This window comes from Lonchura striata, chromosome 6 (assembly GCF_046129695.1).
Source record: "Lonchura striata isolate bLonStr1 chromosome 6, bLonStr1.mat, whole genome shotgun sequence".
NCBI classification, from domain to species: Eukaryota; Metazoa; Chordata; class Aves; order Passeriformes; family Estrildidae; genus Lonchura; species Lonchura striata.
In genome coordinates, this window is record NC_134608.1 from 7,651,076 (window position 1) to 7,723,164 (window position 72,089).

The following is a 72,089-nucleotide window of genomic DNA, read 5'->3' on the forward strand; positions in this document are numbered from 1 at the left end:
CTCAGTGAGATGGACTCCATTTCCCCTATCAGCCCTGCCAGTCTAGCTGGTTTCAGCATTTCAGCTATCTTCTATGTGGGTTGGTGCATTACCCGTAAGGAGTGGAGTTTCATGCTGGAATTATCATGCCCTATTTATTTTTAATCCCTCTCCACCATCAGCACCTTTCCCAAAAAGTGGAGTCGAGTTTTGCAAGCATTGCTTTGATCTGGCTTGTACCTAAGGTAACATCTGTATCAGCATCTGCATATTGATTCCTGGTGGAAGGGTTCACAAGCTAGATTGCTTTTAAAAAGAAAGAGCTGTTTTCCAATAATAATTCCTGGGTCTACTAATAAACACACAGACACACAAACAGGCACACCCAGGTTTTGAACATGTTTACAGCAGTTCCTTCCAATCCTGCTGATTCTCTTTGTTTTAAGGGAAAATGAATGAGACTAGATTCTGATCAGGAGGAGGTAATTCATCCCAGTTTTATTTGAAGATCTTTCTAAAACAAACATGGCTAATTTGAAAGGCTAAGCACTTCAGCTATCAAAAGTGTTTAGCTCATCACATTTCATAAGTCCTAGCTAAATCCCTCATAATAAAGGTGCTGTGTAGGTATTACCCTTTCCCCTTGCCATTTCGCTCAGGATGAAGCCAAAACCATTGTTTCTTGGAGTCCTCTTTCCAGAGGGAGGTAACATCTATTGTGAAAACTGCTCTTTTAGGGTGGTGCTGGCTGGAGACAGATGTATATTAGAGTGCCACCACAGCTGTGCTGTGACATGTCACATCCTGTACTGGTAATTAAGGAGTAGCATGTTGGGTCACCTTGGTGCAATAAATCCACTTAGCAAGTTTTCTCTGAGAGGGTTTGGTATTACCCTAACCAGTCCCTCCGTGCAGAAGTTAGTAGATCATTTTTAAAGCCTTCCCTTCCCCCATTTTCCTCATGTTGCTGTGTATTTATTTCTAGTTACTAGTGTAGGAGTGTTGGGGAGGAAGAACACTATAAAACCCTGGCTGTTTGTATTTCAAAGATCTAATTACTGCATCTTGACATGGGAATGTATACAGGTACGTGAATGTATATTAGAATTGGGCAAATACAGCACAAATATATCCATGTATGCTCTTTCAGATGAGCTAAACCAACTGAAATGTCAGTGATGGATTTTCTAGTGGCTGCAGTTGCAGCCTTGCTTATTGGTTTGCTTATGAACAGATGAGAAAGTGAGATTTTATTCCTCTGTAATTTCTGCAGAAAGCAGAAATATATAGTAAATAATTATCCGTGAGAGTGTTTGTACAACAAATGATGCTCTGTCTTTTCTAAAATTTACTTGTAACATGGGGAACTCACAAGGAAAATGAAAGAGCATAGATCAACCCATGGGCAGTGACAAAGTTGGGATCATGCAGTGTCCCTCACCTTTGACAGTGTGTTATTTCTACTGCTCTGGCAAAGAATCAATAACCTTTTCTATTCAAGAGTCTGAAATATTTCCTAAAATTTTTAAAGGCCTTGTCTGTTCACATCTGGTGTGGGTGGTGGGTGTAGCAAAAGACTTTCTCTTCTGTGTCATGGCGTGAAGCTGAGGAACTCCTTGATGCAGGATATTCTGGTTGTTGGGGATTCATATGAGATTATGGGGTGTTAATGGACAAGTTAATGGAGGAGAATGGATGCAGATTTAGTAAACACCAGCAAAGCACCTCAAGCTCCTCTCCTCCTGGAAGTCAGAGCCTCAGGCTGCTGGTGATCAGGGGAGTGTTCTTGAAGTGTTTCAGTGCCCTGGTTTAGAACCCTCCCCTATAGATCTGCTGTAGTCCATTAATGGAGAGGGGGTACCTCTCTTCCCTGTACAACCTTCTCCTGCTTGGATCCTGTGAGGGAACTGTGAGGTCTGTTAGTGAAGCTGGGATGTGTGAATTGTCGTGTCCAGCCAGCACATACAGGTCAAGGAAATATTTTAAATCTTATGTAAGTCCTTCTGGGGACAGGTTTAAGTTCTCCCTTGGATCAAGGCAGATATGAACAGGCTATTTGTGAGCTAGTTACAAAATGCAGCTTGCATTCCTAAACTGATCCATTGCACGTTTAGGAAAAATAGAATAAAAGTGATGAAAACCACTGCCTTGGCTGGTAATTTGTGATCAGAGAAAAAGTTAGGATCCTGGAATGATGATTTCTTCATCCAGCTGCAGTGCATATGCAGACACACATAAAAAATGTCACTGAATATTTTATTCCTATTAAGTTATCAACAAACTCCATGTGTTGCACAGATAACAGGAGAGACCAACGTGCTGAACAGAGGTGCCTTGTCGTCACTCTCTAGGTTTGATTCTACCCCATTCAAATCAGTAAGAATTTTGCTACTGACTTTGGCAAAACCAGGATTTTCATCCTGAATTATCAAACTGCAGGAATTTAAGAACATTAATTATTTTCACATGGTCCAGATTGGAACCAGAACACTTCTTTCAGTCATGTAAAGAGGTGATACATTCCTACTGGCTCATCAGCTTAAATTTCCTCTCACGTATTCTAACAGCTAGGAAAGGGGAAAAAAAAGAACAATGAAGCAAAAGTAGTATGTTGAATTAATAATACAATTTATACACTTAAAGGAATTTAAAAAATATATTTCCATAGAAATTGCTTCAGAAATACATCAGAGGCACAAATTAGGCCCTCTGAGGTATGAGTAAATGTGAGGATGTAACACACGGTAATCGAATCATTTCATAGACACAGAGGTGATCAAAGCATTAATAAAAAACTGCAGGTCACCTTGAATCAAGGATTCAGTTTTGAGTGTCAAACATTTCTTTCGAACATTTATTTTTGGCTTGTGGGACTTGCAATGACTTGGGAAAATTTTGTCCCTGTGCATGAGTCACCAGTAGTTCAGAGGAATACAAGGCTGAGGATGTGACTGCACATCCCCCTTGGCTGAGCTGACCTGGCCTACACAAGGCTGTGAGCAGCCCCAGACAGAAGGATAACAAAGCACAGCAAAGGGATGGGTCAGGCTGATCCTGCAGGATTCTCAACCCAATTCTTTTCCTTCATCAGACATAAACTGTGCCAGATATAGACAGCTAAACCCCCAGGGTTTCCAGGTGGCAGAAAACTGTGGTGGTTTTTTTTTTCCCCTCTCAGTTTAAAACAAGCCTTCCTCTTTACTTCACATGAACCAGAAAACCCAAGGAAAGACTGTTTTTGACACATCAACACACAGCATTTCCGAAATGAAATCTGCTCCCCAGATGCTGCAGCTTCTCAGAGAAATCCATGATCGTGTCAGTTTTGCTGCTGGTGGCAGCTGCTCTGTGTCTCAGGAATTGTGGCTGGACGGGTGCCAGTGCCAGGCAGGCTGGCACAGTCCCAGCTCTCCATCAGAGCCCCACACTCGAGCTGCTGCTCTGCTGTCCCAGGACCACACTTTGGGGCAGCCTCAGAAGGTGGCCCAGGGCTGGGCCAGCAGCCTGAGAGGCTCTTTGGAACCTCTGCTTCCAAAGGTCCCAAATCCCATCCCATGCCAGGAATTGCAGACGAAGGCTCTTCTGCCCTGGAGGGATGTGCTGGATGCCAAGCCCCAGATCCAGAGGCTCAGGAAATCCCATCCTCAGACCTGACATCACCCATCTCATGGGTCCTTCCCAAACCTGGAGCTCCACACTGGCTGCAGTTCCCCAAATTCAGGTGTATTTCCTCAGTTCTTGGGCCACAGGGTTTCCATTGCATCAGGCTCCTTGGTTTCTGCAGAGGATATTTTTGGCGAAGTGTGAAGGGTTTCTCAGATGTAGTTGCAGCCTCTTGGCTGTGGTGTGGTTGCTGATTTATGTGGGGAAAAATGAGACAAACCAGGACCTGAAAATGCTTCAGGAGACCTAGTTAGGAGATGCCTTGTTTTCATGTTGTAAGAGCTGAGGAAAGTAGTAAATGTAATTTTTATAGACAGAATTTAGTGAAGAACTTTTCCTGGGAAATTGCAAGGACTTTTTTTTTGTTTGAAGCTTTGGGTTTTTTGATGAGAACCCCTTGAAAATATTGACTCAAAATTTGTTCTGGGAAAACTGATTTAGAATCAGAAGACTTTCTGAAGCAATCTAGTTTCCTTGAAGAGGTTTTAAGCGTAGTAGAAAATCCAATTTTCTGTTGAGAAGAACATATTGTCAATTGTTCTGGATTTTGGTGCAGCTCTTCAGTCCCCCTGGGGTGGAATAGTATAAAATAATCTTAATAGTTATCTGAAAAATGAATTGAGTCTTTCCCAAGGACCAGGAGGTCATCCTGAGGAAATGAAGGAGAGAAGGCAGGAGAAGGAGACTGCTGAATCCTGCCTGGAAAGATGGTGTCTCAGTGTCTGCAGCTCCTGTTACACTCTGTGTGGTAAAACTCCAGGCTGATGAATTGCAACTTAAATATGCCCCCAGTGGACCATTACTAAGTGTGGAAACATTATTTATATTTTCCAAATAATTTCAAAAAAAACAACCTCTGGCTAATGAAAAAGAAAAATTCGTCACCAAATCCCCTCAGTCCTATTAAGCGTTCCTGCTGGAGGAATACCATGAGCTGCACAAGAACATGGTCCTTGTAAGAAGCAGAATAAAGTGCCTTCATGCTGCTGGTGACCTCAGCTGGAATTCCTGGTTGCTGGAGAAATATTGGTCTGTGCCTACAGGGGAGGCTGTTATGTGCCCAGCCTGCTCTCCTGACACAGGACTAATGGCTGTTTGTAAACACTTCCAGCCTTAGTGGCACAGAGGATGCAGAACCATGGCAGGTATTAATTACCCTGTGAATAAATACAGAGGTAGGAAATCTGCTTTTATCACTAGCTAGGTAGTGGATATTTACTCTGCTTTCCTCAGTACTGCTTCTCATCTTGGCATCATTGCATCAATAAGTGCATTCAATAAATGCATTTGCAGCCTCCTCGCAGGCTGAGCTCTCTTCTAGGATTCAATCACTGATGTAGCTTATAAACAAAGCAATTAAAGTATATATTATCAATAAAAGAACATTTGGAGCATTCCTTCATTTCCAAAGTCTTTCCAGAATTCATCTTTGCCCTCACATGGATTATGTGTGTGGATGAAATGAAATATGCTGCTGTACTGCTGTGCATATAGAATGCATATTCACTCCTACTTTATGCCATAGATTTTTATAGTTGTTAAATTTCCTTTTCATTATATTTGATTTGCTAAAATGAAGGCTTGTTTTATCAAAACTAATTACATGGTATGTATTTAATGTTCCGTCCCTAAGGTTTTTGTAGTAATAAAATTGATTGTTACTGATTAAAATGGTTCTATTACATCAGCTTAATGTCACTTGAGGTGAATGTGGTATTAGAAAAAAGGCCATTAAAAATGTTGAATAGGGAACACAGAGGAAAGGATTAAGGAAAAAGATTTTTTGAATGGGTACTCTTTAAAAAAAATATCAAGAATTTTAAAACATTTGGCATGGCAAGGAGAGATATTTGAGATGTGTACAAAATCTTAGTGTTGTTATTGGTTTAATGCAATTCATTGGATTACCACTCTCCAGCTCCTAGGTAAATGTTCAATATATAAGGTTAAAAACAGAGTTTAATTAATTTATTTATATTAATTTATTGTGTAATTACAGGCCTGCCAAATACAGATAAAACTGTCAATAGGGAAAAGCCAATATTTGGAAAATATCTATAATGATGAGGATACCTTATTTCTCTGTCAAAGTAAACTCAAAAGGTCATTATATTGTATTACATGGAGAAGGAGGTTAAGGGCACAGCCACAAGCTGTACCAGAGTTTTTGGGGATGTCTGGTGATGGCAGCAGGAGTTATCATTGGCTCCCTGGGTTGGGCCCTGGGGCAGCAGAAGTGCAGGGAAAGCATCATGTTTGAACTTGGAGTGAGAAAAGAGGAAGAAAGAAATAAATTAAGAAATGATGAGTAAAAAGAGGGGAGATGCAAGACTGAGAAAGAGAGAACACCTTAAAGAGCAAGTAATTTTTAAGGGGAGAAGCTCTGGGGCTTCCTCCACTCCTTTTCTGGTTAGAAAACATGAAGAGTAGAATAATTTTCTTTGCTTAATTGCTATTACAGTGTAGGTCTTTCAGAGCTCTGCATGGCTGCACTTCCAGTGACTCATGGAATCACAGAACCATAGAATGGTTGGGACCATTCTATGACATTCTATGACATAATTAGTCATGTAGATCCAGGCTTCCCCCACCAGGGTCAGGAACATCATCATCATCCACTAGATCAGGTTGCTCAGGGCACCATTTAACCTGTACTTGAGTCAATACCCACATGATTTGTCAAAAGATCTAATATTTTTTCTTGAATCCCAGCTTCCTGGCGTCGTGTGACTAGCCAAGATTTCTTTCTCTGTCTCAAAACCTGGAAATAGAATCTACATTTAGCTACTCAAAAGGCAAGTAAGAGGAACTAGAATTACAAAGACAAGTAAGAGGAACTAGAATTACAAAATCTGCACAATTTTTAAGCAGCTCCTGTAGGTTAGTATCTCACTTCAGAGCAGCTGCCCAGAACATTTTCTGTCCTCTCCTATGATTTTTAACAAATTGGGAGCTCTCTATCATGGATGCCTCCTCTCTCCCTGGTCTCTGACAATTTTATTCGTAATTCCATATTCTTCTTTTTTTTTTTTTTTTTTTTTTTTTTTTTTTTTTTCAGATGCAGCTGCTGAATGGCAATTCCTGATGTCATTTGCAGCTGACTGTCTTGCAAGGTCAAAATGTTCCACTTCCATTGGACTCACACTAAAGACCTTCAGAAGAGCGAAATTCAGTTGTATTTTTAAAATTAAAATTACTTTAGTTTAAGCCTTAGAAATACAGCAGAGTAGGAATGAGTTATGCAAACCATGACTGGAAAGTGGCATGATGCAAAACCAGAGGAAAAATCTGTGAGCTCTGTGGGAGGAGGAGGGAAGGAGGAAAAGCCCTGAAAACAGGAATCTTACAGGGGAAATAATAAAAACAGTTATAAGGAGATGATAACAACCAAAGTGGGCAGCGTGTCTGATATTTCAGTGACATTTTCCTAGAAAAGTAAATTCACCCTCCCATAAACTACCCAGGAAACACTCTGGACAAAAGTTATTCTTGACACAAAAAGGCAGTTTCTTGGGCTTAAGCTCTCTGTAGGAGATGATGGCCAATAACTGGGGAGTGAGTCTTAAACCCCTATGTTGTGAGATGACAACTGCTGTACAAATACATAAGGAAGGAATAAACTTCATCTAAGAGAATATGAACCTTTTAATATAGAACTATGCTTTAAAAAGTTCTAAGTAATGTGTACACTTTTATTTCTTTCTACAGTCAGTTTTAATCCATCCTTCGCATTCCATTAAATAGAAAATATGTTTAATTACCAGAAAAGAGAGCTGTGTATCCATGGAGAGTATGATTCTTGTTATTTTCCAGGAAAGAGTGGCTGGGTATTAGGCCCTTGAGGATAGGAAGATAGAAGAGGAAATAAGGAAACAGGAGAACTTGAGGCATCATAGCTTGTAAAATGTGTGTGCAAGGAGAAATTATTGCACCTTTCCTGTAGCCAAGTCACAGCCTGTCCCAGTAAAGGAAGTATTTTTATACTAGAGCCTACATGTGACTTTGTTCCATACTTAGACAGTCAAGAATATAAAAAACTATGAAAAGGTGACAGATTATGAATTTTGCCATTCTCTGTTAAATTGAATCTTCTTCTGAGAGGCATTTACCTGGGTCACAGAGAAACTTTGCTTTTCAAAGTAGTCCTTAGAGGACCAGTAGCTGTTAGGAAATCATCCCTGTTTGTACATGGATTATGGAGAAGATTTTGGTACCTTTATGTGTGCATTTTTCACTGATACACAAATCAGAATGGCACATTTTTCATTTAAACATCCTGTTTACTTACTGAAAATGAATTTTTGAGGAAACTAGACATGTTAGAGCTGGGTTTAGTCTCATATTTTCAGATAAAAAATTAGCCATAAGAGAGCTCTTTTAAAGTTAAAATGCTTCATTTTTGAGCTAAACCTTAGAACATTGTGACAAAATGTAGAAGAATGTAAATTTAAAACAACATTGGAGAGAAATCCTTTTTTTCAGGCTGAAAAACATATTTTAAATAGCCAATTTCACGGAGACATTCAAACTTCCATTTTAGATCACTCTGAAACCACTGCAATTTGACTGGGAAACGTGAAGTCCGTGATTTACGTAATTCCACCCAAAACACAGTTTTGGTACTGGGCAGCAGGACCTGATGCTGAACAGCTGTGCAAATCTCAAGGAGTTCATATTTTAAGAGAATCCTGGACTGAGCAAACTTCCTCACTTTGATTCGTGTTGTCAGGCGATAAAAAGAGTTCAGGGGGGAAATGGCTCTTACAGGTATTTTGAGAATATTCATGCCATCTTAAGGCTTTCTAATAAAGGTGCCTAATTTATGAGTTTAGGCATGTTATATGTTCCATGGGGAGTGGTAAACTCCTGGTTTAGCTCTTAAATTGTCTCTGAAGTCTCCACTGACTGTAAAACAGCCCAATCACACCACTGAGATTGGGTACCCAGAAGCAGGAATTATGGATGCCTTCCCTGGACTCTTCAAAAGGCCATATTTGTGTGTTTCAGATAATATTTTCAATGTTTAATGAGCAGTGGCTCATCTAGAATCTGGGAGGAACCAGCATGTTGTTTTCCAGCAACATCTGGCAGTGCAGCCTGTGGGAGGACCATGGTGTCTTGTTGCATGTTTCACAGTTTACTGGATTTAAGTATCTTGTAGAATTCAAACCTGGGATACATGTGTGATATCCAGCAAGATTATAGTTATTCCTGTGTTTACTGATTTAGGGAAAACAGGCAGGAAGATGGAGCTGGGAAGTGGGAAAGGCTGGCTGCTAGCAGTAATTGCCAGTTGTGCATGCACAGGAAAGGGCAAGAACCTTGTGCCTTTATGAAAACCTGCTTTTAGAGCTGTTAAATAAAGGGGAGAGGCAGGAAGGGGAAGGAGTGGCTCCAGCAATTCTTAGCTAGATCTTTATAGCAAAGAAAGGGTAATTGTAACCACAGATTGAACTGCAACAAAACAGAGCTAATTATAGTTGGCTGCCAGTCTATGTCTTGCATTTGTGATATACCCATTACAGGAGGTAGCTGGAGAGGCAAGAACAGAGTATGACTCCTTTTCTTCTCTTTATATGGCATTTCCACTAATGAAGATGCTACAGAAGTGTCTGCCTAAAAGTGAAATGCTGGCTCCTCAGCTGATGTAAACCACTGTAATCCCACTGAAGTCAACACTGGAGATTTAACATCACGCTAATTGAAGTCAATGGAGCCAGGCTGATATACACCAGCTGAGGTAAATTCCCCAGTGCATTCTTTCTAGCTCTGAGGAGTGTTTGGAGCTTACTCTCTGGTCTGAGCCACAGAGAGACCCCAGCTGTGCAGTTCAAACCAGGCTCCCTATTTAGAGCTGACCTTTCCTAAATTTCAGTTATAGTGTTGAGACTGGTGATTTCAATCCAGGTTCATCCTTTCACTTAATTTGCAGGGTTTCTTTCATCTTTCTGGCCCTTGTGGTTGCATTCCCTTGTGTTTGAAGATTTTTGCTTTTTGGCCTGTGTTATCTAATTAGGCCTGATATATTTAGCTGTCACAGAGTACAACAATCTGTAGCTAGGCTTCTGTTATTATTGATGGTAATATTGTATGGAAGGATCCCCAGATGGTGTTAAACATAGTCTTATGAGCTCCTTTTCTGGTGTGTAAGCAAATGCTCAGTTTATGGACGACCTGCTGTCTGATTTGGTCTCTCTCTTCATTATGCAGTGATCTTTGAGCAAAAGATGTAACAAATTGTGGATGGTCTTTTTTCACTTTCTGTAGCTGATGATAACTCATAGGGCAAGTATTTTTGGAGGAGGCAGAACTGGAAGGTTGAATTTCTGAAGGAGAAACTTTGCTTCAGGATGCTTGTGCTTCCTTCCAAGAGGAATGTCTGATATGGCCAGATAACTCAAGATATTTAACCTTCTGACTTTTCTACCAAGGAGATGCCAATGCCAGAGACCCTTCCTCTCCTCTGCATTGGGAAAAATGCTGAAGCAAAAGCCAGATTGCACCCATTTTCTTCAATGGACCCTTTAGGGTGTGTGCAGTGGTACAGATGAATTGGTTTAAAATGACAGTAAAGACAGCTTCTAGTGCTGAAGAGGTGTAATCTGAGTATCAAAGGGTCTCTTTGCTAATGGTATGAATGATGTCAGGGATGGCAAGGCTTCTCTGTCACTGCTCTTTGTGCTTCCTGGCTTGTAGGTTGCTCCTATTTGTTATTCTTGTGGGCTCTAGCAAGATAGGTAAGATGTATAGCCAGGAAGAATTACTAGCTTAATGGAGAAGAGACTCAGAGAGGAACTGAGCTTGTAGTCTCAGGCTGTAGAGAACCTCAAACCTAGAAGTCCTGTTCTGAAGTGAATATTTTAATGAGTAGTTTAAAAACATATGATTTGTAATGTATCCACCTTTGTCTCTCTTCAAAACAGACAACATGAAGACAGAGACTCCAATGAACCTTTGGCTAAGATGAGGAGATGACAACTGACTTCTGGGCTGGGTGGGAAGGACACCCAAGTCACAGTTTTGGACATATATAGAAATTGGGCATCTGATGGAAACATTTGAAGTCTCTGTTATATTTGGTTTTTCAGAGTATCATAGAATGGTTTGGGTGGAAAGGGACCTTAAAGATTATCTACTTTCAAACCCCCCATCCCCTTTCATTAGAAAAAAGGATTTCTAATCTTTTGTTATGGAAACAGTCAAACTTTGCACCTTCTGTCCAGAGGTAACTGCAATAAGAACAGTTTTGAGGGTTGCATTAAATATGCTCACAAAAATATAGACGTGAACTCAAACACAGGATAGATTTGGGTTTCTTCCTTTTTGTGCAGTAAGTGAGACTGTTGCTGTAGATTTTGGAGTCACATGCAAGAAGTGTTCTGTGTCACCACTGCCTGTATTTTTGCACTTTCTTTCAGGACATAAATGCTAAGGACATCGCTGCAACTGATGCACAGAGCCCCTGCTGTGAAGTGCCTTGCGCTGCTAATGAGACCCTGTGTGATCTCTTATCGCTGCAGGGGCTGCCAGATGCCACTAGGAAGAGTCCCAGAGAACTGGTGATGAACATAAGGCTTGTGGGAAGCAGTTTGCTAAGAGCAGGAGCTCCACAAGAAACTTTGGGTTTAGCAGTCGCTGCCTTCCAGATGGACAATACCTCTGTGAGCAGCTGCAGATGAAATCTTCAGGCTGGAGATGAGAGGAAGGGAGGAGAAAATTCTGCAAGCTGTTGAGACAATGAGAAGCCAGCCATTAAAGTCATAAAATGGTTGAAAGAATGGTGAGAGTGCTCCTGCCTAAAGTCATGACAAATGTTTTCTTCCTTGCTCCTTGGGAGTATTCCTGCTCTGATGCATCCTGATATTTTTTCTCTCCTCAGGGGATGGTAGTCATCCTGCAATTACCTTCTGGTCTTTGTGCTACCAGAGGGACTGATTTTATCTGCTGAAATCCTTGGGAAAGGTCTTACAGCCTCTCATCAGCACAGGATCAACTCCTGAAAATGGTATTCTGAAGTAGAAGTCTGCTTGATGTCTTCCTAACTAGCTAGGAATGGAGTTTTGCTAGGCTGAGCACAAGTTATTTGAAAGCCAAAGGATTTACCTGGGATTCCTGATATTGGAAATGGGAATGTAGATGGGTTTTAGATATTTCATTTTATGTGGAAGAATTTTCCCAGCAGCAAAGGCTGTCTCTGTTGTCCTGAGAGAGCCAGCCATGGGTGACTAGAAGAGGACTGCATTGCATGAAACCCTCTGTGAGTGAGGGGAAACTATTTTGCCAGGGAGACTTGTAGTTAGTTTTTCCTCTGGCAGGGTAAAATGAGGAGCAATAATCTGCTCTGTGTACTCCAGGCCCTTCTGAGCCCTCTGTCACAGCACTGTGCAGCTCAGGGATGCCATGTGTCGTTGTGCCAGGCTGTGTCAACCAGCCTGACCAACAGTTCACTGATGCAAATAGGTGTTGAAAAATAGTATGCAACTGATCAGCAGTTTTATCTGATGATTGTTTTAGTTTACTGAACTCTGAAGCCTTCTCTGTTTACTGTTGGATTATGACCTTTATGAAGCCCACTGCACGAGGCTGCAGTGTGTGTCTAGATGGGCAAATTTCCAGATATCTCAGGACATTTGAGGTGAGTTGGTACCAGATGAAGGAGATCCTGGGTCTCTGCTCCTGGGCTGGCAGATAACACCTCCCAAAAAGGGAGTCTGCCAATGTTTGTACACTGCTATCTTGACTGTATAAACCCCTTCATTGGGACTGTACAGCCCTTAAAGGTGCAAGGAGAAAGACAGTCAGTTCTGAGGTTTACCCAGCAAGACTAGGAGATAGAGTTGGAAAGAGAATTTGCCTCACTGGCACATCTGGTGCCTGAGAAAACCCTGACTAGCTGATTTAGCACTTTGCAATATGAAAGTTTCCACTCTGTTGGCCTATTTGGAGAAGCTCTGGGAAGAGGGACAGGATTCGGTCTCTTCCTTTGTAGCTATGTATATTGTGGGCAAAGAGAAGTGCCTGCAAAGTCTGTTCTGTTCTCTATGGGTTTGTCCTCCCACTGCGTTGTGACAGCCTGGCTTGGAGACAGATTTTGGCTTTATTACGTGGAGTCTAAAATTTTCTTTAACAGGCTGGAATATAGTTCTGCATTTAAGCAATTCAAAGCTTCCAGCTGGAAGAAATATGTCCAAGGCTGTGCTTTGCTGCAGACCTTTCTGCTTCTGTCCCTGCCTTTACAGTCACAAATGCACATGGGTTTGCAAGTTATGTCTATGGTCTAACTCAGAGAGCTGTCTGAAATGGCTGGCCTTGTTCCCTTCAGCAGAAACATTAAATAAAATATATTAAAGTCTGCTGCCCTATTGTAAAATTTTCACATCAGCTGTGATTTTACTCTGATTCACTCTGTACTAAAAACCATAGCTAGTTACAGAACACCTGAATGAGTGGATGTCAAGTGCCCATTACCCACCAAACCTGAACACTTCTCTCTGCTTCTTCTTTAGCTGATTTTAAAATAAAAGAAAATCTGTCTGATTGCTGGAGCAACAGTTAGCAAAAATGAATGTTGAAAATATCACTTTCCAGCACAGAGCAAGCCTTCATGCTCTTATCCTTCCTCATGTGGCAAGACATGCATTTCCTGGAATTGCTGAGCCGCTCAGATGAGCAGACAGGCAGTATTTAACCCAACGTGGGCCTTGCTTTCAGAACAGATTTATTTTGTGGATGGTGCTCTACTCACTCACATCACTAGAGAAACCTTTAGCATTTTGACAGTTTAGGTCTGTTATATCTTCTTGCTGAGGCTCTGGAAGTGCTTGGGCTGAGGATGAAGTGTCCTTTTTGGCAGAGACAAAAGGTCTCAAGGTTCGTGTGGGCTCTGCTGGAGGGGCTCCCCTCATGCAGGTGAGCACTGTCATCCCCTGACAACATTCCTAAGGAGGGATGATGGAGACATCTCCTTGTCCATCTTGGCTGGTCCAGAGAGCTGCCACGTGTCCCTAGGGACGGAGCCACCCCGAGGTCCCTGCTTCTGCTTCCCACGCATGCTGGGTGCGACGCGTCAGAGACGAGAGAAAATCGCTCTGGGTTCCCTCTTGTGCATTCAGTCCCATGCTCAGGCACAGCTCAAATCTGTGCCAAGAGGCAGTTCAGGTTAGGAAAGGGATATGCCATTTTTCTCTACCTCTGCTTCTTGTCACATTTTGTTAAACGCGGTCATGTAGCATGTAATGAAGACATCTGTTCGTTTTGTAGGAAACTGTGAAAAAGTGCGTGCGTTTGCCTCGTGCCATCTGTTGCCATTCTGATAAACAGTTGAAAACTCTGGCAAACATAAACAAAAACAGTGTGCTCTGGTGCTAGAACTGCACCATTTTCTTTCTTGGTGTTCTGTGTTTCAACCTCCCCTTGTGATGCATTAAATATTTGGGCCTCTGGTCTGCTGCAAGGAGATCTGATGTTCAGCAAAGACTGCAGTTCTGCTTCTGTCTGTGTCCCTCCCCTGAACCTGAGACAGTGAGGAGAAGCAGGAGTGCCTGAGCTGCTGGAATGATGTGAAATGCTGTCTGTGCCACCTGGACGGCTCAACATATCCCCCCCCAGATTTTGTGCCTCTGAGTGGAAACTTGGCTGAATCAAGGAAATTATTCGGGAATATGCTACTGATCAGGAGGGATTTAGATGTATTATACAGGATTATTATTTTTCCAGAAGTCTGTCTTGTGAGCAAGGTTCTGCGTTACAGAATGTGTTGAAAATAAGTAGCTTATACTGGATTTTGGTGATGATGAACTATTACTGTATGGAAAGACAAAATAAAAGGGCACTTTTTGTGAGGCTCATGCTGTCAGAGAAACACAAATAACATAAAGCTGGAGAGTACGTGGCCAGCTAAAAGCAGACAGTGGAGAAAGAGCACACACAAACTTTTCATTGTGGCTTTCAATGCAAGACCCTATAGAAGACCTCAAATATTACTTATAAACAATTTTTTCAAAAAAATGACCTGAAGTACTTGTACAGGAGTCTTTAGCATGTGCTACTTTGCATTTACCAGATGCAATCTACAGAAACAGTTTCCCTGAAGAGGAAAAAAGACCTCTTTTAACTCCTTATTTTACATAGTTAGTAAATAGAGTGTTTTTCTAGTGACAGTGCATTTTTGCTGGCATATATAGACTGTGCCAGTTAACAGCTAAATTACCTTTTGTAGATTTCTGCTTGAGTTGCATATGAAGTGAGCTACATGGCAGGTTAAAAATAAAATGCCCTGTTCTAACAATTATTAAAATTCATGTCTTATAAAGTACTTTAAGCAAAGAAGTTGAATGCAGAATGTCTAAGCCTATATTGCAATCTTGGGACTGCTCTGACATGGAAAACAATATGAATACACAGTGGTAAAAATATAAAGAAGCTAGGAAAAGATCACAGGAGAAATACCAGGTTTTCTTTTGAGACAAGCCACGGAAATGTGAAATTAAGAAGTGCTGTAATGCATACTGACAGGGAGCAGAGGCACAGCTCACATTGCAGCTACAGCTGGTTATTTTTAGGCTGGTTTCCTTAGGAAGGCAGGCTCATGAGCACAGGGGGATGTTTGTGTGTGTACAGGCATGCACCTGCCTGTCATGACTTTAAACCTGCTGGTCTCTTGTAGCTGAGTTTGACAGAGATGGTAATTTGCATCCTGATGGTTTCCTGCGAGTGGATGGGGAGGGAAAGTTGACTCCATCTCTTGTTAGGTGGGAAGGAATTCACGTGGGTAAAGACTGGAATAACACCCCAGATACAGGAAACCCTTGAGAGGGAAGGTCTAGCACCTTGTTAGGCACAGGAGAATCTGGCTGCAGGGCACCAAATCATAGGAAAACAGGTTTCAAGAGTTCCACTGCTTATGGAACAACTTTTGAGGAGGTGGGACTTCTGGCAAAAGCTTCTTTTTGGCAACTTCAGCAAACTCTCCTCCTCTGTGGACCAGACAGGGCAGAGAGCATGAAGCACAGACACAGCAGGGGGTTACAGCAACTCTTGGGAATAGAGCTGCCAGGGGCTGCAATTTCTATTTCCAAGAAGATGCTGTAACCTTTTAAATTTAACTTTACAGTGTAAGTGTATGAAAAAAATGCTGAACTTTCATTCTAACATTTTGACAGCCAAAATGCTATTGAAATAATTTTCTTCATAAAATTTTTCAGTGAAATTGTACGTTCCTCCAAAAGATTAACTTTGTGAAACAACATACTTTTTTGTTTAAAAAAAGAGAACCTTGACAGAAAGAGTTTATTGCTTGGAGTCTAACCAATTTCAGTATCAAATGATAAATCAATCTGTACAATTACAGCTCTAATGGGGATTAGGTCACAGTAAAGCTCATGAGTACTCAAGACTTAATTAGCTCACTGAAATCAGTCTGACTCTACATTGACATGGTAAGTCTTGAATCAGACTCAGAAAGCTTGATGAGCAGAAGGCTCAGTGCTGTGGTGCCTAAATTTCAATGATGTCTCCCCAGCAGGGGCTCACTCTGTCCTGGAGTCTGAGGAGGGTCAGCTGCTGTTCTCTCAAAGTAGTAATCAGATGTGTTACTCACTTCTGTTTTCCCCTTCTCCCATCCCCCATTTTGTAACAATCTTAGGACCTTGGTCTGAGATATCTTCTCTCTACCTGGGGGATGGAGAACCTTCATTTCTCACTTGAACCCCACTGGATTTGGAGATTCTTCTAAGACAGGAGGTACTGGGTTTCTTTTCTTAGAGCTCTTTGTTTTGCATGGGAGATAATTACATTTTTACATCTTGCTACAGACAGTAACTCTTGAGACTTGTGGTCAGGGTGCTTGTAGGACTGAGCATCTTTTAGACTCCTTGACAGACTGGTTTGCAATACCTCTATGTGAGGCAAGAGCTCCTGGCTTTGGCTGAATTCCACTCTTGTCCCCTCTCTCCTGTCATGATGCTGCTTGAGGGACCAAGCAAGGGCATGTGAGGTTTCTGTTCTTCCAGCTGGGTCCAAGAGATTTTATTCCTTCTTGTTGTTTGACCTTGTCCATGGACAGATGGCCCAGCTGCATGTCTGCACATTTAGATGAAGGAGATATGAGCTGCAAGCTGTGTTGCTGTATTTTTGTAACTGAGCTCTGATAAGAGATTCTTTGATATGAGACAGAAGAAGTTTAGCCTCTGGGATAGAAGAGGAATTCAAATCCTGTCTTCCTGCATTCCAGCCAAACATATTTATCACTAGGCTAGAAGTCAAAACTGGAGAGCTTGCACCTTCATGTTTTGGTCAGGGCCCATGCAGGTCTGTTCTTTGCTTTATTTCTCAAATGCTTTCTTAATTGAATAATTCTTTCGTACTATTAAAAATCCTAGAAATAAGTCCACAAATTGTTTTTTTACACCATTGCCTAAGTGGTTTTTTATGTGCCCCCTTTTTGTTGTGTCCCTGTCCCCATGTGAACAAAACCTACCTAGTTGTGTTCAGTGACTTTTCAAGTCCTCTTCTGATGTGTTGTGTGCTGCTATCAATCTCTGTCTGTCTGTCTGAGAAACACAGCTGGAGGGGCACTGGGCTCTGCAGGTGTGAGTTAGGCTGGGAAACATCTGGTTGGGGAATCACAGTGGGGCAAATGAGATGGTGTCTCCATCTGCTCCACTACATAAAGACTTGGACAGGTCCAGTGGTGGCCCAAACTGCTAACTTCATACCCCTCAGGTTAAGCTAACTTTATCATCACCATATGTATAGGAACTGTGTGTCTTGAGGTTAAGTTGCAATGCTCCAGGAGTGTTTAACCTAAAATATTTTTATAAAAATAAAAATGACAGCTAGAGGCTTTAAACAAGAACAAGCTCCTAATCATGTTGGCACTGAGAGATAATCACTGCCTTGAAGTGATGGCTGTCTTGCTAGGCAGCAAATGAGAAAAGAATGAGTACAGGGAGTGAGGTGAAGTAATTGGTGTATCACATTTATCAGCAGAGATGGGATCCTTGAAGCCGCTGCCCTGTGCTCTTGCCTGGACCCCTTAAGAGCCATTTCACTTCTGGATCAATGTCTAGATGTGCTGGTAACTGCAGTTTGTCTCTGGGAATCAAATGAGGTTCTCAGATGAGTTTACCCCATTCATAATTTGCTGTTAATCATACAGCATCTCTGCAGGAGTGGTCAGTATGTGAGGGGCCATGTAAACAGGATAATTTTTTTCCTCATCTCTTTATTATGTCTTATGTTGTTGTTTAGGAGATATTTATCTTCTAGTCTCTGCCTTATATATAAAAGGACAAGTCTATAGAAATAACCATCTGTCCCCTTAATAAAGACCTTGAGGCACAGATTGCTTACAAAAAGATGTGCTGCAAGTAAGACAAGGTTATCATCTGAAATAGTGGGATCACTTATGATCTCCCAATCCAGTCACTATTCAGACAAAGAGTTTACAGGTGATTACAGCTGACTTTGAACTCAGAACTTTTGGACTTACAAATTGTCTTCATTTTTTCTCTCTTTCACTTATATTTGTATTTCCTTATTTTGCCCACAATTAGTGAAGCCTCAGTGAGTTTTGATCCTTGAGTGTGTTTTGATCCTTGATGAAGTATGTTTACTTATTGTAAAAAAATACTTCTACATTCATGTGGAAATATATTTTACTTCACATAAGGAAAAAAAAGTAAGCTGCTTTATCGCCTGATTCTGGCTAAGGTGGTCACAGCTCAGGTTAGGAAAACAAAATGCATGTTGGCTGTATTAATGGCTTTGTTGGAATGGAAGGGGGCATGTAGAACATAATATCTGCTATTTGTGGAAGTGAAACCTTTTGAAATGGTGGTAGTAGAGGGCAGGAGTTCACAACACTTTGAGACCAGCAGCTCAGGCAGTTTTCTGTTCACCTCACAGCCTGTTTATTGAGTCTGTACTTCATTAATTTGTCCAGGAAGATGTTATGGCAGACAAGTTAAGGCAAAAGCCTTAGTGAAGTCAAAATAAACAACAGCCACTGCTCTTCCCTCATCCATCAAGCCTATCATTTCAATGCAGAAGGCTGTCAGATTGGTCAGGCATGATTTATCCTTCTAAAATCCATTCCAAATCACCACCTTGTCCTTCATATACTTGGAAATGGTTTCCAGGAGGATTTGCTCCAGGGATCAGGGAAGACTGATGGGCCTGTTGTTTCCTGAAACCTCTTCCTTTCCCTCTTTAAAGGTAGGAGCAACATTTGCTTCCACCCAGTCGACAGGAACCTGCCATCTTCCCGTGATTTTTGAGCGTCCTCGTAGTGACATCGGCCCCCAGCGTTCATGGATGCATCCATTAAGTCCCAAGGACTTTGTTATCCAGTTTTTTTGAATATTCCCATATAACTGATCATTCTCTACAGTGGGTAAGTCTTGCTCCAGACTTTCCCACTGGCCTCAGGGGTTTCCTCATGACCATGCTTTGCAGTAAGACCCAAGTGAAGAAGGCATCCATTGTCCCAGGCTGGGATTCCATGTCCACACTGCTGGGATCCTGTGATCCCACCTACATGAGCTGTGTCTTTGTTGCTGTCAGGAAATAGAGTGGAGCTTAGTTCTGTACCTTAAAAGAAGGTGTTAAACTGCAGAAAGAAAATAGGCCATGCTCTTTTGATTTTTTTTTTTTTTTTTTTTTTTTGGTAAATGTGAAATCTTTTATGTTGTGTTGCTGACACCTGTGAGCACAAGTGACAGAAGACCAAAATGTCTGTTAGCCTAGTTATGTCCTACATCCAGAAGAGCAGCTATTAACACAAACAAAAACAGGACCCCCCATGGCCTGTCTTTTGCATTCAGTTCTTCATCCTCACAAACAGTATGGGAAAGGTTTACCAGGTAACTTTGTTTCTGAGGCAAAAAATCACAGCAAGCAGATTGATTGTGAGTTAACAACCAGGGAGAGGGGGGGGAGGAAAAACAACACCCTTCAGCTATAATGTTTTCCAAAGTTAACACGTCGCATAGGAGGTGTAAATGATATGAGGACTGAGGGCTGCTGAATTTCCAAATGCCTTCCTGCAATATCTTGGTCTGGCAATTAATCAATTTTCTGTGCCTTTCAGAGTTTTCCTCTGAACAATGTTCTTCCTATGAAGCTCATTAGCCATCAAAACCTGTCATGTCTACACATGTTTTTCTTGCACCTCATTAAAAGATTATTGATTGTTGGCTTCTGCCTCTTTCAGAATTTGCTTCAGAAAATTAATTTCAACCACGAGTGCAATTTAACTGAATGCTTTTGCCAATGCTTGATAATGACTTCCTTTGTTTAAAACTGTTTAAAAATTTTCATCATGTTTATTTTGTCCCCAGCAAAATGTGAATCATCTTCAGCTGAAGCAAAAAAGGGAGAAAATGTACCTTGATAAAAATGTATGATATTGTCTTAAGATAGATTGAAGCCTGAAGCAGTTTCAGCAATGCAAGAAAACTTCATAATTGCTATTGATCCATTTGTAACAAGTGTATCTTGTGGCCACCAGATTTTTCTTCCTGTATGAAGTTTGTCAATATAGTCATTCCATTGAGGGAGTACATAGGCCAAGCAATTAACATTTTTTTGGGGGGATTGCTTTGGTAATTAGACCAATTTTTCACTGGTGGGTTATTAATTATTCAGGTCTCATGGGTTTTTTTTTTAATAGGAAGGATTGGCAAGTTCTTTCTGCACTCATGAACAAACTTCTCCTGAGTCATCAGCCAGCAGAGTCAGTCAGATATTCTTTTGCTCAGGAAGAAGGAATGAGAAAAAGGCTTTTTACATGTAACATTTCCTGGATGCTATATCCATTCTGGCTAGTGCAAAGGATAGGCTCTTCTTTGAAAGCTGCTGGGTCAGGCAAAGCAGTGGCACACATTTTACAGGGAAACAGCTGAAGTAGAGAGAGAAGGACCAGACTTGTCCAAGGTTTCTAACTGCTCTTGAGGCTAATGAGAGTCTCAGAAGGGCCCTCATAATGGAGGCATCAAGCTACTGTTGTTCCCATGCTGAAATCAAGCAGAAGTGGGGTATCAAACCTTTCTGTGTTCTTTTGACATTGCAGTGAGATGATTACAGCAGCTCATCCTGGAAGATGTAGCATTGAGGGTGTTCTTTCCAAGAGATTCTCTCTTGACTGACAAAGCTGTGTTCAGAGGTGTTCCTTGTTTACCCAGCCTCAGTGTCTGTGTGTTCCTGCCTCCTGCTTTTATCACACAGGTTTCACAGTCTCCTTCATGTCAAAATGATCTATTTTGACAATAGTGGAAAATGGACAGATGAACCACTATGACTCAACTGTTCTGTAAAGCTATACAGCAGTACTTTGTGGAAGGGAATCTTAGGATCATAGAAGTTGGAAGGCAACTCTGGAAATTGTCTCATTCAAGCCCCTTGCACAAAGCAGTTTCAGATAGAGGAGTTCTCTCAGTGCCATATCCAGTCAGGGTTGAATACCATAAAGAATGGCTACTCCACAATGATGCTGTGCTACCACTTCTCACATTCAACTCACTTTGCAATTAATTCTTGGGTTTGGGGAGTTTTTTGTGTTTCATTTTGTGCCTGTTGCCTCTGTACTGGGTACCACTGAGCTTTATCAGTCATCTCTATTTTTCCTGGACAAGTACTTATACATGTTGAAAAGATTCTCCTTTCCCTTGAGTATTTTTTTTTAATCTAGGTTAAGCAATTTTGGCTTTCTCAGCCTCACCTCAAATGTAGGTGAGCAGTAGTGACATTTGAATCTGGCTTCACTGTCAGAGTAAGCTTGTGAAAAGTCACTCTAAGGATATCTGTTACCAGGAGCATTGGCCTCTGCCATCCCAGACCATTCTGTTCAAACCTTGCTGGTAGTTTTTGACCTTTTTACCTTTAGGTAAAAAGACTGACAGTGGACTTTTTGTGCCTTCTGGTCTTCAAATCATCCAGTGGAGAAGTTTCCCTCTCCATGGTGTTGGTTGAGGTGCACTCCATGCTTTATGTGGTTTCCTCCTCCCATCCTCCCACAGTTAATGATACCTCTCCAGTCTCTTTGCAAGAACGACTGGGTTGACCCATCTGTCTCACTTAAATAATTAGGGATTGGTTGGGTGTGATTCAGATTTTCAGTCTATTTCAAACCAGGCAGGTTAACCTGCAATCTGTGGTCTCCCATAGTATACTGAAAAACAACATTTTAAATTTCAAGTAAACAATACAAATCCAAATTCAACCACCAGTAATAAGAAAACAAAACCTACAGATGCGTTTGCTGTGGTAATTGTTCTGCGTATCATAGGAGAGGCATTTAAATGGCTTTCCATTAGGGAGTATGTTATCTATATAGTTTTAAAGACATTTGAAATGAAAATGAATGTAAAAAAAAAAGGGCAAATATTTTGTTCAATGGAACAGGCAGGCTGGTCAGTCACTTGATTTTGTATTTTAACCCCTTGCATGGTGAGCTTCTCCCATTGATTCCTGCACACAAGTCTCTTGACATGTGGATGGATACTCAGGGAGTCACAGCCCATTGCCAAATCATGTGTCCATTTGCCTGAGGATAAATTATCTGTTGTGGTCCATGGTGGACTTTGACTTGACAGAGTGCTCTCCAAGCAGGGTCAGTAGCCATCACCTGCTCCCTCCTGCTGGTTCTGTTCTAGCTATCCTGGCTCCTGTCAGCTCATTCCAGTGCTCTTTGTCAAATTGCCACCTGTCCATTCTCTGTTTCTGAGCTGCACAAGCCAGCAGGAGACAGCCAAGGTCAATTCCAGTCCTGCTGCAGCTGATGGCAAAGCTACCATCAGCCTCGGGGAGATGAGATATTTCCTTGGTATTCCATAGGGTGCTACACAGTTATGGAGATCCCTGTCTGAAGGGGCTGGGTAGGCAGTACCCTGTGCCACAAGGAAAGCCACTTTGGACTCTCTCAGAGGCCTCAAAGGATGACAATAACTGGACTTTTAATGCTACGAATTAAAGCGAAATACATAGATAAAGACTTTGGGTGACATCTCCCTTCTTTGTACAAGTGCCAGGCTTGAAAAGCACTCAGTGTACACACTTCTTACTGCAGCTGGGGGGATCCTGGTACCATAAACACCTGTATGGACCAAGGCCATTGCTAACAGTCTTGTGCAGAATAAAATAGGCTTTGTGCCTGTGGGCAGGTTGGACATAAAGTACTGCTATGACCATGAATTGCCATGGACCAATGTACTTTGCCTTGAGAGCTCCGTTCCCAAGTCCAGGTACCACTCTCTAAACTCTTCAGAAGGTGTTCAGTTTTGTCTGAAAAGCAGCTGAACTCATTCTGCTCTGCTGTTCCCACTGGCAGGCTGTTTCAGACCCTAATTGCTGTAGCAATTAGGAAACCTCTTTTAATTTCCAACCTAAATGTATCCATGGCCAATTTCTATTCATTTGTTCTGGTGCCAGTATTGGCCATTAAGTCAAATAGCTCTTTTGTCTTCTGGTGTTTATCTTCAAGATTGATTTGTAGAGAGAAATCTTCCTCCTTTCACCAGCTATTTTGCTAGTCTAAACAAACTAAGCCCCTTCAGTCTCCTCTTGTAAAACTGATTCCTCATCCTGAGTAATCTCTCTTCTCCATTTTGAAATCAGCTGTAGTCACACAGGCAGAAAACCAGAAATCTTTTCTACCTTTAGTGGTTATATTTAAGTAAATGCATTTACTCTATGGATTAATTGGCCAAGCATTACCATTCTCCTCATCTATCCAGTTCTTCATATTTCTCTGTGCAGAAGATAGCTGAATAATCTGGTTCCATCATTAGAAAGATTTGTGAAGGACACCAGCAGTATGTCCTGCTCTAGTAAAACTGCTGTATTTCATCTGTGTTGGACAATGGATAATGCTGAGACTTTACTCTAGGCTGTTTTTTTCTCATGTGGTGCTCTTGATCTCTCCCTCCTGTCCCCTCTCCTGGTTTTTTGGCAGGGGGAAACCCTTAACAGGGTAGTCCATGGGGTGGTGTGTAAGAGCAAGCCCTGTTTCCTTCCTGAGTTTTCTTCCTGTCTGCCAGCACAGTTGTGTTCAGCTGTAGGATCATACTGAGCATTTCCAGCTGCTCAGACATCTTTGCTTTTCAGAAGTCTGCATTTCCTCTTTGCTGGCACAGATTTAAATGCCTTTCATTAGGCCTTGGTCTTCATCACACAAAATATCAGCAGTACATTCAGTTTTCATGATGAAGAGTGATCCTACTGGGAGAACATCAGTGAACTTCTGAGCTAAAACTGGTAATCTTTGAGGGTTTTGTTCACTGGGGTTGGCAAGACTCTGGAACAGTTCCCTGCAGGTCTAATTATTTTTACTAGACAATCTCCCATTGCAATGAATGGGAAGTTTGGACTGTACCATGATTTCAATGGACTTTATGTTGCCAGGCTGTCCTGTTGGATAACATAGCGTGCCAGGAGAAGGGACTGCACTGGGAGAGGATCATGCTTGCTGGTGTGCCTCATGTAAGCAGGGCTATGATCTAGCAATAGTTCAAGGTCACATTTTGGCTGTGTATATTTTTTTAATTTGCAGTGTCTTGGCAGTGCAAGCAGTCACATTTGTTAGTGTTTGAAAAGAACAAGGGAAATTAAATATGCAAGAGCATTAGAGTACGTTTCAGCCTTTGACATAAACCCACAAAATTAAAGCAATCCAGACATATGCCTGCTGCTCTTCTTCTTTGCATCAACATGCCCTCAGCTTCAGCTCTGTGACACCTACCACTTTGAAGGGACAGTTCTGTGAGTTTGTGATGACTAAGAGTAATTTAAAAGAGATACAAGAATGAACTGTGGTAACAGTCTTATGCTTTGACCCTGTTTCTTCTATTTTCTTTTGTTTTTTTTTTCTTTCAAAATCCCTCATAGCATCAGAGCCATGTGTAGGACTGGTTTTATTCACAGAGCCTGACTTAGAGGAGATCCATGTGTCTGTTTGGTTCGGGGTTAAAATAGTATAGACTAGGAGAGAGCTTATTCTTGGTTCTGACAGTGGCTTTTCTTGATTAGCCTTGAGTTCCTTCACACTTTCTTTTTTTCCTGTGCTTTTAGACCTGGTAGGGGTGTGTGGGAGTGGGGTGTTCCCAAAATATTGCCTGTGATTTGGTGGCCCATGCAACAGTTGGAATGTTTGTGTCACAAGTACTGCTGCTTCCTTATATATTCCTGGACCTTATGTATTCCTGGACCTCATCTTCAGAAAGGTGTTTTTTTGTTTGTTTTTTTTTTTTTTTTTCTCATCCTGACAAAATGTAGCATAAGATGAGTTAGGGTTGTTGTTTTTGTCTGAGAGCTGATACAGAAGGGAATTTCAATTTCTATGCTGCTGCAAACTTTTTATCGAAACCTCCCAAATGTCTGTGTTCACAAAGAAGTTCCTTGTGAATTTGTTCAACTCAAAATGTTTTTCACCTCAAGAACTTAGTGAAGAAGATGTTTAACCATCTTTCCAATATGTTCTTCTTGGAGCCAGTACAAGAAAACCTCTTCATATCCCTGATTTGTATTCCTGGAGCTGGTGCACTCCCTCCTTGAAGATAAGCCCTGATGTGTGTTGGGGCAGCACAGTGTTCTCCTGTTGTGTGTGCTGCACTGAGCTGTGGGTCAAGGAAAACATTTGATCTTCAGAGCTCAGATCTGCTCTGTCTCATCTGCTGTCAAGAAGGCTGGAGTATCTTGGAGCTGAGTCTTGAGAAAGAAGCATAAGTGAAACACTGCAAGTCAGGGCTGACCACAAGATCTTTTTCTGCTTTAAAATCCCAATTTTGAGAAGTAGGCAGCACAGCACTCCCTTTCTTCCTGCCTGAGTCTGTCCTATCAATTTGGGTTGCTGAATCTTTGGGATCCCAGTTATTCTTGTACACAGACCAGCATCATGGGAACACAAAATTGCTGGGTGGCCCAGACATGATGACAATAAAATATTGAATGGTGGTAGCAGGGAGACTGTTTGCTAAAGTCAGAGCCCTTTGACTACAGTTTGATACAGGCAGTAGAGATGCAGCTGGACACTACCATTCAGATACAGTATTAGTAGTCCCAGCACTACATTGCTTCAATTCTGATGACTGGTGAAAGATCTACAAACAGAGTAACAAATCACAAGACCTCAGAGGTTGTATCAGGGGAGTATTCTGGAAGAGTAAAAAGTTGCACTATGCTTTTGTTTCTGTGGACACCCTCCAGTTATTTTTATTAAGCTGAATGAATTTTTTGGCTCAATAATTAATTAATTGATTTACAAATAGAGGGTGAAAAGCATCAGGGTGCATTTTTTTTATGTGTGAGAAAATGCTACATTATAGCTTTCAGATTATTTCATGCTAAGTGTACAAGAGTTAAGGTATTTTCACTTTGGTCAGTCAGTCAATAAATTCAATGAGCAGAGGTTGTAGAGAGGAGAAAGAAAACTAAAACAAAACTTCCTGCTGACTGATCCTCTGCTTAGGAGTTGCACTTGAAAAAGCCAAAGGAGAATAATCTGCCTACAGAGAGAGCATCTAACAGGGCTGTTGACAATCAGGATCGTGAGAAAATAGCAACGGGTTGTTTTAATCAATTCAGAAGGAGAGGTAATCGATTTTAGGGATAGCAAGGGGTTACTCAGCCAATAATTAACCACCTTATCAAAGTTTTCTGGTAAAACCATGGATTATGTTGAACTCAGAGTCCTGGCTCTTTGAGGAGAATTCAGACCTGGATTTTCCTCTTCCCCAGTGCTCTTTGCTGCTGACATGCTGCCACAGTCAGTGCCCTTTGTTCTTTTTCACAGGCAAAGGGATTCGCTTCTGATGCTGCACTGACACAGAGGATCTGGGAAGAGCTGCCATGTCAGTGTGAGGTGGGAGACAGAGTCAAGCTGCCCAGGAAATGCTTCTGTTGAGTCTCTTTTATGCTGAGTTTCTCTACATTAAAAGGGAGCAGGGGAATTGCAAGATCCTCCAGTCTCTAGTCCTTCAGAAATATTTAAAGGGCCCTTGTTGTTAATGGTATCCCTTCTCAAGGCACAAATATTCAGTGGTGCAATTGTGTCTGAAGCAGTTGGTGAGATGAAGCAGGTGGAAATCCTTTTGGCAGAGTTGGAGGGTTCTGGAGTGCTGTCTTTATTCCTGTGATTAACCTTCTCTGCAGACACTTGACCATTCAGCTCAGAGTGCAAAATAATTTGTGGGATGTCCTTTCTTTATAATTTCTGCCACTGCCATTTCTGACTCATTACCGTGTCTAACCAAAGGACTGGGTTTAGAAATAATATTTTGTTTCTTAAGGTAATGAGTTCATTCTATTCCACTGATGCTCTGAATGAGATTAATCTATACTCCACTGGGATCACATTTTGTTTCTGCTCAGTACTGTGCGGAGCCTTAGAAAAGAACAAGAATCTTTCAGACTTTGATAAACCCAGATAATGAGAAAGTTCCTTCCCCATTTATGGCTGGCTGAACAATTTTGATCGGTATTTTTTCAGCAAAAAGTATTTTTGCCAAACCAAGTATGTATGGAGAAGAACCTACTGAAGAGGCAGAGAGATGCTCTGCATTTGCAAGAAAGGAAATGTATTTAATCTTGTTTTACAATAAATGGACTCAATATGACAGGGCTAAATGAAACATTCAGTATCTCTTAGTAAGTCTGTGACAAGGCTAAGATCTCAATTTTGCTGCTCTAAGCCCTAATTCCAGGGTTTTAAACACGGAATCATCTTGTTCCTTCTTTATGCCTTTAAACTTAGCTTGATCCTACTATTTCCATGGACTGTGTTTAATGGGTGAGCAGCCACAAAAATGTTAATTGTATGCCTGGCTTTCCTGTTGCTGATGAATATCACTCAAGCCTTGTGCCTTGGTTTCTTTAATTGTAAGATGAAGTCAATGATGCCACCTCAGTTTTGCATAATTCTGGAAGTATAACATGTTATTTTTCTTGCTGAGCACTCAAGACCAAGACCTGTGGTTGTTACTTGACACTGTTAAAATCAAAGGATTGCTTGCAAGTTAATGCATTACCTCTGTGGGGACAAGCCAGTGCCATCTGTGAAGTTCTGCAAGAGCTGTGATTAGGTCCTGCCCTAGCACAGTTTTTACACCCTTCTTCTCTTGCCTTCAGATAAGTTCTTCTTTTGCACAGTGTTTGGCATGCACTGAAATTTCTACATGAATTGGAAGGTAAGAACAGAGGATATGACACCAACCTTTTGTCGTGTGCCTTGCAACACTCTCTTTGAAGGTATTGTGGGCATTAACATTCAGATATAAGGAAGATGTGTTTGGAATTCTAATGCTGTTGTTTATGCTCAGACAAATCAAACTGTTCTCTGGGTATTTCAGTATAAAGCATAAAAGTTTCTAATTAAATTTATAAATCAAGAACACATGCACTGAAAATATTTCCCACTGCTGGGTGCAAGGAGTATTTATGTACTTTGCCAAAGAGAAAAAGGTGCTATATAAGATCCAGATAGTTGTTGCAGATTCCATATTGAAATACTGAAGGCATACAATACAGTTGGGAGAATAATCTTGTCCATATTGATAAGCCTGGTCACAGATATGTATTTCTTTTTACTTTAGAGTGCATGGTGTGTGTGTCTTTGCCTAATGTAAGGAATAGAACTCTTTATGTCTGATATCTCTCCTCAGTTTTTAGGTGTACCTCTATTGGGAAAAACATTGCCATTGATCTGAAATTCAAAGTCACCATTCTCAATCAAAAAACAGAGGAGTAGTCAGACTAACTTGTCTCAAAGTGTATGTAATGCCCAGTTGCCTTCTTTGATTCAGATCAAAAAATATGCTGTCAGGCTTTGTTATGCTGTATTAAAACATTTTATTGGAGATTGGACTAGAACCAGTACCATGAGGATGGGAAATAAACTTTGCAATTTTCTGTTGCTGTCCTGAACTTGAAAAAGAGACTACTGCAAACAGATCTGTCTGAATATCTCTGTGTGTTTCCTTAGAGGACCAATCCATGCACCCAGAAGGACCAGACTGGTATTAACCATTTGGGTTTTGTTTGTTTGTTTGTTTTTGTTATTGGTTTGGTTTGTTTGTTTTTATGTGTGTGCATGGAGGGGCGGGGATTTTTGCTGTTTGTGGGTTTTTTGGTGGTGGTTTTTCGTGTTTTGGGTTTTTTTTCCTTAATCAGGAGGATGTTATTGGACCTGCTGGTTGGTGGATCCTGTTGCTAGGAGTGAACCTGACTCTCAATAATTAGTGCTAGAGAGCTTTGTTTGGCCTCCAGCTCTGTGAGGAAAGGCTAAAGTGCTGTGATGCTGTTCAAAATCCATTGACCAAACAAAGTCTTAAGGAGCCTTTGGACTTCCTGACCTTATGCAATCTCTAACAAACAAATTCTCTAAGCTAATCAATGAAACAGAATAACTTTGTGGTCTTTACATCCACCTACTTTTAGTGGCTCTAATCCAAAGCCCTAACAGGAGGGATTTTCTTACATTATTAACACAGAGGCTGATAACCCTCTGAGCTGTGTTTTGACCATCTTGCCAGGAACCCCTGCCCCTAGATATTTTTTTTAAGACTCCAGGGATATGAAGTTCTTCTAGCAGAACTTCTAGACCTGGCAAACACATCCAGCCTTTTGGAGCCTGAAAGTGCTTGACTGGCCTGGTAGTGGGTGAGGCTTTCACAAGCTCAGCTGCAACAACACAAAAACTCTCTGTGAACAGCAGAGGCCATTTTCCTGTGAATACATGAGCAAAAGGCACATGAATTATGTGTAAATACTGATAGGCCTGAAGCCCAAAGGAGGGGTGAGTGGGTCGTATCTCTGCCATAGATGCAGACATAATGAAAAATCTCGGGTTTCTTGGGGACACACAGAAGATCCCAGTGGCCTTGGCATTACGAGAAGGCCCATCAAACAGCATTAGCAGACTAATTAAATGTGCAGCTTAAACTTAATTTTCCTGGCAGCATTAAGATGGATTAAACATTATTCATTTGGTGATGTCCTTGGTTCTCAGTATTTTTCACTCCCCTTCCCACCTTGTCACTTTGTTTCAATCAGTGATATTACTGGGTTTAGTTTGGGAAATGCGCCTGAGCAGGATTTGAAAATAGGATTTTCTAAGCAAATCTTCATAACTTACAGCACCTGGGTTCCTATTTTGCATAAGAAAAATAGTCCCTTTTTTTAATGAAATAGGTTAATTATGCAAAGTGTGGACATAGTGGCTCACTGGAGAAAATTTGCTAATCTATAAATGAGGAGGAGGATCTGTTCTATAAATTGCACTTTCTGTATTTCTCTGTTTCTTTTCCTGCCATGTGAACTTGGTGAGACTCTGTATTGGCACCAGTATGAAACTGCAGGGTGCCAAGGGTTTAGATTAGATATAAGGAAGAAAATCATCATTAGGTGGGTGGTGAGACACTGACATAAGTTTCCCAGAGAAGCTGTGGATGCCCCATCCCTGGGAGCATTCAAGGCAAGACAGGAAAGGGCATGGAGCAACCTGGTCTATAGGAATGTGTCCCTGTCCATGAGAGACAAGAAGATCTTTAATGTCTCTTCTAACTAAAACCATTCAACAGTTTTAAATATTCTGATTTGTGTTTCTGCTTTGTTTTCTGACACATCTTGCTCTACAGACAAATGCAGCTCCTGCAAATCAATGCCCAGCTCTGACTGCACATGTGGTGAGAGCCCGACAGACATGGTTGTTAACTGATTATATGGGATCTGTTCTTTTGGACTTGAATTCTAGCATTTTGTCCCACCAAGGATTTGGTGGTGTCTTCAGCCTATGGGGAGGTGAAACTCTAGACATCATATTAAAACTTGTATGTTCAGTGACAGAAAGAGTTCAGACTTTGACTTCTGGGCATCTGCATGCTGACATGATCTTTAATTACATAATTATGCACTGCCTTTCCACCTGAGTCTCTAGGTAGATTAGCAACTATAAAATCTCTGAAAGAGAACAAATTATAGAGTAACCTGAAAAAGATGGTTGTGATTATTTCCATTTTGTGAAATGAAGGCTCTGGGTAGGGTACTGAGGCACCTCCAAGCTAAGTAATAGGCTACCTTTTAATCCCTTTTACATGTCCTTGGAATGTGCCATTAGTCTTTACTGCATGAGGAATCCCCAAGCATGTCATTCTCTGACCTACTGAATACAGCCAGTAAAATCTTCTGGAATGTGATGAATCCCAGGATACATGGGAGGACTTTTTCAACAGATTTTTTATTTTTTAAAGTCTATTGTTGACTTATTTTTCTGAGTGGATGTGGTAAACACATTTCTCTCTCTCTCAAGATTTTTCATAGAGGTGCATAGTGAGAAAGAAAGAGAAAACAATTTCTATTTCTGCTCCTTGTTTTTCCTATGTGGAATGTGTTTGGAGAATTGTTTATCTGGGGTGATAGCTTGACTGGATTCTGGTAAGGATTGTTTGAGCTTGATGGCCAATCCAACCCACCTGGGGCTGGACTCTCGTGAGAGAGTCATAAGTTGTTGGTTAGATATGGTAGTTGGAAAAAGTAGTTATGTAGTTTTAGTGTCTTCATTTATATAGTATATTAATGTATTATAACATGGCTATAATAAAGAAAGCATTCAGCCTTCTGAGCTGGAGTTGGACATCATCATTTCTTCCCACCAGGTTCACCTGCATTTTGCAATAAGTGGACACTTGTATATTTTATTTTCCATACCCACCTCAGCCTGCTGGACCTGAAAGGCTGCTCTCCTGCTTCTACAGCTTCTTCATTGCTGTAATCACACTGTAATAATACAGAGGGAGTTGGTCAAGAGGGGCAATTTCTGTGATTGCTGCTTTTGCCTTATTTGCGTTGAATTTTTATTTCTTAGTGGAAGCTCTCAGAAGTGTTTTGTGCTTCACAGTTGTAGAAGAAGGGACAGATCCACCTTCAATAAACACATAGAATGTAAGGTGAAGTAGGAAAAAATGAGAAAATAAAGTGTTTTTCTGTTGAAATAAAAAAGTTAATGAAGATCATCAAAAGAAGAAGGCATTTTTAACCATGCTTCAGCATGGAATAGGTGCAGGCTCAAAGCTGGGGTCACACAAGGGGGATGGAGTGAACTGGGGGGTTGTAAGGTCTTCTCCATAGGTTTGGTTGGAGCAGCCTCTCTCCAGTCACCTATCCAGGGCACTCATTCAATACTTCCCTTTGAAGCTTGAGGGACTGTGAACATGGAGAAGATGGATGCTTGAAAAGAGGTGGTGATTGATGCAGGTGTGTGGCTGGACTTGTGTGAGTCTTGTGAAGCTCTTGGATTGTTACTGCCTTTGAAACCTGGCTCCTGTAATGACAGTGTGAAAAATGAAAACTTTCCTGATACCCAAGCCTTTCAGTGCTCACAAATGCTATTCACAAACCTGAAAGTATTAAGGTAATATGTCTGATTTCAAAGAGATGGACAACTTAATTGGTATATAAATTTAGCTCTAATAATGCATATTTTTCTTTGTAATATATTCTGTATACTTTGTGTGCAGCTGGGTAATTTGTTTCTGCCTTCTACCTTAGGAAGCAGTGGGATGGTGCTATTTATCTTATTCCTTGTGGGGGACTTTTGCAAAATGTTTGTTGGGCTGTTAACTGAGTGCATAAGAAAACAGTCATTGCAATTTTTACAAATCTGAAGCCATTTTCTTTAAGAAGCACAGAATGCAGAACATCTCTTGAACAAAGTACATTTAGTTTGGGACTGGTGTATGAATTTTCCAAAGAGAAGAGCTAATCAAAGGGTGATGTTTATGGAATAATAATGTGATTAGAACTGTCTGATTTATTTACTGTTAATGTTGGAAATGGGATTTTGAGAAGAAAATTGTCTGTGTGTGAAATTCTGTTTCCACACATCCAAAGTATAACTTGTATACCAGACATTGTAAGAACTCTGAAGGGGCTTAACAGGTGAGAAACAATTGTAGGGCCTATTAGATGGAGAAAATTGTGATCCCAGGAGGAAGGAATAGAGAACATGTGGGGGCTGATATGAAGCTGTGGTTTGAATCCCTCTCCTCACCAAAACAAATGCACTACTATGAAACTCATCTTTTCTTACCCAAGTGTCAAACATGTTTCTTTTGTTTTGCCTCCTCATGCATGCACATGTACTTGCATATGTTTATGTGTAAATAAAACCAAATTGCTTATCACTGGGAGACTCTCTGCTGTCCCTGCTGTGAGCACAGTTTATCTGAGAGACAAGTACAAGTCATGTCATTTGAAGTGCTGCTGGAACATGCTCATTTTTCTTCAACAGGGAGCAAGGTACCAAAGATTTTAAACTTGGAATGAAGTGTCAGCTTCATGCTTTACCACAGGGACAACTTTTAATTTTTTTTTTTTTTTAAGTCAGGAAGTAATAAAAAAACCTTGCCTCCCCAGCATCCTTTGTTCAGCACGTGCCCATGAACCACAGTTGGAGGAGAGGTCTGTGTCTGACACATCTCTGCTTTCCTGTAGTGTTTTCTATCTTGTTGAACAAACCAAAGGTTTTGTTATATTACCATCACCAGTACTATTGCCGTTGCCATTGCTTTTTACTTCATTTAATGGATTCCCAGAGTCCTCCTCTCTGCAACACAGCCTGTGTCAGCACTGTTAACTATTAAGTTGTTTATTATTTATTATGTGTTAAATGCTGACAATGTGATGTGCAAAGGATGTAGGCTGAAAGAGAGGCATTTATGCAGATGTGATTTATGCTTTCTGCAAGCTGTCTTTGTAAGAATTCTGAGTTTTCATATTTGCAAATCTCAGGTTGGTGGCTTTTACAGGCTATTCAGCTAATTCAGTCCCATCTTTCAAACATCTGTCGCCTCTGAAAAGTTCTCAGTGTAAAGAGGAAACTGTTATTTATAAGAAGAAGCTGTCAAAGATCAGCTATGTTCAACAATCTAAAGCATCACTTACGTACATCAGCACTAAACTATGCTCATTTGGATAGCATGAATGACTAATTTTAGCTTAAAATTGGAAGCAATTATGGGTTCAGGAAGAAAAGTAGGGCTGTATGTCATTAGTAATTGATTTCTTTTGTGGAAGAGCTTGAAACGAATATTTAAAAAGGAAAACATTTTTAAGTGATGTAACCTGTGGCATACAATACTCAGATGTTTCACAGATTTGTGGGTATGTGTCTCAGGTGGATGGATATTTCTGTTGTCATTCTCCCTCATCCCTACAGCTCCCTAAAAATTCTGTTTTCCCACACTGCACTTTCAGCTTTTGTGAAACTCTCAGGCTGATGATAGCTCACACTAGGAACAGTGTGCAACTGGTGTACAAGGAGGAGAGTGGTGCAGGAAGCTGTGATGTGCTTGGTAAGATGTTGGGGGGGGTAGTTTTCAATATCTGAAGGTCTCATAAGTAAATAATTGTTCCACCCGTGCATCTTGTGGTGAACTACAGCAGGTGAGTCCAACAGAACAGTGGTGTTCTGAACACTGATGAAGGACAGTGAGGAGCTTGAGTACAATGTCTGTAGGACAAGAAGTGACCATGGCAGTGCATTCCTTCTGCTTCTTCCCTTCCCTGCTTCTTGGAACAGCATGTGGATTTTCAAGGGAGTGGTCCTTGGCAATCTAGAGAACAGCTACTGGGTTCAGGAATCCTGACCTCTCTCGAATGAGTCAGGTCAAAGAAATTGCCCTGCACTTATTTCTCACTGAAGCTTGCCTTCTATGGCAAGGAGTCATCAGAATGGTCAGGCCAGATGCTGGGACCAAGCTGTCATTCTTCCTGCTGCCAGTGCTGTAGTCCCTCTTAGGGAATTTGAGGGCCAGGAAAAGCAAGTAAGAGCATTGCCCACAGGAATGATGTTATGAAGGATGCCTTCACTGGGGACCAGCTCTAGGAATGCTTTGGGCTAGTAAAATAAAGCATATTTGACTGAATGGAGCCAGCAAGTGGGGAGAGGAATGAGGAAGTGATTTTTTGTGTCTGGAAACCAGAATTTCAAGGACTTTGTTGGATCTCTTCTCTGGAAGAAGTTACATTTACATGGTCTTTTGCAAACAGATGTGATCTGTGAGTCTGGGTTGATGACTTTAAACTCAGTGTTGTGCTAGCAGGATGATGTGGCTTTTGGATTAGTCTAGACCATGTCCAGTTATTTTGGTGTGTGGATGAGGTGAGTATCTGCCTGCACAAAATCACATCAGCCTGCTGGGTGGGATCCAGTTCCTCAAGCATTACACAGTTTGAGGCCTTTTGAGATGTGTGAGGGTATCCAAGACAGCAGTAAGGGTCTGGCAGCATTAACACAGGACCTACATCTGACCCATGCTGCAGCAGCCAAGCAGGGTTCATGGGGGCAGTTCAGAAGGGCTGAACCCCCATGTGAACCTCGTGCCTGCTTGGCTGTCCAGAGGACTGAGGAGCAGACCTGCAATAAATGGCCAACTTTTCATATTTCTGCCTGGGAGAGATGGCCTGTCCTCTGAGGGGCCAGGGTGAAGCAGAATTTGCTCTTTCTCTAAGAGAACTCCATAAAAAAACCAGTTTCCTGCATGTGGCCAGGAAACTTAAAGTCAGAGGTGTTCTGTGGAGTTCTAGTTTAAAAGACAAATAGATGCAGAGAAGTTGGCTAAAGAAAGAAGAATTTCTAGTTTTCTGAATACTTTTTATTTGGTTTGGCTTCAAAGCTGGCAAGATTGCTAATTCCATGAGCAACCGAGGGATGAAAAGACCCTTACTTCAAATCTTGGAGGATATCTGCCAAGTACATCTGCCTTGGGACTAGCACACCTTGCTAGCCAAGACAGCAGAACTGTGAGGAGTTCAGGGTTCACTCAAGACTCTTTTGTGGATTAGATCAAGATTGTCAAGACATTTTTTAAATAAATTTTTTTTTTTTTACTCAGCAAGCAATTTTTGATGATCTTACTTCAGCCAAAAATTTCTAAGAATCTCTGCTTGCAGAGTCTGAGCCACACACAGGAGACATTTGCCATGACTGTTTCTTTCCTTAGGACTCTTTATAGCAAGAAAACCTACACAAGTATGCCATTTATATAATTTTTTAAATTCATAGGTAAGATTTATGAATGCCTCTGACAGGTTGTAGGCTGGTCTCCAATCACTATACCTCACTTTCCCAAAGACAGAAAAGATCTGTGCAAAATTCTTATGGAAGACAAAATACATGTTTGTATTCTGGTATTCATATTACTTTCTCTGACTGTGTTAAAACTTAGGCTAAAAACTCAGTTGTATGAAAATTAGTGGTTTGGTATCTCAGTCTCTTATGACTTTCTGGCTACCTCATGGTGTTTCATTTCTATTTCTACAACTATTTATGTAGTGTACAGATTCTGACCATTCCTAACAGGCTGAAATTTAGATCTAGTTTAAAAAAATAATGCCTCTGCATATTAAACAATATTGTAAAATATTTAATGTAAAAAATCAAAAATATAACCTTGCTTATTACTGGTTCCCCCCTCAGAACCCCACACCTGAATTGCAGTCACTCGTTGTTTTCAACCTTGCTGGATTAAAGGGAAAAAACTCCAATTCCTTCTATTTTTGTTTCCCAAGGGATTGAGACACGATCCTCTTCTGCCTGCCTGTCAGTCATTCTCTTAATAACTTTTGAGTCCATTGGCTGGTCTCAGCCACCTTTGACACAGGGCAGCCACCTCTCAGATATTACATTCCCACACATTTGGTGCAAATCAAGACCTGTGTCAAGGAGAAAGATTTTATTAGAAATTTATCCCTCCCACTGGTCAGCAGCCACCCAACCAGTCAGCAAGCTGAGGTGAGCCTACGTCCAGGCTGGCTGTCCCACCTGGCTGTGACATGGAGGACTTGGAAATGTGAATCCAGGATGGATGTGGCAGAGTCTGGAATTGTGGGAAGGGGAGAGGGTTAGAAAGCATAGAGCCAATGAATGGTTTGTGTTGGAATGGACCTAAAAGCTCTTCTTGTTCCATCCCCCTACTATGGGCAGGGAACCTCCCACTAGTCCAGGTTGTCCAACATCCCTGGGGAGACTGGATGAAAGGACACCAAGGAAGGTGACTTTGTTGCAGGGGTGTGCCTGAAATGAGGATGTTAAAACCAAATCAATAAGGATATATTGTTCAATATTAATAAGGATCCAGGCTTCTACCAGTGCACAGAGGGGAAAGTGGGATGCATTTACAATTCTGTTTGTGTGTTTTTTATCCCAGCTACCTTGGTGGGTGACAATGAATAGTCAGACAACTGATTATTGAGTGTTTGATGATGATCTGTTTAATCTTAGTCCAGAATGAATATATTTAACGTCTTGATTTTTCTATTGACTATGTTGTGGCATTGGTTGCATACAATGCTTTCTAACATCTTATTAACTAAACAAAATCACAGAGTACTTTTAACAATGAGTGGTTTGTTTGGCTGCATTAATATAAATTCAAATTCTTTTTACTGTCACTGCATGCATATGAACTATCTCTTTCAGAAAAAGATTGATTCTCTTAGTGAGAAAAATTTAACAGACACTCCCGTTACCCAACATACTCCTCTACTTGAGAAAATTTCTAAATTTCAGCAGCTTTTGCAGTAAATAAGTGCAGCTCTTGGAATATTTGACAGTGTATTACGCACCTGATTTGCCCGGTTTTCAAACCCTCTGCAACAATTCAAAGAAATTATTCAATATTTTGCTTATGTTCTGAGTGTTTTGGGAGAGGAATATCTGCAAGGATTCACTGAGAGAGAGCACCAAGCTGGGTGCCATTTTGGTTTGGAAAATGCTATCATTATGCTCTGTTTGTTAATCTGTTTTATGGTATGGTGTGTTTTCATCAGGACTCTGCAGGCAGAATAAAATTGAGAGTATGAGACAGATCAACCAGCAACTGCTATTTGACACGCTCTGTCCACTGGCCTAGTTTATTATACCTGGAGTGAAACAACTAAAGCACTAGGGATGAATATGTCTCAGTTTTCTGCAAAATGAACTCCTGGGTTTTGCTGGTAGTGGCTGTTGGTTTTCATATGAAATTAGTAGTGTCTCATTAAATGAAAGGCAATTATATGTATTAGCAATAATGATAGAATCATACAAAAAAAAAAGTCAACCAAAAAATATCCCCTATGGATGTAATTTTAGAAATGCATTATGCAAGGGTTAATTTGTGAGCTGGGTTTTTTTCTTCCCCCACGTTTTGAAAGCTTTGCTGTAATTTTGTATGAAATTTGAGATCAGTGAGTCTATAATATCTAATGAATAATTTACTACACCAACAGTCTTTCTGTGGAAGAATACTAAATTAATTAAGGCCTGGAGGAATTTCCATGTGTTTAAGCCACATTATATCTTCAAGGTTTTACTGCTTCAAAGTCACTGAGATGAACTCCTGACTTTTCAGGTGTTAACAGTGCTAGGAAAACAAGACTGATGCCCTTGCTTTAGCCTAGAAAACCTAAAGGTCTTGAGCGTGTGTTTTGTGTGGATCTATTAAAAGGGTAGTTCCTTGCACTCACTTTGTTCCCTTTTTTTTGGATGTTGTATTTATAAGAACTGCCCTACCATCTCCCACACCAGAGGTATTTTGCTGGGTTGGATGGCACACTCTGAGCCAGCTCGTTAGGGTGGGTCATTTCTCTGGGTTAAAGGAGGACAGCACCCTCTCCCAACAAGACAAACTGTAGCTGATTTTATCCCTTCCCTGAAAAGCACAAAACTTAACACACCAGCCTGTGCAGAAAGTGATTGTTTTTGGATCTGTTGGTCAACCTTGAGAGAATCAGTCAGAAGCATTTTAATTTTTGAGTGTCAAGCCATAAGCATCTCTCACAGCTGATGGTACAGCGAAGGCTGGATACGGTGAGAATGCCAACCTGCCACACACACACTGTTTATTTAAAGAGGACAAAATAGCTGCTTTCCAGCTGCTCTTGATGCCCTTGAGTTGAAATGCAAATACAGAAAAAACATGTGCCACTATAACCAGATGACAGCCGTTCCCCTTCCCTGGAAACCAGTCAAGCACAGAAAAGAGGAAATCAGTCCCTCTCTCCCATGGCTAACCACACTCATAATTCTCTCCTTGCTTCCAGCTGCTGACCAACTACCCCAGGCAGGATAATTTGCCTCTCTGTGAGAAACCCTTCAGAGGTCACTCATTTAGGCTTTCATCTGGTACACAATTTATTGAACCAGTCTAGTGCTTACATATGTCCTGGTCTGGGCTCACAGGTACTGTGTTTTTCTTACACCACTCCTGTGCTCTCCCCACTTTGAGGTTAACGAACTGGAGTGCAGAGGGTACTTGGACAAAGGTTCATTAGGACATCTGCAACACGTTGTCATGGGTTATTCTTGCTGAGGTGTATCTGTCCCAAGAGTGGCAGCACGATGGCCCTTGAAGTGAAGGGGGAACAGCCCTAGCAAGGACAGCAGATGCTCAGCTGCATTCTCTCAGGTAAGCTTACATCTGAGCTCCTTTCAAGACCAGATCTCAAACTTGGCTCCTTCCAAACACTGGGTGGACTGTTTGGACCTGGAGTGCTGCTGCTATTGTAGAGCCCATGGGCCATGAAGAGTATTGGGCCTAAACTCTCTCCTGGCTTTGCAGTGGGGTTTGGGGAGTCTGGTCCCTCCTCAGCACAGAGCTCTGTCCCTTTCTTAAAGCCACGTGCCAAAACACTCTGCTGCATCAGGACCTCTTTGGCACCATGACCAATTTGTACATACAGTAAATCAGAAAGGAGTCAGGGCAAAGACTCGGGGTACAGAAAGCTGCAGTGTCTGATTAAACGTGGTCAAATTACTGACTCTGTATGTTCAGGCTACTTCAACAAATTAAAAGTGGGGGCTGGAGGAAGGATAGTCAATGAGGCCTGTATGATTGTAGAAGGTGGGGGGAAGTCAGGCTAGGGGTGCTCAGCAATACCCAAATTGTCCTGTTTGCCAATATCCAGGGATAATTTACACATCAAAAGGAGAGGGCGGAAATGGACATGAAAAGTGACAGCGATTGCCAAGTTAAATAAAAGCCCCTCAGTGAACAAGAAGAGCAATAAGAGCCGTTTGGAAAGTTGGCTGGAGAAGAAGAGGTTATGTGAGAGCTTATACCCGACCGCCTTCTTGGCCCCTTGGGAACCAATACAGACATGGAATTCACTTGACCTGCAGGGCTGAGCAAAATATGGCCACACATCAGTAAAGCCTGATGCTTAAGTCATAGGAAACAAAAGCAGGACTGTGCCAGATGCCAGACGAGTGGGATCAGGTAGCAGGAACCACAGCCTGACTTCAAAACGCCTGAGTAAATCTGGGCTGCTAAATTTCCACTGGACTGAGTCTGAAGAAAATAAAAGAGAAGGAGAATGTTAGTTTTTTTCTTCTCTAGCTGGATACTAGAGGAAGAATATGGGTTGAATTTGAATAAGCAAGAAGTAATATTTCTAAGACAGGGTGGTTTTTGAAATATGAGGCTTTATCGGTTTAGCATTAAAGCAATTTCTCTTCTTGTCATGAATCACTGAAGGACAGACACTGTATTTAGGTAGGATATGAACACCCAAATTCTTCCTTGCTTCTGTCCTTGATTATATATTTTTTTAAACTCCCTTGCTTTGAGAAAATTCAGAAACAGTTTTGATTTTGCCAATCACATCCCAGTCTCACTTTCCACTGCTGAATAGCTGCTTAAGATGCCTTGTCAAACAGTGTCCTCCTGGCTCACTTTGCTATGAGATGGTGTGAATGATCTGGGCTTTCCAGAGCAAGCACAAGGAGAGCAAAACTAATTGCTGCCCCAAGCAAGAATCTTCCGATGAAAAGCTGATCTATTTTACACAAGTTCAAACCTGAAATAACTTCACAGACGTCAGTGCAATCACTCTAGATGTGCAAGAGAGGCGAATCTGCCCTCAAGCCCTCTTGTCTTCTTTCCCGGGGGAGGGCAGCCTGGCTCAGGAGTCAGGGAAGGGGGAGAGTGTCTGCAAGGATTGCTGCCTTTTTATACAATCTGCATCAGTTTTGTGATCAAAGGCTAGAAGTGGCCAGAATAGGCAGAGTCCTGGGCTTTCCCATTCACATGGCTCAGGCAGGCTTAACCCTGCCCGCTTAAGGCCAGGCTTTGATGCGGGGTGTCATGTGCGACAGCACCGCTGGGACTCTTTGTTCCAGGCTGTGCCTGTGGTGGGGAGAGGCAGGGTGGGTTTAAAACCTTGGCTCTAATCAGCCCAGGGTGCAGGGGTCTATGCCTGTACACCCCTGAGCTGAGGAGGGATGAAGCCTCCAGCTGCTGAGGTCCTCTGTTCTCCAGGGAAGCGCCAAATACCTCTCAGGGGTGGCTCTATCTTTGGCTGCCGTACGGCGGGGATTGGATTACAAGCAGCTTCATGCTGACAAGGCTTTGGAGGAATAATAATATCTTGAATATTATGGAATATTGAGGAATAATAATATTGGGGAGATAATAACATCCTCTAGGGAATGAGGTTGTCTTTCTCCCTTACAGTTCTGGCACAGAGAGGCTATATATTCTTACACGTACTGGGAATTAGCCATTTCTTTAAGACATATGTGCCAGTTCCAGTTAAAATGTTCCCAGCATGTGTGCTGGCACAGCTGGGATGGGAATCTCCCTGCAAAATAAAACAACTGGGGCTTCCAGGGCTGCTTGAAGTCAGTCTGCTTCCTCTGTCCGCAAGGCAATAGCATTTCCTTTGGCATCTGCTCTTCCTTTCTTCTTCCAGTGAATTAAGGGCCAGGTAGAGTTTTGCTTCATTGTATTATTTTTAAGACCTAGACTCCCATTTGCTGTGCTTGTGCATTGCTCCATCAGTTCAAAGGAGCTATGCCAGTGTAATGCAGCTGAGCAAGCAGTGCACCATACAGATGGTTTGGAATACTGAACTCTGAATTCAGGACAATGATGGTGAAAATAAATAACCTGTTGTTTCTTGCTAGAAAACTGCATTTCTGATTAAACTGATTTGCACTGTCTTCACAAACCCTCTTTAGTAGCACCAGATTTAATACCTGAGGCAAAAGGGGAAAGGTTATTTTTAACAGCAATAGGACACTGCAGCGACACGTCTGTAGGATGCAGGCTTTCTCCCAGGGCAAGGAAAGTCCCTGGGATGAAAACCCTACTGCGTACCAGAGAGGTGAGTGTGTGTTTCAGCATTTGTCCTGGCTGGGGTGCCCTCCTTGACTGGGAGGGGTGACCAGGCTGCCAAGTGCTGGGGCAGCATGGGAACAGTGTGCACTGTGGGGCCGAAGACCTGCCACCCCTGGGAGGGCTGGCACGGCGTGGCTGCTGTCACTGCTGCTCACCTTCCCTGCCAGCCCCAGACGGGGAGATGCCACCAACTCAAAAGGCAGAAAAACTGAACGAAGCATCATACAGCTCTTTCCTGGCTGTCCCTGCAGAACAGCAGGGGGATTTGCTGCATTATCCAGAGGGATCAGCGGGCTCAGAGCGCTCCTGAGCCTAGGACTAGCTGGAGGAAAGAGCAGGACAGGCTGGCAGAGGCAGGTCTGAGCTCTCAGCAGCAGCACACAGCACCCATTGTGGCTCCTTGCTGCCTGCTGGCATCACCCTCCATGGGCAGCACCTCCGGAGCCGCTGCTCACCCACCTGCCCCAGCCCAGCGAGGAGAAGCAGTGGCTCTGCGCCTGTCAGAGTCCAGGACATCCCTCTGGCTGCCCTGGCTGTCTCAAGACCCTAGCAGGGGTCTCAGAGACCCTGGCATGAAGTCAAAAACACCTGTGGCTTTGATTTTAGCCTGTGGAAAAAGCTGTCAATTTTGTACGAGGAATTACAAGTCACAAGGGTTTTAGTGGTGTGATATTTGAACTAACACAGGGTGGAAAAGTAGAATTTTGGGGTTTTTAGAATAGGGTTCAAGGGGGTACAAGATGGAGGAATTTGGGCGTGTCCTAGCTTTCTTTCCTTTCTTCTTGTCCTCCATGTCTTGGTGTGATGGTGGCTCTTTTCTATTGGTTTAAGGTAGATTCACAGTTGATGGGAATTGGCGCAGAAATTGTAAGCATAGTACACGTAGTTTTGAGTATATAATGTGGGAGCCACCCAGGGCTCGACAGCAGATGGCCATGGTGAGACTTGCTAGCTAGAGCTCGGCAGGTCAGAGAAAGAATGTTTAGATAAGAAGAAATAAACAACCTTGAAAAAGCAATCTGAATCATTCCAGGCTCCTTCTTTGGCTGCGTTCGAGCTAGGGAACGAGTACTTTCATAATTTCAAAGACTCTTTTCTATCTCTTGGGGTCACCCTGACCTAGGAACTGTGAGAGAAATCGACACACACCCAAGGGACTCCACTCTGGGCTGGGCTGGCCCCGCTGTGTGCACATGCTGGTCCTCACAGCAAAGCACCACCTGTGAAAGGGGAGCGCTGAGGGGAAGCAGCAAGGACAAGGGTGGCTTCTCAGAGATGCAGACAGACTCGCAGTTATTTATTTTTCCTAGTTCAGTTGGATTGTCAAGGAAAAAAATCCCCATAAATAAGGCTGTAGTACAAAATCACATTGTTAGCTACAGATGTGCACAGCTAATTTATAAAGCTAATGGGGAACAGCCACCAAACTAATTTGAAAATCTTCTGAGCTGTTCTTCCTGAAAAATAAACAACCCCATAAGAGAGCAAACAAGCTATGCTGCCCAGATCTCTTTGTCACAGGTCTCAGGAGAGGGTAGAGAAATTAAATCAAGCTCAGTGGGCTTTTAGCTGCCTTTGGAAGAAGTTTCTGCCTGGCATGAAAGCCACAGCCATGGCAGGAGCTCAGAGGTGCCTTTCAGATGATTGCATTAGCTGTTGCTCCAGGTGTCCAAGGCAGACAGCTGACAATTACACCTTTTATTTTCTTTTTCATGTTTGACAGCCAGCTGCCTTTTTGATCTGCAGTGTACATCTGTGTACGTATATACTTATATATAACCTTGGATTTATCACTCTGGCAGAGCCACAGATTTCTTATCTGAGAGTTTTAACAAATATAGAGGTGATTTACACACTAGACCATCAAATGAAAGGGTCCCTTTTGGCACTTATCTTCCCCTGCAGTTTTACAAAACATGTTCTTTCCTGTGACACTAAAATTATAAGGCTGTTGTGTGGATTTCACTGAACAAAAGCTGATCCTGTAGCTGGTTTTCCAAATAATTGAAGAGTTACAGGGAAAAATTTTATAGCTGGACTCTGGGTTTTAGAATCCCACAAGATGGGCTGCTGTGACTGCATGCATGTTGTGCAGGATGCCTACCTAGAAGGGAGTGATGGTTCAGGAGCTGAGGGATCTCAATAATGGAAAAGCAAAAGGCTGATCAAAGCCATAGAGCAAGAGCTCTTTCTGCTGCTTTGGAAATCAGAAAAAACAAGTAATTCCTACTGACTGCATGTTGTATAGCCCTTGCCAGAAACATGAAGAAAATATTTGTATTAGTTCAGGTATTGTGAGTTACTTTTCCTGCCAAAGAAGAGTTAAAAATGAAAACCCCAAGCCCCTCTTTTCCATGAGTGTTTACTACTGGTCACTGCGGGAGACAGAGTATTGGCTTGGAAGGCCTCTTATTGACCTTATTACAATCTTATAAAAAGCAAGTTGTTTTCTGGTTTAGAGTAGAGATTTTCTGCTCAGAGAAAAAAAATCTTTGCTGGTTATTTCTGGCTCTGGAGCCAACGCCACTGCGGGAGCTCTGTCCTCACAGGTAATGGTGCAGCCTGTGGGAGACCATTAAGTGGTGCTCTGAGAGGCAAAGCGGGCACTTCCAGGCTGGAGTTACAACAGAGGAATTTAAAACCACGGTGCTCACCACAGCACTCACAGCCTGCCATCAGAATTGCTTCAGAATAAGACAGCAAAAACATTTGAGCAAACAGTTGTTGTGAACAAGAAAAAGTCTGGCTGAAGAAGGGGATTGGGCTAATTAATGAGCGACCTTATGGTTCAAGCCAAAACCAAGACTTGCTCAGACTGCAAAATTATGGACTGTCATTATGTAAAAGAAGGCTTGTTCCAGCAATTCCTTCTCTTTCCCGGGACTATTGGTTGAGAAATGAGAAGACTGGGGTGAAAAATTTATTTGCCTCTTGGGTTGACATGGACAGTGAGGGAGGGTGTTGCAAAAGAAAATTTTGCAATTTTTTTTTTTTTTTTTTTGCTACAGGAGTATTGATGAATTGGAGGGAAAAAGAGTACAATTAACAATAAAATGCTGTCCCTGCAATGGAAGGTAAATGCTAGATGCTTTAGAGGTAACAGGTGGTACAGTGTTCTTCTGGTAACAAAACCTCTGAGAATACCTGGTCCTACAGAAGAGCTAAAGAGAAAGCCAGGGCTTTATATTTTATAATACTCTGAGAGCTGAGCTAACCTTGTAAGGAAGTGAACCCTGGCAGTGCTCAGGGTTGCCATATATCCCTGCTTACCTTCCTGAGACTGCCTCTGCAGTCTCTGCCCATGCAGGAGTATGTGAGCAGAGTGATGTGGAGAGCGTGCAGGGCATGGGAAGCCCCTGAGGAGGACCAAAGTCATGCTCCTGCCTAACTCCACTGTGATTGCAGTAAGTTCCTCATTTAATATTTATCACATTCAGAATTCAGAGAAAATCACTGTAAGCTGTAGTTTTAATAGAAGTTGACCCTGTAAACCAACTGATCAAATCTTGGGTCAAGATGACATGACATATGCAAATCATATGCAAAGCTCATGTACAGCTGCACCTACAAAGATCACACTCCACCATGAGCAAACCTCCACTGGCTTCAATTAAAGTTTTGACCAAGTCAGCTTGAGCTTTGTACATAGAGCTGTATGTGGGCTTTGCATATGATTTGCATATGTCATGTAATGTACAATGTGGCATTGTGTACTGGCTGTCTCCTCCTAATTAATACATGATAGAAAAACTCTTAGAGAATAATGATTAAGAAAAAAATTGTGCATAAGGAAATTGCTTGCAAATGACCACACTGGTGAAATTATAACCCAGTAATATTGCAGTCCCATTTATTTTCTGTTAGGTTTAATCACCACTAATAATTCAGTCGAGGGTAATTAATCTTTGCTGATCAAAGTACAGGAAAGGGCTGAAGTACTGTAGCTGCATCATAATGACATGTAATGCTGATGGCGCACAATTGCCTGTTTGCAGAGAGATGTGAAGATGTCCTCATCGGCACACAGTCAGTGAATGGGAGTTCATTATCACTCAGCACAGGAGAGAGGCTCAAATAATAAAGGAAAAAACCCAAAAGTACATACACAGGCAGATGCTTGCAACTAGAGCTCAGCCCGTTCCCTGAGTTGGAGGGGTGTGTGCAGGGAAGCTGTGGTAGAAACCAGTGAGGGAAAGGACATTCAGTATTGATTTTTAAAAATCACTTTATCAGGATAAGGTTCAGCTAATGCTGCACTGAAGGAAAAAGGGAGATTCAATTCCCAAACACTCCAGTTCCCCAGCAGACAGTGACTTTCTCTAGGTTCTTTGTATCAGTCATTGCCAACATGGAACTTGTCACCTTCATGGGACTAGCTGGTACTTTCTTGGGAAGGACACCTTTCCTGGGTGACTTGAGGAGACCTAAATGACTCGTGCTACTTCCCTTGAGGGAGGCGGTTGATGAACAAAGGGAGAGGGACTGTGGGCAAAAGATCCTGCAATAGAAATAGCATGCAGATGAGAGCTCAAGAGAGTGGAAAACTAAAGTTAATCTTTGTTTTTCCTCTACCAGTTTTTTAAGAATATTTTCAGATCATGACTGTGCTGCTGGCCTGGGCTAGATAAAAATCCAGCAGGATGATTTCCATCTATATGGTCAGAGAAAAGAGACAGGGGCAGGTTGCCTTCATGAATATATAACATGCTTGAACTTAGAAGACTTGAAGTCAATGCTGTGCTATATTGAGTTTTGCAGATGACATTTAAAAATCCCAACACCTAATTTATTTAGTCAGAGTTCATTTATTTTAATCTTCCGGCCAAACCCTCGTTTGGGAACTTTGATCTGAAAGTGGTGTTTCTTTTCAAAGTCACAAAAAAAACCCTTCCATGCTTGAATATTCTGTTTAAAATTCTTTTGATATTCCCTTCTATTGAAACTGCCACCAAACATCAGTGGTGTTTAAAAAACCAACACCTATTACCAAAAAGACAGTATTTAGAGCTACAATAGTCCTGAAGTACGGTGAAACAAAACTGGAAATCCATCAGTTCTTTGGCTGCTAAATGATTTCCATGCTGGGCTGGCATTTATCTTCTAGAATAGAGAAGCCTTTCAGAGAACAGCAAATATTTGGCAGGGGGCCAGAGGCTTGGATATAAGACAATTAGCACAACAGGGGAAAAGAAGGGCTTCCGGAATTAGAGATGAATAAGAAATATTTGTAAAGTGCACTTTAAGTTATTGGTTTGATCACAGCAAATGTTTGTCACTTATTTCTCATGGCTGCAAATGTGCTGCATTGGTTGTCTGGTTCTGCTTTCTTCTGTAATTAGTTTCACCACTGAGTGGTAGGACTGGTACAAACCACACTTGTTTTCCTCTACTTCCTCTTTAAAAGACTACTTTGTTTGTTTCAAAAATAGGGAAAACAGCAAGTTGTTAGTTGTTGCAAAGATGGACTGCTCCCTCCTGGTCTGCTGGCTTTCTCTCCATGCACAGCTTTAATTAGACATGGGGATTTAAGCCATTACATTCAAAAGCATGTAACAGACAGACTAATAATTAAGAGGATATATTTAGATGGTTTAAAAAACCCACTCTACTTCTAAGAGTAAATCTTGACGATTAAAAGTGCTGAAGGGTTTCCAGGCTCCTCACAGAATCGTGAGCTTTAAATTTGCTCATCTTATTGACAAAGAAAAATATTCCAATCACAGAACATAAACAGACTGTCAAGTCTTGAATATTAAGAGGTTTTAGCCATCTTGTGCTACTCTGTTAGAAAGACAAAGTGCATTTTCATTGATTAAGGTCACACCATCTGAGCTTCTGGAATTTCTTTAGGATTTATCTTATAAAGATGAAGAATTAATGATAATATCATAATCTTGGCTAGTGTTAGGGACTGAAATAAGAGCATACTTGAAAACTAACAGAGGTGAGACATTCTTCGTCATAACAAAGCCCAGTTTAAGCCTCAGGTGGGATATCATATCTAGTTTTGGACACTACACTCCATGAAAAATGTAGATCAACAGAAACAAGGTAGGTCAAAAAACTGAAAACATGACTCTGAAAAAAATTTGGGCATGCTTGGTCCAGAGCAGAGCAGATTGGTGTGTGATTCAGTCATCTTCAAATGTGCAACAAGCAGCTGCAGAGCAGAACAGGCAGTCTGTTCTCCATAGCAGACAGAAAAGGAAGTGATGGGCTTAAAGTTTAGCGAGGGAAATGTCATTAAGGCATTAGGAAAAACTTCCTGATGTAAAGGTAGTTAAGGACTGGTTTAGATTGCCTGGGTTAACTGTGGAGGCTCATTGAAGGATTTCCATTGCAAGCTAAAGCAATATCAGTTCAAAATTGTTGAAATTGCTGTCCTTGCTGACATGAAAAGCTCTTGATGTGGCTTTAAGTATTAAAAGACCGAATTAAGGTCTCCCTGAGCCTTTTCTTCTCCAGACTGAAAAACCCCACCCCTCTCAGCCTTTCCTTACAGAAGAGGTGATCCATCCCTCGATCTTTTTTTGGGCTTTCTCTGGACCAGCTCCAACAGGTCCAAATCTTTGCTGTGCTGAGGATGCAGTGCCCCGTGTGGGGTCTCAGAAGTGCAGAGCAGAAGGGAAGAATCACCTCCCTACACCTGCCCATGCTGCTCTGGATGATGCCCAGGATATGGTTGGCTTTCTGGGCTGTGAGTGCAAACTCTATGTCCAGCTTTCCATCCAGCAGTACCCCACAGTCACTCTCTGCAGGGCTCTTTTCAATCCCTCCATCTCCAACTCCTGTACTGATACAGGAGTTGCCCTGTCCCAGACCTTGCCCTTGGTCTGGTTCAAGCTGATGAGATTCCCATGGAATTCTCAGGCTTGTCCAGGTCCCTCTGGATGGCATCCTGTCCTGCAGGAGTGCCAACAGCACCACTCAGCTTTGTGTCATCTGCAATCTTGCTGAGAGTGTCCTTAATCCCACTGCCTATGTCTGTTGAAGATGTTAGGTGGTACTGGTTCCAGCATGGACCCCATACTGAGGTCACTGGTCTGCATGTGGACATTGAGCTGCTGACCATGACTCTCTGAATGTGACCATCTGGCCAATTCCTTGTCCACCAAACAGTCCATCCATCAAATCCACAGCTCTTCAATATCGAGATGTGGGTATTGTGTGGGACCATGTCAAAGGCTTTACAGATAAATAACATCTGTAACTCTTCCCTTGTCCACTGATCCACCACAGAAGGCCACTGGGTTGGTGGGGCTTGCCCTTGGTGAAGCTGTGCTGGCAGTCCTGGATCACCCCCAGTTATCTGTGTGCCTTAGCATGGCTTTGGGAAGGATCTGTTCCATGATCTTCCCAGGCCCAGGGGTGAGGTGTCAGGTCAGAGTTCCCTGAGTCTTCCTTTCTACCTTTTTTAAGGTGAGCACAGTATTTCCCCCTTCTCAGTTACCAAGGACTTCACCTGACTGCTGTGACTTTTCAAATATCATGGAGAGTGTCTTGGTAACCACATCAGCCAGTTCCTTCAGGACTTTGGGATTCATCCCATCAGATTCCATGGGTTTTTGTGTGTTCATATTCCTCAGGTGGCCTTGAACCTGATCTTCTTTTGCAGTGGGAGGGACTTTTCTCCCTGAGGTCCATTCCCTTGAAAGCTGTGGGAAGACAGGTTGCCAGTGTATCTGTTTATCTATCATAATGAAAATGTAAATGAGAATGAAAATATTTTCATCTTTAAAGGTTGCCATGGGATATTACTGACTATTGAAAACCTTATTTTTTTTTTTTTCCCTGAAAATCAAAGTACCCAAAGAACAAAAACATTTCATTTGGAGTTGAGCCAAACCAAGCCAAAATTTGTGCTTTGGCAATTCAGTGGAGAGTGTCTGCTCACATGGGGCTTCTAAAAGTTACAGCTTTGTCTCAGGCCATGCCATGGTCTGTGTTCTTTGGTCTTTTCCCAGTACAGTGCAGCCTGGTTTATGGACACTTTGTGGATCTGAGGAGCTCACACTGCAATTCCCATGGGCACAGCAGTGGCTTGAGGTGGGCTATTTTTGTTTCCAAATTCTGAGATATTTCACCTTGAAATGTCAGAATATGTTGAATGTTGCTCTTTCCAGCCAAAAAAAAAAAAAAAAAACAACACTTCTTTTTATTGTTTTTAGGACATTTTTTGAGAGTTTCTATTTCTGACAAAAAGCAATATTTTGCATTGAGAAGAGTAATTTTTCATATTAGAAAACACAGGAAAACAACATCCCACAGGAAATTAGGCTTTCAATGAAAATAAGCAAACAGCCACCCCTCTCTTGCCCCTTTGCTGACTCTCAGTCTGACGAGACACAGGGAATTCCTAAAATTAAAACTCTTTTTATGGTGCCCACCACAGAATGAAGCTCTAGGATGTAGCTAGGAGCTGCAAAAGCATTCACTCCTCCACGGAACCACCCTGGGGAGACAAGTTCCTAACTGGAGTGTGAGCAGTGGTAATGGGAATGACCTGTGGTTCGTGATCCCAATTACTGTGGGGGAGGACAGGGCAAAGCTCTTTCCTGAGTGACTGCTCCCTTGCAAGTCACTGTAAGAGGGGGGTCACTGTGAGGGTCCCTTGGTCAGGGTGTTATCAGATCCTCCTGCACTGTTCTGTCAGGTGAGTTGGGTCCATCTCCTTCAGGGGACACCTTCCTTCTGGTAATTCTGCCCCTCTGGTCTGTTAGGAGCCCAAGGTCAGGCTTCCTAAAGGAGTTTTGCTCCTTGGGCTTCATTCATGACTGCATTTTTTTTTTTTTTTCTTTGCACCAGTTAATTTTAGCCCCTTAATTTTTACACCAGTTAATTTTAGTCTCTTTTCCTTCTCTGAGACTTTGACTTACCCTTTTCCCCTTGTTCAAATGACCCCAAAGTGCTTTGAATCTCTGGCTAAAAGGGCTTCCTTCCCTGCACTGCTAGTAGTCCAGAATAACTACACCACAGGACACCCTGGCACCCCCTCACCCTTCATTTTCTTCCATATCAAGAAAAAACAAAATAGCTCAGAGCTGTGCAAGAAAAGTCTTCCCCTGTTGATGTTTTAAGCCCAGCTGGAGATGAAACACCATGCAGCTTTTGCTCAACCTCCTGCCTCTCCTTTCCCCCACCCTGCTGAAATGGAGGGGAGAATTGAAGTAAAACATGTATGTTTAACAACTGAAAATAAAGTAAAATAAAATAACAATGGTAAATGATAATAATAAGGGAAAAAACAAATGACATATAGTACAGTTGCTCATGACACACTGGACAGTGTCAGATCCCCCTTCCTGAACCCAGATTGGCTCTGTCAGGGTAAATCCTCCCAGTTTATAAACTGGGCACTATGTTCTGAACCTGTCTCAGCCAGGTTCCCTCTCACTCCTTTTGGGAGCCTCCTCACTGGCAGAGCATAGGAAAGGAAAAAAGAAAAGAGTCCTTGCCTTGAGATAAACTCGACTTAGCAAAAAACCAAAACATCAGTGTGTTATCAGCACCATTCTCATTCTGACTCCAAAACACAGCTCTGTAACCACTACTGACAAGAAATTAACTCTGCTCTAGCTGAAATCAGCATCCTAGCATTTCTTTTGGCTGATTCCCAGCCCTTTACAGGTGTCATGTAGGAGCTCTGTGCAGGGCTGGAGTACCAGCTCCTGGATTTTCATTGCAATAAAGCCTTGTGACATTAATGCAGCTGCTGGAGCAGAACTGAAGCCTTTAAACTGCACTTTCCTTTGAATAGGGACAGGTAATTAACAGGGTCTGCTATTTGATTCCTCATAAATTTAAAGCTGTATGGAAACCACAGTAGTTCCACTAGGAAGAGAAGTGGTGTTAGAATAAAATCCCTGCTGAATTTGCACCCTGTTCCAGAGCTCTGGAGTGACTTGTGTCCCAGTCCTGCTCCTTCCAGAGACCTGCTGTGGGGCATTCTGGGGATCTGTCAAAACTTTCTTCTCTCCTGCCTGTAACATTAGTGATTTTGTGTTGCCCTTCTGACAGCTCTTCAGGCAACAGGCATATCCATGGTTAAAAGTGTGATGAGCCAAACCTTCACCCATCCAAACAAGCTGCAGCTTAGTGACAAATGCCAGCTCCAGGCTGAGCCTCGTGCCCTGTGTTTGGGTTTTGTGGCACACATAGGCTATGCCTGGCCCCGTGAGGGCAGCTTGAAAAATTAGCACACAGCAGGCTGCTCTTTAGCAATGTCCTGGCCTTGGGAGGTGGGTCAGGCAGCCCAGCCTGCTGGGAATTTCAGTGGGGAGCCTCTCGGGTGTGACTCTGTTGTTCTGGGTTGCAGTTCTGGGGAAGATCTGTCACGTCAGAACATGCAGGGTGGCGACATCCTTGTCATTCCTTGGGAAAAATAAAGAGAAGCTCAATGCAAAGGCTTTAACTGAGCTTCGTACTACTGTGCTGCATACTGGTACATCTTAAGCACTCCAGTAAAGAATGAATTAAACCAAATAAACGGCAAAATAAAGACAGTTGCATGTTAGATACAAGGAGGAGCATTTTCCCAGCTGTGTGCCTTGATCAGCCAGGGAGCCTGTAGATATCCCCATGCTGAGTCCAGTCATGCATGAGTGTCCTCCTGTCTCTCCAGTCCCTTGTCCTCTCTCTGCTTCTAGCTCTGGCATCAGCATTGTGCTCTGGCACCAGAATGCTGAAAGAAAAGGGAAAAAGAATACAGGAAATTTGTCTCCTTCTTGTACATTGAAAAGCACTGTATTCAAGTTCTGGCTGTCAGCATTTCTAGGAATGGCTCCTTTTCAGAAAAGGGAATCAGGATCCTGCAGTGCCCCTGGATGTGACCCTGTGCCTGCTGTTCCTGTACAACACAGGCAGATTTCCAGACCAGAAGTTGGGAGCTTGGGCAAAGTGTTTTTGACTGGTCCAAGTGACACACATTCCTGCCATTCCTGTGATTCTTGTCACTCAAACCAGGAGCCCTTTTCACCAGAAGTGGAGTCCTTTGCCTGTTACAGATGATCTTAACTGCTGCTGAGCTCAAACTTCCATGACTGGAAATCAGCTGCTCTCCATCCTTCTCACAGCATTTTGACTGCATGTGGGATATTAATTACAGGTTGTCTTTTTCAGACCTATACTTCTGCACTACTTGTTGCTTTAGGAGCTGAAAAAATGCCACAAGAGACAATGGCTGTACAGTGGCTTTTAGCCTCTCAGGAAAATCCCAGAGCTGACATCATCTGCAATTATGGAGCACAGATTACAGCACTCTGACATAAGGTGGTGAATTATTCATGATTTGGCAGCCACCATGACTAGAGAGTGTGCTTTAAGTAACCTCAGAATTGCAAGTCTGGTTTGTCACCACAGTCATATTAGGCCAGTGGCCTATCACTAAAAACAGTATTTGGGTGACAGTGGTAGAACCTTGGTGTTGGTGTATGTGGGATAAATAATTTCATCTTTATTTCATGTGAGTTTCTTGGCCAATATAGGCAGGAGGATTAAAATCCTTCCTGGATAGGGCCATGTGGCTTCTGCCCCAAAGACTTTGCATTTTAAACCAAAAGAATGCTGAGTGCAGGTTGAACACACAATTGCAGCAGATTTGGTAGGCTAGTGCAAGGCAAAAAGGGAGTGAATTAACAACCTTGGACAGGCAAATTTCCCATTTTGTTTGAACAACCTTGTGATCACTTCTCTACTGGCCAAAGATGAGGGACAGAGACCTGGGCCCCTTGGACTGAGAGGAGAAACAACAACAGAAACAGGTGGGGACTGCAATTAAGACTTGCAAGCTTTTAAGATTTAAAGAACTTAGGTCAGCATTGAAAATATACATAATTCCAGCTATGGTTATATTAAGGACAACCCTCTCCCTACATATTGATACAGAGTCCTAGCATGGAAAGTTAAAGCTGCTATAAGCAACCAGGGTGACTCTTTTACGTGCTTCTGCATCATTACACAGAGAATTCAGGTAAGACTGAGGCCACCATGGGGGACAGAAGAGCAGGAAATACTCTTTATCACCAGTGTTTTGCCCGTGTGGAGACTGGGGACAAGCAGAAGGTGACATCCTGGCTGGTTGTCAGGACAGCAGAATGGCTGGAGAGGGAGCCCAGCACTGCAGCCTGCTGTATCTCCTGCAGGCTTTCTTTTCTTCCAGGAGAGAGACACCACCAGTTTGTGTCTCACTTCAGCACATCACTGCTGAGGGCCAGAAACCACTCTTCAATGCTAAAGGCAATTCCTGATGTCTGATAAAATGCATTTTCTTCTTACTCTTTGTCCTGACACTTACACAACTTTGCCGTATACCACTGGTATCATCACTCTAATAAGAACACATTAATTAATGCAGGAACCCTGGGGAAAAGCAGCCATGCTCTTGTTTCCTTTGTGAGAAATATATCTTGTTACTCCCAGAAAGCCCTTTGCATCAACTATTCTATTGATTACTCTGTTCATTGAAGACTTTTTTTCACTCATAATCAGTCATATTACCTAGATGTAAAGTAGAGGCTGGAATAAATTTTTCAGTGAATGTTGAAAACTGCAAATGACCATATACTCACAGATTTTCCCAGCCACTGGGGGCTATTATGTTCTTTACCGTGACCTCTTGTAAAGCTGAGGGCAGAGAATATGATCAAGTAACTTATTTATATGGCTTTAGAGGAAACATATTCTTTTAAAACTGCATTTTAACTAGTTATTTCTCAAGGAATGTATGTTAGATTGCTTTTATGTTGTATTGAAAATATAGTTTGTTCCCATTCTCATTTAAAATTTCAGTGTCTGCATTTTCCTGGAGATCCGTGGAGTTGGCTGTGCTGGTACCTGTTAATGCCAGAGACCCCAGCAGCTTTCTGCAGAGCTGATGCAGTGGCCTGTGCTCAGGCATCTGTTTGGAGTGTACCCAACTTCTCCTCATGAAAGGGACAAAAAGAGAAATTGCATGGACAAGAATTAAATGTCCTTTCCTGTGCTGAATACTGAAAAAAGTGTGTGTTGCCCTTTTTGAAATTGTTTCTTCCTGCTGGTGGGTGAAATGTGTGGTGGTTGCCCAAGAAAAAAAAAAATTATTTGAGTTTTTGGAGGTAATGTAGAGCTGTATTCCTAATCCAAGAGGAGATAATGGAGGAGGATCTGTTAGAGTTTCTGCAGGATATCACCCTGCATTGCTGAACTGCAACAGCAGCTGGAGTCTGCTTGGACACTGCTGTGTTCATGACCAAAAACTCCTCTTTGAACTGCAAAGTCCTTTTCACACCTATGATGTGCTGATTAATTGCAATAATAGTGCATGACTGAGGGCAATGGGGGACCCTTGGAGAAAAAGGTGAGTATTTGGGAAAGGGGACTTTGCAGATTTTCTTTAATGAGTCCTGTCTCTTTTTGGGGAAAATCTCTCCCACAGAAAATAAATTGAAAGAAGGTAAAAGTGACTGATTTTAGAAGCTGGAGGAGTAAAATCTGACAAGGTGTGGTTTAAAGTGCTGTTTAGCACATTAAAATGATTGTTGCAGCTATACTTGGAATGTGGTGCACAGGCTGGCTTCAAAGGAAAATGGTGTTATAGTTAATATCTTCTGAGATGCTAAGGAGTGTCCATCAAAGGATAGATACTGGCCTCAGAGAATGAGAGTTACATATATTAAATTACATCTGGGTAACAACTTGAATGAAAAATGTCTTAATGAGGGATAAATAAAGGCCAAACATTAATGCCCCTTCCTATTAAACAAGATGCGCCAGCTGAAAATAGAGCCCTTTGCAGGCAGGCCCTTTGAATTTCTGCACTTTTGAAGAAAAGGCTCTACAGAGATTGGTAAGTGCACTGGCACTTAGCAGCTGTCCAGGAGAACCAAAACACAGCAGCACTACTAGCTGCAATCTGCCAAATCCAAATCCTTCTGCAAAACAAAATCCCAATAAAACTCTAAATTGCAGGAAGTCAATAATTGTATCCAATTAGGCAGGATAAGTGAGCTGGTGCCAGTCTGATCTCTCACATTTGAGCAGGGTAGACACAAGTGCAGTGGGATGCTGGTGACAATTTTTCCTCCAGCAACATGTGATGAACGTAATTCTTGTAAGTGTGACATTTCCATGGAAGTGGTAGTCCCTTGCCCTGTAATTCAAAAGAAATGGTTTTGAATATTTCTTTTTTTTTTTTTTTTTTTTTTTTTGGCATCTACACACACCTGAGTTGGTATGATTGCTCAAAGGTGGGAGACTTGGATATGAAGCAAGCAGATTCCTGTCCTCCTGCTGGAGCCATAAATCAGCATTAGCATGTTCCTGGCCTGAAGCCTGTGTCCTGCCCCCACCTCCTGCACCAGAGGAGCTGAGAATGTCACATCCACAGATCCTGTACCAGAGCAATTCTCCAGAATCTTGTCACCCCTTTGACTTTCTCATCCAAGCATGCTGCCAGAAGATGGCCACTGAAAGAAACCTGTTCTCTGCAGTTCACAGCCTGTCCTGGAGAGCAGAAACATGTTCAGTGCTGAACACTGCAGAAGGGCAACACATATTCTGAGCTTGCTGGTGAGCTCATGCAAGCAGAGCCAGTAGTGCTTGCACATATATGGGTTATTTTGCCTTTAAAAAAAAGTTGTTCAACCAAAAGGCCACCCAGAATTCTAAAAAAAGCAGAAGACCAAATTTGATGTTTAAGCCTGTAAAATTTTCTGCCAGATTTAGAGCTAATCAGTGCCAGGGAGTGGCACTCTTGGAGGAAGAGCCAGAGCCTGCAGCAAAAATCTGTTTGGAGGAAGCTGTAGTGATGCCTATCACTGTTAAAGAATCTGATTTATGGAAGAGAGTCACAAGCTTTATGGAAGGGAATTGTGAGACAGGGCAGCATGGAGAAGATGTGGGGATCCAACAATACTCAGCAGTGCTTCTTAAGAGACAGAAATAACAACATGTATCAGCAGCAGGTAATCAGCAAATTGCCCAATTGGTAAGGCCCCCATCACCTTTTTCCATTTGCCCCTTTATACTTTGGAGGCCTGGTGTGTCTGAAAGCCAGCACACAGCCAGCCCAGCTTCCCTTCTGACCAACACTGGAGTGAGTTTTAATGGGAGCTGGAGTGGTGCTGGTGGCAGAAATGTGGGCTGCCAGAGTGACATTGACTCCTGAGCTTTGCTGATGGTAGGAGGGGTGCCTGCTTCAGCTTACATTCCTGAATATTTTAAACCTGACATCCATACCCTGTGTTTTACTACCTGCAGGTTTGGCATACTTAATGTACTTTTAAAAAAGCACACCACTGCACAGAAACCTCTGCCACAAGTGTTGTGTATTAACCATTATATATGACAGAAAAATGTGTATCCAACTAAAGCCTCTGTTACATATACACACACGTGCCAGCAACACCTTTAAAGTTCTCAGCATTTGGTTTTGGTGCTTAAAATTCAACGATGCTCATGCTTCAAAAACTGGAAGGATAACAAGAAGACATGAGGCGCCTCAGGGCAATGAAAGTTACTTCTTAAAGGTATTTGTGACACATGATTTAAAATAGGATGCTTAGCTTTTATTACTCCAAATCATTTTTGTTTGCCACAGATATACAGGAGCAGAGTGAATCCATTCCTAGTCTGGTTACTTCTTCTCCTTCACTTCCAAGAAATCAAATTTTTGTTTTAAAAAATGTACACGTAATTAAAGGACATGTAATTCAGCAGAAAGTCTTTAAAATGCATAACTGATTATCTACTTCCTGTAATTGCTGGTTTGTATATTGAAACTTAGATTGAGTTGGCAGACAATAAAAGATTATTTTTTAATTAGATATACTTATCCTTATCATTTGGGAATAGGGGATATTTTCCACCACTGCTATTCTTCCTATCTGGGAACACGCACTAATCTCTTGCTTGCTATCAATGTCATTTTTTTCCTAAAAGAGAAATAAACAGAAGCTGTCTTTCTTGCAGAAACAGCACAGCTAGGCTGTGTTTCCAGTTTGATAGGATGGTGGCAGCAGGACAATTGATATGTATAATATGACAAACAGCAATAAAATGTACCCTGCCCAGTTCAAAGATCTGAGATTCACTTACAATCCCCAAGAAATATTTATATTCATTCCTCATTAGAAATCCTGCTTTTGCATCAGAGGATTGTCAGCACAAAATTGTCACCCCCAAACTATTCTATTATAGGGTCCCAAACAATTTTTTTTTCTTTTCCTTGTGACAAATGAAGCAATTGTTAGTTGTGTTAAAAGATATCTCATGTAACCTCTTGCCCTGCAAGCTCCATCTAAAATGACAACAACATCTCTAGAGACCTTTCTTTACTTGATAATGGGCTCTCAATTTATGAATCTTTTCTCCTGTGGGCACAACATTCCAAAGCCATCAGTAGGGTCCCACAGCTCTCCCACTCAGCCTGCCCTACTCCCGCTGCATTGCTCTCATGTGGTGACCAGAGCAGTTGATTTCATGGCAGTGATGGGTGGTTTTGGGTTTATTTTTGGTTGTCTTTTTCATGTAATTCAGCCTCCAGAGAAGGAGGTGGTGGAAGCACTGGTAACCCTTCCAAAACCCTCTGAAGAAGCTGCCATGAACCCGTGTGTGCAGGCACAGCCAGTCCTGGGCTCACATTTCTATGTAGAAAAAGATGGTTTGTGATTTGGGTCATGTGGCAAAGCTGTCCCTCTGACTGAAGCTACATCAGATTTTGCTTTTTTGAGTAACCTTCTTTGCACATCTGCTTTCTATTCCAGACTGTGCCTTGTCACAGCACTGCCAATACAACTCCTGTTCATGCCATCCCTGATAGCTTTCCCTCTTGACTACTGTAAATCTCCTTCTTTTGTATTTTTTTTCACTGCAGGCCTCTCTCTCTAAACAAAAAGGATGTGATTTTTCTCTCACTCCCACTGGCTTTAACCTGCTATAATTTTCCATGCCATTATTCATGGTTTAAACGAGGCTAAGTGAGAGAAGAATGGTGCACAGGGATTTTCATTATGCCAAAGCCATGCTATTCTCTGCACGCAGGCTATGGTATTATATGTCCCTGTCCCCTTACCACTTTCAAAGGCTTCCTTTTCTCCTGATCAAGTTCAATAGAATGCTGAAGACTTCCAGAGGTTGTTTTTTGAGTCTGCCTGACCCTGCTCTTCTGATCTCATATCCACTCCCACACACATTTACTTAGATTTTCTGATCTGGCTATCTCCTGTGGCTGCCCAGCTCTGAGCATCTGGGTGTTTGTGGTTATTTATGCTTGCCATTTGTCTGATGAGTCAAACCTGTGAGTCATTTTCCCTTTCAGACTCACCTTTGCAGCTTCTCTCACTCTCCCAGCTGCCGAGCAGGCGCCGCTGCCACCCTCCCTTTCCACCTCCTCAGGGCTGACTGTGATGCCTCACTGCACAGCTCTGCTTGGGTTGACCTGACTCTTCTTTCTCTTTATGATTTCACAAGGCCTGGTGGCTTTTCTTTCTTGCACCAAATGTCCAGAGACCCCTCATGTGGCTGGTGTGTGTACACACAGCCACTGGGACATGATGCTCTTACCTCGATGTCTTCCTCCAACCGAGCTGCCACACTGCCCTGCCAGACACTTCACAACAGACTCCTTGCTCCAGCACCCTCCATCCTGCTGATTTCCACCTCTTCTCTGCCCCAAAGGTGTCTGAGGAGGGTGATGGGCTGTCCCCTGAAGGCTCATGTCCCCTGGGCACATCAGGATCCTGGGGTGTCTCTAATTGCAGGTCCAGGGTGTGATTTAGCTGCTGGTGGCACCACACAGGTTTTCCCAGTCAGGTGTGCACTCAGGCACCTTTCTGTGATTAAATAGTGCTAATAAAGCAAGCTTTGTCAAAGTTGCTGTTTTTCAGGCTGCATTTTAATGACATTGACTCAGGATTTATGTTCCTGTAATAGGATCCTCATGTGTGCAGGCATAGGCTGCTCCTTCCTTTCCTTCAGTAATTGCTCTGCTGCCCTTTATGTGGAGAATAGAAAGTGAGAGGTGGAGAGCAGCTGAGTAACCTCTAGCTGCTGCTGCATCTTCAGGAGGCCTTTCAGGCTGGCAGGTGTAACCTTTGGAGAAGACATATGCTATCATCACTCTTCCTCTCCACCCAGGGAGCTACAGCTGAGGTGATATGTGATCAGATGATTCAGAGAAGAGCCCCATGGCAGGACTGCCTGACATATCCAGGTGTTAAGTATACTATCATCTCCTTTCTATCATGTGGGTGCCCTGCTGCCCAGGGCAGCTATTTTCATGTGCATACATAACCCTTGAGAGGTTTGTGCATCTTCCCAAAGCTGGAGCAGATTCTGTGCAACTTTTTTCCTTTGCAATAGGTCCAGCAATGTCTTTTGTCTCAATATGACAAAGGCATTTGTTATTACCTAGGCAAAAAGGAAGAAAATACTTATATTTCTGTATAAGTGACAGCATCACTGCCAGAAATTATCTTATGGATCTTTCAGTATCCCACAAGATTTGATCACAATGACTTGGAGTGGCAGCAGAGAATCTGAGCCTTCTTCTGAGCTTCACCAGCTTTTTAAAGGCTGACTGGTCAGCAGGTACCATCCTCTGATCATACATCCCTCACCCAGCACCTGTTTTGCAAAACATTTGTGAGACAGCTGTGGAAAGTGGAGTTTTTATGGAGTTTGACCATAGGGAAACTGTGTCAGATCTTCTGTATCTCCTTATGCAGAGATCAATCCAGGGAAATGTGAGGCAGTCACCCCAATTGTCTTCGATGGGAGTGAGTATGGCTGGGAAGAACAAGGTTGTATTCCTGAAATCTCAAGGCACTGCTCTGGAGCTGCCAAGTTTTCTCACAAAGTCAACTTATGCCAACTCCCATCCAGCATTTCTGGCTCTTAAGGTTGAGGTTAATTGTGCTGTTTGATTAGAGGGTTCAGACCCATTCTGGGGGGTGGAGAGGTCGTGGTTCCCTTCCAGTGGGATACTTTAGCTGGTGTTCTGCACACTACAGAGCAGGCAGCACTGTAAGATCCTTCATACCCAGTGAAAATGAGTTTTTTGAGCTGTTGTACACTGAGAACATACACTTTCTTCCCCTACAGTATTTTAAGCTATTCATTGCTTCTGTCCAGGATTTCAGAGACTGTTCAAGCAGAGTTAAAATTTCAGATGCATTTTCTGCACGTGCCCAGATTTGCTCTGGAGCACGTGTGATGTGTCCAGCATTTCCAGGGGCCTTTGGTCTGTACACTGGACAGATGGTCTGTATATGCACAATAAATGCCATGTGTTTCTCAGCACAGACCATCTGCAAAACGTGGGCAGAGCATGACTGATGCTTCCTGAAAACCTGGGACAGAAATATGGCAACTCTGTGGCTGAGGCTCTGCAGTGTGACCCAGACCAGGATTTTTCAAAGGGCTTTGGCCTTTCTGCTGCTGCTGATTTCAGCAAATCTTTCAGAGCAGATGCTGAGCAGGGCTTGGGCTCCACGAGTGGGTCATTTGGTGGGACAGATGTTGCACATGCTGGATTTGTGAGTGCAGCAAGGAAGGTCAAGGAAATGCTTCACTGGGAGGCTGTTTGAAAGCTGTGGTGCAGTGTGGAAGGCTGCAGAGTGCAGCTGAGGTCAGGAAGATATTTTAACATTAATTCAATATGATGAAAGGGCCGTGTGGCTCTTTTAATGGAGTTCTACAGATAAAAAAAATGCACCTACTTGTATTGAAAGCTGTTTTATTTATTCACTTATTAATCACCCTTGAAATTACACTTTATTGTAAAAGTATCACTATTTTCTTCTCCAATGGATACCTGATTAGTGTCTTGTAAGCCATATATGCCCTGGCAAATGACAGTGATGCGTTTCCCAGCTGATAGCTAAATAATTCTCTAAATGAGTTATTGTCTCAGTATCTCTGGTAGACTGTACTGCCCACTTGATGAGCCCTCCCTAAGCAGAACCAAATTTATTTTATTTTGCACTAATTTAGAATGGTGTAAACATAAACATTCAGCAGTGAGAAATTTCCCAAAAGCTTTTCTGTTGAGTTTTCCCAGATGGTACAACTCTCATTTTAAACTCTCCCAAATGAAAAGGTCATCCCATTTATTCCAAGCCTTACTTGAGACCTTCCTACAGCCAATATTTATATAGGAGAACACTCTCATTAACCCAGTACTGCTGCCTCTCAAGAGTGTTTTGTAGATTTTTCAAATTTGCAGCTCTCCCATATTAAGGAAGGAAGAGAAGATAGCTTTTGGGGCAGACAGCCTTTCCTCAGAGGAGCAAAACACAAATTTTGGGAATGAAAATTGCCATCACCCCACTGTGGCCTTCACTGCCTCTGGAGTTTCTGGCTCCTGGGGATAATTCAACAGCACATCACAAGAAGTTAATTTTAACCTCTTGTATTGGCTCACCTCATTACTCTCCCATTCCCTTTCCTTTTCTCTCCCCTTTCTCCAAACCCTCCCCTCTACCAACTCTGTTTGGATGTGCTGGGCTGCTGTGGTCTACAACACCAAGAAGATGGAGATTCTTCTGAAGGCACTACACTTTTTGAGCTTAGCTTTTCCCTCAGATGTGGTCCTTGCCATGCTTTTGAGATTGTCAGCCATCCTACTGTTTAGCACTATTATCTTTGCTGAAAAATCAGTGTGTATAAAGTAACCATCTAAGTTTGCAGCTGGAACCATCAAATCTTTCAGCTATTGCCTGTCTGCTCCACTCCTTTTCACAGTGTTTATTTTATTGATAGGGCTGGACAGCCCATTTCTATTTACTTCTGTATCCTTTGCAACGTCTCGCTCAGTTTGAGTTTTGGCATTTCAGCCTCAAGCTTCTTGGCCTCTAAAGTACTGTTCTCTTTGCTGATTGTCTTTTTTCCATTCTTTGCTGGCCCTTCGATGATTGCTATTACACTTTGTTGAGGTAGTTCACCCATTCACTTACATTAACACTAATTTTTACAGCCTTTATTTTTCCCTGGCTTGACACATGTACTGGAGGTAGTTTCCATACTTTTCACTGAAAGGAATCACAGGCCTTTCCCACATTCATGCTTTTCAGCTTTTTAGTCCAGCTGAGTTCACTAATTAGTCCCCTTAATTTCTCAAATTTCACCCATTCAAAATGCAGAACCTTAATTACAGACCTACTTTTGTTTACCCTTCATTTAATTTAAGCTGAATCAACTTGTGATCTCTCAGTCAAAGGTTATTTTCTTTGATCATTTCTTCTGTAATGCTCTTTCTATTTACCAAAATGAAGCCTAAAATAGCATCAGTGGTTCAGCGCTCTTTGGTGAATTAATTTGTTGGCAATTACATCTAAGACTGTCTGGGCCATGCTGCCAGTAGCAGCTTCTGTGTCTGTGAAAATGTATTTATTTTCCTCAAATCTCATTCCTGAACGACATGGTGCATCACCTGTGATATTGATAAAGAAGTAAATAAAATGCTAAAAAATCTAGAGGAACAGAGGACACAACAGCGAGCATATTTATGTCACTCTGTCATTCTTTAATGCTGTATGCATTTCTGGTACATCTCATAAAAGATATAGAATACATGGAAAAAGTTCAGAGATGGGCAGCAAGAATGTAATATGGAAGAGCTTCTGTCTGAGGAACAACTGACTGAGATAACAGGCTTCAAGCTGGAGATAATTGGAGATATCAATACTGACAGCTGGGATGCCATAAAATAGTAAATAAGCAGGGATTGGTCACTGTACTCCCCTAGATAAGGGACTATAAAAGGTATGAGGAACATCTAGCAGATGGTTAGTTCAAAGGAGGAAGAAAAAAATGGTTATTATCATGTGCAGTTCTGTGAAACTTCTTGCCACAGGTTGCTGTGCCTGTTTTATAGGGCTCAAAACAAACAAAAAAGCAAACCAGCCCTAGGCAGATTAATGGTGAAAAAAAAAATCTAATTGAGAATTTTGCCAGTACCTCTGACTCAGAAAGCCTGTGTAGGCAAGGTGTTTATCCTGAGGAGGTATTGCCACAGACTTTCTGTATAATATTCTATCCTGGACATCTTTTTCTGACCATTTTTTGGAATGAGATGGATTTCTAATGTGTAGGAATGCTTCTGTAACCCCACATACAGTGATGAGCAAAGGACTTTAGCACACTGAGATTTTAACAACTCCAAAATAATTCCCACTTCATGAGTAGGGATAGCATAGGAAAACTATAAGATGGTGAGGCACTTGAACAGGTTGCCCAGAGACATGGATCCCAAATCCTTGGAAGTGTTCAAGAACAGTTTGGATTGGGCTCTGAGCAATCTGGTCTAGCAGGGAGGTGGGACTAGATGGTCTTTGAGGTACCTTTCAACCAAAATAATTCTATGATTATTAGCAATTTATTTATGATCTTCCTCTCTCTGGAGATTGGTACAGGCCTGGGGTGTGCTCAGTTCCGTGTGGTATGTTCTTGCCATTTCTGCTTAATTTCTAGTCACCTTTTGAGTTGGAAATTATTTCAGTGCTTTCTCCGTGCCCTAGTAGGCAGTGTGTCACCGAGTGAAATGCCAGAGAAGCATGGAATTCTGCTGCAGGTCTTCTAAGGAATAAAGGCAGGTGAGACCAAACAATTAAGAAAATATGATTGACTAATAATTATGACCAAATTAATGGCCTCATGCATTACATACCTGTGCCACAGTGTTCTTAGGTGTCAGAAATTCTGTGAGTCCACTGAGACCACTCTGCTACCAGCACTTATCCTGCTCTGTCTTACCTCTCTGTTTGCAGAAAATGCTGCCAAAGCTGAGTTCATATCATGCAAACCTTTAACAGCTGCCTGATATTCCTTTAATCTTTTACATATGCTATGTTCAGCCTCCTTCCAATAAAAAGCACATGTTTTTTAAATGTTGCAGCCTCCTATAGGAGGTCTAAGTTTTGACTTATGACCTGCAAACCAAAGGTAACCAGGAGTGTGCAGTTCTTGTACGAACTTTGGAGTTGCTGAGACAATGGGATTGTGTTCAAAGGACTGGGATCCTCCACCCTGCTTTTGGTAATTGGCTCTTGCTTACACAAAGACATAGATCTGTCTTGGCACATGTGGGGAGAATAGTCTGCCTTTCCTGGATTGTTTCCTTCTCCAACTTTTGTCTTGTCTGTTAAGGTCATTAGTTCCTCAGGCAAACTCTCTGCACTGTTTGTTCAGAGCTTAGAACAAAGAGATCATAGCCAGGCCCCCAGACACCACCGTAACGCTGCTATGAATGATCCTTTTTCAAACTGCACAGATCATACCAGGGAACTCCCACTTGGATGTTTCCAGACTGGTCATATGCACATCATAATGACGATTGATTTTTTGTGGTTGCTTTGAAAATCAACAGTTTACTATGTGTTCAATACGAACAGAAAAATAAAGAAGCACTGTTCTTACCATGTCTCTCATGAGATAATCCTCTTTGGATATTTTCCAAGCTTTCTTCTTCCTGAGGATGCTTTTTAGAGTTTTTGTCCCTAAAAATCTTTGATCATCGTGCCTACATCAGTCTACTTTTGGAGCATCTTAAATTAAAGCTCATCAAAAGTTGCTAATTTTTTAAAATTCACAGATGCATTTAAAAATTCTTTTGAATACCTTCCTACTCCTTTACCTCCCAGAGTTCTTCTTTTTCATTAACACAGTATTTTTAAAAAACTTTTAATCTTCTTCACCTTCACTGTATGTCAGTCTGTGGCTGATTGACTCAGCGTGTCCTCAAAACTAGGACTGGAATCCTTCCTGTTTTATTCAGCACTTCCAACTACCTTCCTGGCGCTGTCCTACCCTTGTTCTGACAAGGTAGAGGTATTGGCATAGGTATTTTGTCCTTTCATTTGTACTTGCAACTTCAGGAAGCATTCCCTCAATTTTTTTTTCTGTTAGAGGGACACCAGAAGCTTGCTGTCTTCATGTAGCCTCCCAGTTCCTCTCTCATTTAGTGGCTTCTGAGCCTGGTTAGTAGAGTGACTCACCAAAATATTTTGCATCTCGCTCTATTGGTTGAATGAGCCCTTTTGCATCAGCATGAATTTATATATAAATATGTATGTGCCATCCTGCTAACTTAGGGTTCTATTTACCTGCTCATGTGTCTGTCTATCAAGCACTGTTCTCCATGGAAATTACATCAATGTCTCTTCGTTACTTTGAAGTGATTTCTAGACAGCCACTTATCAAAGAATATTAACATTGATGGCATATCTATTTCCCTATTCCTGCAATTAAAAATTCTATCCACTGAAACAGTTTTTATAGGCCCATGACTGAAGAAAGAAAATGAGGAAATTCTGCCTGGGAATGCAGTAATACTTTGTGTAGCAGAGGGCAGCAGGACCAAATACAACGAACGTGGTATTCCAAGAAGAAGCACACAGGGAGAGGAATTGAGCTCCACTGAATTCAGATAGCTATTAACCTCAGTGAAGCAAAGAGTTCTCCCCCCTACTTCTCCCTTGCACAACTCTCACATAAGCAGAGGTCCTGAGAGCTGGTCCTGACAAAAGGTACTGTGTAAGGTGTGGTAGTCTTAAATACAAGGGTTTTTTTCCTTCTGTTCCCCTTCTCTTTGATGTGTAACTGCTTTATACACTCTGAAGTTTAGGAACTATCAGGATTTCTGGACCTGATGCTTTTACTTTGTCAATTAGGATATTATGGGGCACTGTAAGACAGGCTGATTTCAGCAGACCTGTTATTTGACAAGGGCTATTTACTCTCTCTGGTTTGGGTCACCTAATATAAATAGCTAAATAAGGCATCAAGCCCACTGTTCAGTCACAGGACTTAATCTGGCCTGTTTCACATGAAAGCTCATCCAAATATCATTCTTGAACTATTTTGGAAAATTATGGGATGCACCTCCTGGAAAATTACATGGGGACCTAGTTTGCATGGGGCAAATAGTACAGTATTTTTCCTTTCTCATGATTCCCAGAATAGGCAGGCACTAAATCAAGCTCTGCACAGCAGGGCTCACTGCTGCAGCTGGTAGCAGTGTGACTGTCACTGTGCTCTCACCACAGCAATCCTTTCATATGATACATGAGATGTTCCTGGCCAGCATTCAAAGGGCAAAGGGGAGAAGGATGACAGTACAGTCCCTGGCTTTTGTGCATTTTGTTTATTGGAATATCCTTTTAACCATTCAGCAGTGTACACTGCTAGGTTAGACAAAAGTCATTAACATTGTCCTTGGTAAGAGGATCAAGTAATAGTGCCATATGCTGCTATGCAGTGACATGCAATCACTTTCTAGAGGAATTTCAAAACTGAAAACCAGATTAGACTAATTTGTGCTTATTTTGTTTTACTCTAAGAGCATACACCATCACTTCGCCAGTGAAGTATCACTGAAGTAACTTCTGTGCAAAGCAAAGATGTAGAAGAACCAGCAAATCAGTTTTTTCCTTAAATAACTATTTTTCTGAATTTGTTTTAAAGGAAACTCTACTTGTCCCCTTATTCATGGAGTCACGGCTCTGTGCCACCACTCCTTGCTCTGGAGAGCTGCTTATCATGGCTTCATCTCTGAGAGCTGAGATGTTCCTTCCCTAAAGACCACTGCCAGGCTGGGTCCTCACAGCCATCTGAAGAGGTGCAGAGCTCCCTGGATACTATGAAGCCTTTTCAGCTCTGTGAAGTCATTAAAAAAAAAAAAAAAAAAAAAAAAAAAAAAAAAAAAATTTAAACAATGGGCAATTTGGTAGCATCGAACCTGGTCTTTGCAAGGCACTCTTTGCAAGAGTTCTTTGCAACACACTCAGATCTGTGTTGGCTCCCACCTTAATCCACCCCTGCTGACATGCATCAAGAATAAATCAGCACAGAGCCTGGCCCCTGTACTGTGTAAACATTAACTAATTAATCCTCCTTAAAGCCTTCAGAGGCTGCAAAGGAGTTATTATTATACTTCTCTTCATAGACTGTGTAACTGCAGCAGTGTGGATAGAAAATTAAAGGACACAGGCATAATGATTGCTCAACTTGGGTGCAGAAGAGCTCTTGGACCTCTCCTGAGCACTTCTCACTTTTCATAATTTTTAGCAGTCCCAATTGAAGAATAAACAGGTGGGGCTGTATAATCTATTTCAAAACAAGCTTCAGGGCCTTATCCTTATCTGTGTTACGCCTACAAATACACAGAAATTCTGTTTGCTCCTTGGAGGGGTTTACAGTAACGCTGAAAATCAGAATCTGGCCTACCATCTTAATACAAAATGTGAGGAAAAAATATCCAACATCAAACAAAGGCTGATGCTGAATATAGGTTTGTTACAAGCAAATGGTTACATTTGTTTTTTTCTACATTAATGCTGTCCAGCACTCCCCTGTGTATTCTCAAGGAAATGACTTCGTTATATCAGTGAAGTATATTGGAAATGAAATCAGTGGCAACACCAAATGTGCCCAGACATGACAAGACTTTTAAATAACAACAGAAGAATTCTATCTCCTCTCCTGTTTGTTCCACGTTAACTTAAGGAGATTGGTGCTGACTTTCTGGAATGGGTGCAGCAAGCTGTAAATGATGTATGAAAATGAAATGAAAAGTCTCTGCCCAGGACACTGTGCACAGCAATCACTGCTGAGGCACGTTAATAGCTCTTTGCTCCTGTACACTCTGACACAACACAGAGCCAGAGAAGCCAGCAAAGCAGAAATTGGAACAACTACCCAAAAATATCCTGGACAGGACCTCTGCTGATTCTTCACTCAACCTCATTTTGGGTGGTAGTGTCCTTTAACAGGGTTGAAAGGAAAGAGACCCAAATGTTTAGAACCCTTCCTGTGCAAGCCAGGTGGTTTGCTCACAGGTAAGGAACAAGTCAGACCATGATGCCAACTTCTCAGGTCCTGTTTTTTCCTGCCTCTCTTTCACAACTTTGTTTACTGTCCTCCTGTGTTGCAACATCTGGCCCCTGGGGCTGTGCATTTGAAAGAGACTGGCATCAAATGGGCAGAATGGAGCTGCTGTACCCATGAGTGTGGGTGCAGTTGACACCTGGGGCTTGTGGCAGCAGGGCTGGGCAGTTCTGTGACCCAGTTACTGGAGGGCTCCCTGGTAGTTCCACTGCAGTGCAACACCACAAACAGTGATTATTAACACTGTTAAAAAATCATGCAAGCCCAGGTTCTGCAAAGGCTCTGCCATGTGAACAGTTCTGTGGAGATAAAGAGGGCACTGCAGCAAGAGTAACATGCTGATATATGGGTGCTGATGCACTGGTTAGAAGTTGCTCTTCAGAGCTTTGGGCTTGACCTGCTCTGTGTCCTCAGGTGATGGACTGACCAGATGATTCAGCAAACATCCCTCATCTGGCATCCCCTTTTGGACATTTGCAATGTAGGTCTCTGCACCACTCCCTTTTTGCATAAGTAGCTGGTGCAAGTGCAAACTAAATCCAGCATAAATTACAAAATAATACAAATTAAGCAAGATGCCATTTGTGTGGTACTCCTTCACAGCTCAAAAGCAGAGGGAAATGGGATTTAATTTAGGCCAGTCCTCTGCTGCATTTCAGATAAAGGATTTTTAATCTAGTTGTAGGTTGATAAAAATACCCCTCTCTGATCCTGCAGGCAACTTTTTCTGCCAATTTTCTTTGCACAGAGGAAGAGAGGGGAAGAAATAATTGAAAGAACACTGCTGCATAGAAAATGACACTGACGGAGTAATGCACTTTGGAACTGCGTGCTCTGCCAATTCCTTGTTTTCTACTCTTTTTTCCTTCCTTTTTTCTTCCGCATTTTAAAGCTGTTGGTATTCATCAGCATGATTAGGTGGTGTTTTTTTTTTTTTTTTTTTTTTTTTTTTTTTTTTTTTTTTTTTCCCTGAGCACTAGCCAGGTAGCAGTCTTTTAAATACAAAATTCTTCTATTCTGGAGTGTTATTTCAACTTTCAGAGTACAAGTTGTTCCCTTCCACCTCAAGCAGAAAATTTTCAGGGTTAATTTATTCATCTAATTGCTGGATGCACATGTGGTATTGCAGTCCACAGTGATTTTATGGACTTAGGGCTATGGTAATGACTTAATAAACATGCATGTGTACACGATTTGAAGGCAATGTATTCTCTTGAATGTAACATTTCAGAAAACACAGCATGAAAAATAAAAGGGTAGCCAGAGGCATATCTCAATGGAGGCGTGAAATGCTGAGCTTTTAGTATTTTTTCCAAATTAAAGACTCTGTTTAGAAAAGGTACTACCTGTCCAGCTTTCTGACAATTCATGGGCATTTGAATGATCAAAAAAACCTCACAATTCAACACTTTTTTTTTTTTTTTTTGCCTCATTTGCCTCAATGCTCTTTTGAGCCCTGTTCTAGGGACTTGAATTTAGTGTGCAAGTATCCACAGAAAAGCAAAGTTTAGCTGAGTGGGGAAAAGGAACAGGACAAGTTTGATGGACATCTTTCAGGAAGAGCATGTTAGAAAATCTCTGCTGTGGTCTATGAAAGGGTGAGGGAGGCCAAGAGGGAGGGACAAATTTCAAGAGCTGTTGATTGAGGGGCTGGTTAATTACGCCACACCAGCTTAAACAAAACCCAACACAAATGCACCTCTGTTAAAGTGTATGAATTTACTCTGGTGGACTGTTGAAAGGAGGAAAGGTTGGGCTCTGTAAACGTTGGCCAATTTATTATGCTTGAAATTTAAAACTATTTTTGATTGTCCCATTGCCAGTTATTAAACCTGATGATCTGGATGCACCGTGGGAATGAACCCTGCACGTGCCTGGGGTGCTCACCCTCTGCATGGTTCCTTCTTTTGTCCTCCCCAACTCACTGCCCAAACCAGGGCACCAGCCAGGATGGGGCTTTGACTGAGCCCATATGGCAGCTCATTTGCTCTTCTCCAGTCTAACAGAGCCATGGTATGTGCTGGCAGTGCTGCATGAAGTGTTAAGCTTTTTTTTTTTTTTTTTGATGAGACCAATTTCCACTAGCAAGCAAGCATCTTCTTGAGTGGTCCCTTAATAAATGTTCGGAGAAAAGGAGACTGGTTCTCTAATAACTCGGGGAAAGGAGCTGCTTGCAATAAGAGTTGTTTGTGTACTCAGTTATATTGGGTGGGAGGACTTTAGTTCTTTAAACTTTGCTTTCCCAAATATATACTCTTGCTTCATATATATCTAGTGGAATGGTTTATAATGACATCCAGATCACTAAAACTTGAGACCAGGTGCCAAGTGGTTGGCCAATAGCAGATGTAAAAATCTTTGAGTCTTGGAAAGGTCTGGATAAGTGTTTTAGCCACTGCCTAGGCCTGATACCTGCAATACTTCAGAATTATTTTCCTGGAACTGGACAGGTCACAAAGTTTCCAAATGTTTTAGCTCAATTTTGAACAGCATTTGACTCACTTTTTAGTATAGCCCTGGTCTGGATGCCAGAGGCTCACCTGCACTTAGCATCTCTGCTTCTTTTAAGCTATGACCACAAAATGTCTCACTGGCAACACTTAGCTGCCACTTGAGATGGAAAAGCCCTCCTTGAACACTCACAGTGAATTAAGCTCCTGCCACAATGGCTATTTCTGACCTTGACCAGATGAGTCCCCTGGGGATACCTTTAAGCATTCAGCATGCTGTGGATTTGGATGCCATCTCAGCCTGCCCTGGCTGAGGAAGCAGCTCTGGGACTTGACTAGTTTGGTGTCTGAAAGCAGATGTAAGGAAAGCCCAGAACCTTTATAGAAACCTGTGATTGATGGGAAGGAACATCCTGCATCCCACTGTCCTTGACTTTTTAATATATATTTGCCCATCCAACCCTGCCCTTGAAAATTCTCTTTCTACTGAAACTGATTTTCATCTTTTGTGGAGGTAAATGGTGATGAATTGTTCTGCTTGAGCCACAGCATTTTTCCTCCAAAAAAGTGACACTTTTTGGAGAAAGATCTGGTGAAGGACATGACTTTGTGTCTTGCCCTGCTGTGACTGAGGCACAGCTGAGGTTTTCCCTTGCTGCTTCCCTGCTCCCAAAAAGCCAAGTTTAACTCATCTTTCTATTAAAGGAAGGAGCTAATGTTGAAAAATGAGCCACGGTCTTTTGAAGCCTGTGGTGGTTGCAGCTGCCTTGGTGAGAGCCACATCTCCCTCCCCTGTGCTTGATGCAAAAGCAACAAGGGAGTTACTATGCATTTCAGTTGGGTTTATTTAGTCTGGAAGAAGATGTGATGAAATGGTGTCTCAGTTTCACATTGGCTGTCCTGGATACTTAAAAGCAGAGCTGTCTGTGCCTCTGTCCATCCCTACAACTGCTCAAGGTCCTTACTCATGGTGCTTAGTGTCTACTCA